This window comes from Centruroides vittatus, unplaced genomic scaffold (genome assembly GCF_030686945.1).
Source record: "Centruroides vittatus isolate TY-2023 unplaced genomic scaffold, ASM3068694v2 contig_979, whole genome shotgun sequence".
NCBI classification, from domain to species: domain Eukaryota; kingdom Metazoa; phylum Arthropoda; class Arachnida; order Scorpiones; family Buthidae; genus Centruroides; species Centruroides vittatus.
This window is the reverse complement of record NW_027122650.1, coordinates 616846-688934: the sequence shown is the minus strand read 5'-3', so window position 1 is coordinate 688934 and position 72089 is coordinate 616846. Positions and strand designations below refer to the sequence as shown.

Genomic DNA, 72089 nt, shown 5'->3' with positions numbered 1-72089 from the left:
TGATCTCGCTCTTTGTTTATATTACAATGACGTGGGGCATCGTTAAGAAACGCGAGTGTGGATGCATTACGGCCAAATGTAAGAGAACAGAGCGGAAGTGGCAATGTGGGAGAATGATCGAATGCGAGCGAATCGTTTATTACCTCCGTCCCGGTTACGCGTCGGATGCTATCAGATACTTGTTCCGGTTTAGGACTCTGTATACCTCGCACGTCTTCACGCTCGGCCGATTTCCAATAGAAAACAATTTCTGTTTTGCCATCCATTCCGTTCCGATTGTTAATGAAACTGGCGAAAGAGATCGATGACGTCTACGTCCATCGCGTTTTCCTTAAAGAGAAATTTCCTCGTTACGTACGGCTCGCTGATTAGTCGGGTGACCAATCATATTTTATAATGACGAATGTTAACAAATTTCTTTCCCGCTGGACGAGAAAACGTCGCTTTTTTCCGCATCCAGTAAGGAAAAAATATCCAATTATATAATGATAACCTATATTTCCTTCTTAAATGCGTTTGCTTTTTACAAAATTAAAATATAACAAATAATTGTAGCCCTACTCTAAAATAAATAACAATTTTGAAAAGACCTTCGTGTCTATGAAAAACAATAATTAAAAGTGCTATGCCCAATTAAAACCAGTTCGGGATCCTTTAATTAAATAATAACTAATGCCTCTTTAATTATAAAGTTACGTTCCGACCTCTAATAATATTTTTACTACATTGAACTTAATTGTCGCTGTCATTAATTATCCTATAAAAAAATATATGCCGCGCCCAAAGATCTTCTTAAATATTGAAAATAGGCCTAATTTCCCCCTGTTTTTTACCTTTGTCTGCAATGGGCGTAAAACGAAAATAAATGACCACTTTTTTGTAGTTAGTTTCAATTAATGAGAGAAAAATATCAATGCTTTATCTTCGAGAGCATTTAGCCATTAAAAGGAGGAACTTCTTTTAAAAAAACTCGTGTTGATAGGATGTAGGCCTACTTTAGATGGCTAATTAGGGCAAATTTCGTTAAGATTTAGCATATTTAACAATTATTCTGTTATCTATAACTCGAATAAATGTTTTCTTATTCTGTTAATAAACTTTCATAATTAAATAAAATTAAAAATTTTTGTAGTAAACTAGAAGAAATAAAACCACACAAAACGATGGATCGGACGGAGTGATAAGATATTTATATTCGGTTTTTTAAATAAATTGTTAGCGAAAATAAAGTATAACAAATGGATCGTTCCAAATATGGGGAGACGTAGAAATCTATCGGTCGAACCGTCGACAGCTGTTCGAATACAATAAGCTCCAAATGGCGAGGTTATAGAGACAGAAACCGAGCTGTGTTCCTTTTCATCTCTACAATTAGAATAGAATTTTCTTTATAAACGTGAATAACTTTCCCTTCGTTATTACAAAATTACTCTTCGAAGTAACGTAAATAATATTGATATTCTCAACTCGTCTTTCCAAAAAAGTTTCATTTATATAAATTAAAAATGCTTATAGTTATATATTTATGCTTTTTCTAATTCGTAATTGTAAAATACATTTGGATTTTTACACAACATAGACTAGACAATATTTGCGCGCTTGACGTAACTATAAAACGTTATTGTTAACTACGCGCGACGATTGTTTACCAGAGATATAAGAATTTACATTTAATTATCGAATTCGAATAGGAGGAAAATAAAAACAAAACAAAAACGCGTTAACTCCAATCCAAATCGGTATAGAAATACATTAAATAGTAGAAATGAGCGCTTAAAAACAGGCCGTTCTACCATAGACTTAAATGTGGATCGATGCAAACGGCGCATCGATTACCAAGGACTATTTTATGGTAAATTTCGGATGTCGTCCGCCGTATTCTGGCTTTAATCTGGCGGATCTTCTATGGTCCAGCGTCATCGAGAATGATCGAAAACCCGCTAGGTCCGTATCAATCGCGTGGGACCGTTAAACCTTTATCTCGATCGAACACGGATGGTCGCTTGGGAAAACACTAAATCGTGCCGAAGATATAGTTAAAAGCGTAAGGGAATATACCCGACAATGTTACGTGTTTTGAACATTAATTACAGCTTTAGTCTTGTGTAAGTTAAATAAATGGAAATGTAAACTTTCGTTTGAAACGTGATTTTAATAACTTAACATATTTTTGATATATTTTTTTTATCACTTCTAGAATTAAGTGATTTTTCTGTAAATCACAATAATTATTTTATGTATTGTTAATGAATAAAAGGTAAATCTTTACTTCTAATTAATCGCAATAACCTGTGGATTAATAGATTAAGGTATTCCAGTCGTTTGAGCACAGAAAGATTTCTTGATGCAATTTTTCTTTTAAATCTCTTAAAAGGAAAGAAAGAAATTCGCATATTGCGAGAGAGCCAGATAACAATATAACTTAAATTTTATTTATCATCGTTTCCGCGACAATACAGTAATAATAATAGTTAAAAACAAAATGACGTATACAGAAGAGGGATTGCCTTATTCACTTCTTCACTCTCCTTCTTCCGGGATTTCGTTCCCCTCCCCACCCGTGCTGACCGATTTCGTCGCAGGTCGAGCCCTCTCGTAATGGGTAAAATCCAGGCCAATTGCGCACGGGTGTCTGCGCGCATTGCGTAATAAATCAGATTCTATTCTTTAGTTTAAGATTTTGATCAAATGCGCAAAAAAAGCTTCTAAAATAATTACCTCCTCCATTTTAAAAATACGAGTAAAAATTGAAATTTTTAATTAAAAATGCCTACACAAGTATATAAAATTTTTTGTAGTTTGGACTTGATGAGCCGAACGAACAGGTGATACGGGGTAGAGAGCGAGTCCAGCTGCGAGAAAAAAAACAGGTTGTCTATCTTCTTTATGATTATAGGTCATACCGATTGCATCATTTAAAACATTCTATTGTTATAACTATTCAGTGTAGAAAAAAACAGAACCTTTCCAACTACCGGATAAAGAAATCACCGGAAATAAAATTCTTTACCCAGAAATTCTCGTAATATTAGTTTTAGTGATCTTTGGTAATTAAGACCAGACTTCGCTTCTTATCCGTGATGTTCGACTTCATTGGGATCTCTTGGGTCCGGCCAGGATCCTAACTGGAAATGAAAGCATCAGGTTAGAAAGAAATATTTAAAAAGTCTTTAAAATGGAATTAGGAATGGCGAGATTCAATGGATTTATACTATAAGAATAAAATTTCGTAGATGTAGACGTTATTTTTTCTGATAAACTTATATTTTATTTAATCTGTCTTTTCGTATTATTTTTAGAATGTAAAGATCTTCCAGATATCTCTCCAACTTAACCTTCAACTTACACCTGAATTTATCGTTAGATATGATTTTGTAAGATTAAATATATCTGAATTCAGATGATTAATCGGCGTAAGAAAGAAATAAAAAGATATTTAAGTTAAAAGAATTAATATTGGTCTATATTAGAAGAGACAAATGATACTGTCCATATCGTCGTTTTGTCCATTTTTAATTAAATGAACAAGAGGATGCAAATTCCTTTAAGATAAATCATCGACAGTTATGAGAGATTGAAAAAGAGATTATTTTAAAAGATTTATCGAGAAAATCTTAGAAAAAAAGCAAATTATAAAAATAAATTTGGATAGACTCCAAATTTATTAACAGGCGTTTCCTTTGTAGGATGTCTAATGTTAAATATTATAACATTAAATGTGCTTCAGTATGAAGAAAGTTAGTTATAAAATACTAGAAAATAAGCTTACTCTTGTAGAATTGAAGTAAAATCTTCTCGTAAACACGGCACGATAGAAACTGTACAGTACTTTAAGGGCAGAAAAAATTCATGTAGAAAATCACAACAGTAAATTAATATTTCTTGTAAATAATACAATACTTTTTCTACTCAAAAGACGTTGATTTTTGATATGGGATTGAGAAAATGGCTTAGTGATTGGCGGTTCCAAAACAACTTCATCCAGCTGCATCCATGGCAGATTGTTTATATCCGGCCATAATTATTCCGTGTCAATATTTTTCTCAATCTCGTTAGCAATTTTCCGAAGAATTTAAATTATATTTAATAACATTTACCGTATAAGCCTAAAGATAAATCTATTGCATTAATAGATGTTAATATCTGCTGTTGTTCGGCGAGAAAAACATTGAAATTAAAAAATCGTACAGTAGAGTTTCAATTATTGAACAAAGTTGAATAGAATAATTTTCAAATACGAACATTTTCCAGGAAACTCTGTCTCAAATGTTATTGTAAATTAGACGTTAGAAATACTTAAAGAGAAGTCGTATCGAAGATGGCGAATTTGGTATCTGTTTGTGTAGTTAGAATAGTGTACTGTACATTTTTAAGTCAATTTGACGTCATCTCTTAAGTTTTACAGTAAGATATTCTAAATTACGCAAAATTTACATAAAAATGCATACTATTTCTTACAATCGAACAAACCTTTAATGTTTGTGGAACGAATAATTCAAACGCAAATTCTCATTCTGCATTCTTCAGTTCGAACAAAATTAACTTCTTGTATATCGAGACAAATTGCGATACAATTCTCTTTCTCTTTTCAATAATAAATAGTCTGTTTTTAAATTTAAAAAATTGAGGATTAGAAGATTAGGAGCAAGTTTGAAAGAATATAAATTATTTCAACTCTACGAGAATATTTCTCATCTCCTGTCAGAGAATAATCAATCGTCAACAATTTTTAAATATATTTAAGATTTAAGACGTTTAGATTTTTGTTTAAGAATATCGGAATCCAAAGAATACCCACTAGGGAAATTGAAAGATCTGATACTGACTTTTTATTTAACTTTTAAAGTTAAAACTTTCGATGATAGAGAGTTTCTTGAATGATTTTGCTTGTTCGCCGTCTTACATTTTATTCGATTCTCTTTGGTCAGTCATACGAACTTACTTTTAATATCAGAGGAAAAATATGACATCGTTAAGTCGAAGATCATCGTCCATAAATATACATTTTTGCCATTCAGATAATGATATTTATTTATTGAATAAAAACCTTTTCCTCCACTTTATCTAATAGTAAATGAACCAATTTATATATAGAGCGCATAATTCAAAGTTCAGTACACTATTCTTCAATTATGCTAATTACCTCGGGGAAATTTAGATCACTGTTGCGATTCGAGTCATTAGCATGTTTCATTAGTAGAGGGAAATAGTTTATTTGTAATTATTTTCCCTTTGCTAATGGTTTAAAATGGTTTAAATATATGCCCATATATATTTAAACCATTGAGTAGTTTAGATAGGCCTACGTATACTATAGTTTATATTTTTCAGCATTGATATTTAACAAATATATTGTTTCTATCGAATTTCGACTTCATTTACAGTAAGCCAATTAGTTTCACTCGGAGACAAAACAAAGTAAGCGCTCTTACTTGGCCGAAGAGAAAACAAATAACTTTTATTACACTTCCTATTGTCTTGTAACAAAGAGTAAATTGAATTTAGTCAAGACCTCTACGGATATTCCGTAAAGTGCAAAATAGTTTTGTCTGTCGAATAATTTTATTACCTACGGTAGACCATTTTCGAATTTAAAGAAGAGACAACAATTAATTAGTAAAATGACAAAATTATGCAAATGATCGCCACGACCAGAGAACGGTTGCGGACAAACCGGAAATGATTGATTCACATTGCTTCACACTCGGCCTATGATATATTAACATATCTGGATAAAACGGGGAACGGCGACCGCCGAGATAAGATAGAAACTCTATTCATCGCTCTTTGTGGGGGGACTGGCGCTCCGGTAGAGAGTCGGCCTTGACAGACAAGCTCACACTTCAATAACGACAATGAGGGAGGAGAAGGGAGAAGGGCTACGCGTCGGAATAACAGCCGCGTCACGCGATAGAAAAACAGAAAAATCCCCGGAGGTTCACTGCCAGAAAAGAAACATCTCGTGAACATCTATTTACTCCGACTTGTCAACCCTCCCCCAAAAAAGATCGAGAGAATTCTTTAGATTTCGTATATTTTGGCACCGATCTGACAGCTTTTGGTTTGAACATTTCGCCGAATTACAGTTGAAATTACTTGATACTTGAAGAATACTGAATTTAAATTCGCGCTCAAAGATCTGTCTTTTTCTATATGAGTTAAGTTATATAAATATAAAAATGCAGACCCATTTATAAATATATTGAGTTAATAATAAGTCTATTAATAATTTAAAACAATATACAGTTATGTAATAGTACTTGTCGATGGCCGGATATCCGAGGTGGCTATGGCGTATGTATCGTTCTGAGGAATCCAGGTTCGAGTTCATAGCCTCTAAAATTTTTCTTGAATGGTCCGATTGGGATATTTCGGGCTCTGTTCAATGCAGACTTCCCGAATCTATAATGGAAACGAATGAAGTACTCTTAATGAGCACGGAGCGGAGAGAGTAGAGAAAAATCTGTCGATTTTAAAATTTTGTCGTAAAATTGCTCTTAAACGGAAATAATTTTAAAGGTTACCGCAAACCTGCTTTTATTACGGAAAGGGAGGACTGCACAAACAAGCGATTCGACCTACACAATTTGAGAAAATACTTGTTTGACGAGAAGATCGAAAATACTCTTTGCAAACATTTATGTAGAATGCTTTTCTAAATGTTACATAAACAGACAGGATTCGATTAAAATTATTAGACATTTAGGCTATACTCTAAATTAATTCGATTTAATTTTAATTTCAAAGCGCTATAAGTTCTAGCAAATCCTTCAAGTGTACAGTACTATACAGTACAGTGCATTGACGTATCTCGAAATTGTTTTAGTTGAATGAAATAGTAACCAAAAAAAAAACCAAATTAAATTATATTGTGTTGCATAAGAAGATGTTTAAGAGTGGGCCTGTATTAAAGTTCGTTCAAAAAGTTCAATTTTAGACATTTCACAAATGTATTTTAAGTATAACTAATGTGTGAAATGTTAAGAATATAAATTTACAGTTTAATATATTTGTAAAATCTGTTCTTTTTTCTCATTCAAGGTTGTCATCGTTACGGAACAATGACCAATATTGTTTACAGTTCTCTAAATTATGTTTAAACTTCTTTTCTGGTGGAATTATGAAAGCACTATTTGTTTTCTACTGGACTTCGAATGCAATAAATTCTGAAGGAAATTTTTATTGTCTTAATAAATTTTAATTAGCAAAATAACGATCAAAGTATTTACGATGGACTAAAAAAAACCGCAAATCTATCTTCATTTCAAAAGAAAAATTTGAAGTTTGACAGAAAGTAGATCGATGTTGAAATGTCGGCGACTTTAATATAAAAGATCAAATATTCAAACGCAATGTTCGGAAAGTCGAAAGAATATTCGACCGTGTCTATCTTCGTAATCCCAAAAAGTTCTCGACTCGTTTCATTTCGTTTATCTCGTCGAGATTTTTTTCCTCCCCATTTCCTGTTTCTTCTCCGATTCCGTCGTGTGTACTACAAAATTAGGCTCTTTCATTGAGGCCTACCATGTCTATCTTCTCACGCAAAAGCTGCCTGCCACAACTCGTTTTAGTTTTCTAGAATTTTATAAAACTGCTTTTAGAAAACAAGAAACACTTTAACGGAAGAATATGTTTAAATTTTTTAGAATATTATATAAATTTCTTACGTTAATAATGACACTCAAAAGACCGAATTTTCGATTCGTTCTAATATCTATAAAACATTAGCCTATATTATATAACTTTTTGATTAAAAAGTATAATTAAAGTATCGTCTACGTTTGTAAAATGTTTGACTGAAAATAATAATTTTAATATTTTGCAAACTTCAGCTGTCAAGTTTATACTTTTGAGGAAATTGTATAATTTTATCATTTTAAATTTAGCTTTCAAATAAGTTATGACATTTTAGAGAAAAGATATAGGAATACAAGTTGGTATTTCTGATGCTAATCTGACAAAATTGGTCTCGAGACCACAACATTTAAATTAGATATACCAAGATAATTATCTGATTAATCCGGGGAAAAAATTGATTTTGTTTTATCGAAACGACCACCCGAATATTGTACAAGAAAGATTTTAATCGGAACGGCCCTGGAACGTTTACACGATGGCGAATCCGGTCTGTCATCAATTTCGGTTTGACAGCCCGCTCTAGAAATCTCGTAAATTGACAATCGAAGGAGAGTTAGAAGACCAGATGCACGCCACTCTCCCCGACGTCAGCGCTAATATTACCAAATGATCCACTTCGAAACCCTTAGAGTGGCCGTGCCGATAACACACATCCGAATCTCTTCCTTCTTCCCCATCTATCCTAATAAAATTTGATGAAAGGAACTCCTAAATTATAAATATAAAGCCATTTTAGTGGTAAAGCGGAGAGCATGTCTCGTTCCACTTACTCTCGTAAGTTTGACCCTAACCATAGGATTTTCTTTTGAAAAAATAACGTAGAAGAGTATTTATCAATACAAGAATATTCTATAATTAGCCGATAATTGTATGCTCAGGGTTCCTCATACTTTTAACAACGATTCGTGTTACGTTGTATATCTTTAACACAGAATTCTGTAAGTTATTTAAATGTTTTTCGAATGGACAAATAAGTTGACATTAACTGTTCATTTATAAGGTAATTAGACTATATTATATATCGTTATAAAAGCATTTCTTTAACAGAAAGATGAACATTTAACAAGCGATTAATTTAATAAAATTGTTTTGAAATACACATTTAATTTACTCGTAACAATTTATTTTATGAATCTAAGAGCACTAGGTTTGAGGCTCTATGGAGGACTTATCACACCAATGACGTTATCGGAGTAATCATAGAAGTGGATAGACACAGGCTTATTACGACGGTATGCATTTCGGACAGGCAACCTGTCCCTCTTCAGCCGTATTTGTTACAATTTGGTGGGTTTACAGGCGTGATTACTCCGACAACGTCAATAGTGTGTGATAAGTCCTCCATAGAGCCAAAAACTTAGTGCTCATAGGTTCATATTATAACATAAGGACAAAAGGCAAATCACCAATTTATTTTATATTTAAAACCCTTTAAGTAAGCCTACACATTTCATATTTTTCAGAATAATCAAAAAGTCTTCTATCTATCGACTATATTATATATAATGTTAATAAGCTGTTTATACGAAGTAACGTAAAGGCATTCATAAAAGAACCGACGTTTCTACTTAAAAAAAAAAAAAAAAAAGTCTCTGGTCGAAGCTGCAACAAAATTAGAAGCTTAGAAAAGAATTTAAATAGAGAAAAACAAACATTCGCTTCGTTAGCGATATTTGAAGAGTCAGCTTTGCATTTTAATCAAAGCTAGAGAATTAAAAACACCACGCAATATAAGGGAAGACTGAATATTTAACACGTGTGTTAAATATTTAGTCTTTCCTCATCAGTCTTTCAAAAATCTTTATATTTAACCTCAGTTTTAAATAATTTATCTTATAATCTGTTATCGTATTGTAATTATCACACATGCGAATCGAAATCGATACATTTACAATCAATTTTTATAATAATCGATAATTTTCATTTAAAAAACATATTACAGTAATAACAAGTTATATTCCATATATTAATAATATTAATATTCCATTAATCTTAACAAATTACTCTCCTTTTATTTCGTATATCTCGACGTAAAAATATCCGGTAGATTAAGATACTAAATTTTTCCACGAGATTAACGTCCAAAATAAGATAAATTTTGTATTCGGAAGGATAAGCGGAAAAACAAACGAAGTCCAAAGTAAACTCGGTAATTGATTATCTCGAAAATAACTTCTTATCTCATGATTTAAAAGCTTTAACTGATAAATTTGGCATCAACACTATTTTAAAGTTGAAGTATGCTAATTTAAAATAGCAATTATGTAATTATTATAAGTGGGTGTAAAGGTGACTACACAAAAAATTCAATATACCAATTACAGCTTACTTTTCCGATAGCTGTCTTCTCCCTGTAGTTTTGTTATGAATATTTCTTTATGTGTTAATCGAAATTCATATATATAGCTTATATTATAAAATATACGAATTGTAGCATATTTTAATTATTTTTTTTCAAATTTAACAAAAAATAGTAATCTTTATCGTCATGTAATACGCTATATGTCGAATGGTATCTTGTTCCTGTCTATTTTAGACATGTAAAAACAAAATAGAAGGGAAAAAAAAAGAAAAGAAAAACTAAAACATGTAATATATCAATTAGATTTATGGGCTATTGTTATAAAAGAAGTAGGCCTAAGTTAATTCTTAATAAGATATCTGTTATTAGAGGTGTTTTTGATGATTTTCCCAAAGAGTGCTGTATGTTTATAAGGAAAATTTCGCATAATACTTGTTAAAAAGCTAATTTCTATCCATTCGACTTTGTTTTATTAATTTAATACCGAAATCTAACAAATCCCTTACACAAATATACGAAACACAAATCTATTATTTAGGCTTACAACACCCTATAAAATACATACACAGTCGGATTAATTTCTGCTACTTTGAATTATTCGAGAATTAGTTGCACGAAGTCATCAGAATAAATTATAATAAATAAATTACATAATTATTATTTATAAATGAAATGAATTTCTTTTAATAAATGTTTAGCAGTTGTTAATTTCTTAAATTAAAATAAGCTATACGATTTGTAACACGTTCTATGACAATAAAAGTGTAATATTTACAGCAAAGATAAATTGATTTGGTAAGACAAAGGTTATTATTATTATTATTATTATTATTATTATCATCATCATCATTTTTTGTCCTATATTATTCTTTAATTCCACAGAAATAAAACGTTTCGAATAATTACAAAATCGAAACTGATAAAGAAGTTTAAAAATCTAGCATAAAAATTAGATAAAACATGTCGAACAATAATAGATAAACAATAAGTTGAAAGTTACGAGACGAATGATAATTAGTTACTCATCGTAGAGATGTTTTTCGGTATCTTATATTAGGTTTTTTTTAAAAAAACAAGTTTATTTATTTTTATAAAAGAAAACAAAATTAATAACGTTTCTAGTTTTAAAGTACACGACATTTCCATTTACAACATTTTAGTTACGAAATTGCCTTAATGTACGGGACATAAATCTTATTTTTCAGTCTTCAAGTGCTTTTTTCGAATGTTTTTTACAAGATTTTTTTACATAGAATAAAAATTTCGAGGGAAGAAATACGTTCTAAACGTCAAACTTACTCCAACGATTCAAACTATTTATGTGAAATTTTAAAGGAATTTTAGTATTTCCATAGAATGAAATGTGATGATTAGTCTATCCACGAATCCAATAATTATTTTTTGGAGTCGTTATCCTTTTCGTATTTATTCTTAGTACACTTCTAAGCTTAAATATCAAAAGATACTGCTTCAAATCACCGCAATGAATAAGTAGAAACATTGATAATGTGTTCAGTTCTTCTATCTTAAGCGTTGATTATTAAAATTGAAGAAAGTAACGAAGAAAATTATCATTCATAAATTTATTTGCCTTCATACGAAATTTATTTCTACAGGCTAAATATGTTTAAATCGAGGATAAAATATGACCTTCATTTAAAATGCCATGTAAATGTTTGATGTTAATCAATTGTCACGAGTCTTACGGATAAAAATTCCGCATTTTAAATGATAGATTTGAAGTTTCCAGTATAACTTTTGGCCTTAAAATGCTTAATTGTAAATGATCAATTATGTATGAGATTCAAATTTTAGGCCTATAATTTTATAAATTTAGATGCATTTATTATTCAGATTATTGATTAAAAAAAAAGGAATATCGAAGTACACATTTATTGTTCTCTTATTTATAGCGTTAATCATCATTTTCATTCTAAAGAAATTCCTGTAGACATAAATTTATATATTTTAAGTATATTTATTATTTTATTTTGAAAAATTTCGCATAAAATGTCATTTAAATTCTACAGGAATCGTCGTTAATACAATGTTATAAATTATTTTAAGTAGAGGACGTAAAATCTTTATTATGTATACGTTTGTATCAGTTAACAATAAATCCAAAATAAATATAAAAATAATAGTAATTTTTTAAAACTATTTTCCTTATTTTTGAAAAAAAATTTTTATTTCTAAATTTTAAACTTCTTGTGATTTATCTGTTTAAATATGGATCTAAAAACTAGTTCAGTAGTTTATTATTGATGACAAATTATTGATGAACAGTTCATTAATATTCAAATTTTCAATTTTTTTTTAAACGTTAACTTATAGTAGTCTCATTTGCCAGTTATCTCGTCTGGATCTATAATTAATTTAGTAGATTTTCCTCCTTTACTTAACGAGGAAAAGATATGGAGTAGAAAAATAAACAACACGAGAAAAAAATTAAACCTCTACTTCAGGCAATTTTTTTTTAACAAAGTCTATACACAACTTTAAAAATAAGGTTTAAAATCATGTGATATTGATTTATTTAAAGGGAAGAATTTTTATGCATTACGTTAAATTACATTATTACTTGAATATGATAAATTCTTAAAACTAACCTTACGTTTTTTTAGGTTTAAAGTCCGGAATAAAAGTATTCTAATCAGACAATAATTTAATACTGGAAAAAACCGATAATTTATTAGGAAAATATTTATAATAAACTATATTTATTAGCGAATATATAGTGACTAGAATGCTAGATTCAAATGAAATTTCGACCATCGACAAGCGACATTAATTCGATAATTTTAAAACATTATGTTATTAATGTGTGTATATATACAGTATGCTATGCTATTTATTACAGTAAAACTCTTGTACAGCAGTTTTTAGATTAAGATTTCAAGTTTTAAAGTTAGTTTAAATTAGAAAGAGTAGATTAGATAATGAGAAAGTGTATTAAATCGAATATATTATTTATATTTATATAGTTAAAATGGATAAAATTTTCGCTAAATTTTAATTAATATTTATCGACTAAGCTAATTGAATTTATTAGCATTAACGTCGGTGATTATCAATGACCTTGAAAGTCATCCAAAGTTGAGCAATACTACTACTTGTTTTAAAACCACTCGACTGTATAAATCTAGAATATTATAACTAGTAAACTACAAATTTTTTCATTCATTTCTATCTTTCTTCTCCTCTCGTTTCGACCAAAAACTAAATAAATAAATAATGAATAATTCTTCTCGATTTAGGATTAAAAATTTCAAATTATAAAGGTTTCCGCCTCGAATGTTAAGCGCTATCTTAAACTTCATACGATAGCAGATATTTTAAGGTAAACAAACAAGTTGATCCCGTGCCAAAAAATCTTCTGTATTAGTTTATTAGTTTAATGCTTTTAAGTTTTTAGTTGATACACAGGTCTTTGGAATATATGCTTCGTCTTCTTTCATAAATGGCAATAGGCTTTAACATAAGGGCCATTATTTTGTAATTATTTTCCATTATCTGTGTCTTTTTGATAACTTTATTTTCGGCCGAACATATTCTCTGTAGTTGGGCGTTAGAAGACGTTCCATCTAAGATAATTCGGTACGAATTACCGACGAGTAATGGAGCGGGGTTGCACCCAACCACCCTCGGGACTACTCCTCCAAAAAGCTGGTGTTTACCGATCAAAGTATAAGTCTTTCATCGTGTTCGTCACGCAACAAATATAGCTTAGGCCCCGGGTTTTATTGATACGTACAGTACAGTACAGTACAAATGAAAAATCTACATTTTACTCTTAATTCCGATCGTTTGAACTGACCGTACTGTACGTCTATCTGCGCTTATAAATTACAAGTTAACGAAACTCTAAACACACATTTAATAGGATTATATAAGTATATTTAAAATTGCGACATTGTTTTAAAAACATTTGATATTAATGATTAAAATCATCTACGATAAGTGACGGATACGTAAGTGAATATTTCAATAAATAAATTTTCATTAAAATATAAATTATTATAGACGATGTTAATTAAGTTTAATAAATAAGTGTGCATGTTTGTACGGCCTCATATTTTTTATTTATAAAATATTATTATCGAAAGTCTCAGTAGAATTTTAAAATATTTGCTGATTATAAATTTTTTTAAAATTCTCCATACGTAAGGAAAAAAAATTACGGCAAACTGACGTCATCCTCTCGGTAATTTTGGCGAACATTTATAACGAACACAAATACTTTTACGTCATCTTCGTGACTGTCTGGCAAACTAGATGCAATTGTTCGGTAAATGTCCTCTATATATATAAAAAATTGAGGTAATTATAAGATAAAAGATTCTTTTCTATTTATTTTCTACATTTTTTTTCCACTGTCCGTTTTTAAATTGCCAAATAAATCTTTGCCAAAATTTCCGGTTTGCTTTTGAAAAATTAATACGGTTGTATACTTAAATACTGGTTACATTTAAGTAATCTACACCATTAGCTAATTAGGGTAAAAATTTGGAAAAGCACGGTTAGAAATTCAAGTAGCCTAATGTATAAATATTTAAGGCATTTTAAAATATTCTCATTCGGTTATGAAAGAGAAAGAATTAAATATAATTTGCCACGAATTATGTTTACATTCCAATTTTACGCCGAAAGCATTTTTTACACGAGCTCTTGTTAGAGACTAAAGTTGGATCGATTATAAAATACGTCTATGATTTTTGTATTTGCACCTGACTTAGGCCCGTGTTTATACTTAATATTTACAATAATTATTCGAAATATTACACGCAATCAGAAATTACATCCTATAAATTATTAGCTTAGATAGATTTTAACAAAAGAAATAGTTTTAAATTTAAAATAGAATACGAATTAAAATGAAATGTGCTCAGAATATATAATAAGCGAAAGATAAAAATGAGAATGTGTCGTAGAGAATTTACGAAGTCATACGAGGAAAACAGCTGTAAACATGTTGTAAATGTTTCTATTGATCGAAAGAAGCGGCAGTCTTTCGGTGAAATCTGTTATCACGGAGATAACACGAAGGCACATAGATCCGGTCTACAACATTGTGGAGACCTAACCCCCGGGTTGCTTCGTGGTAGGCTATACGGTCTTCTCAGGGAAAAGTATAACCTCGAAAATGTGACAAAAGATTTTTCTATAGTCGATAAAGTCGCTAACACCGGTATGACTAAAAAGAAATAAAATAATATAAGTCTGCATAATAAAAATAGAAGTTATTCAAATAGAAAAAAACTTATTTAATAATTCGTAAATTAGTAATAACTTATTAATTACAAGATAGTCCACATAATAGCCTATACAAAAGGATATTGTATAAAATGTTTGTTTTTTATTTATTTATTATGGTTTAATTGTGACATTATATTTAAACGATTCCGATTTAAACGATAATTGTGACATTATATTTAAACAAAAGAACTTGTATGGTGTGTATGGACTATAACGAACAGATGGAAATAACAGATATTATTTGATTTAATTATTAATTAAAACACAACGAATTTAAAAGTAGGCCTAATTATATCAATTTTCTTAGGATACGTTTTAAAGAAAAATCTAATTCATTTCGTTCACTCTATCTACATTATTTAATCTGTAAAAAAAAAATTAAATATGTCGTGTTTTAATGGTATTGTTTTAAAATAAAAATCGCCTAACTAATAAATGACAAAACGAAAGAATATTTAGCGAATATTTTGTAATAAACCTAGTTTAACTATTATTTTTTTACGTTTTACGAAAGTGATTAGCATAAAAATAGGAAATATAATGTTTGATTAAGACGATAAATCGATAAAAGAACTCCCAGTTTGTCAATTTTTAATGTAATTCCAAACATCTCTCCTGTTTGGATCTACCGTCATTCGTTCACGGCCACTATCATTCATATATGCGACCCTGAGGCGAATTAAGGGTGGCATCGTTTCCTTAATCAGGGGTTGTTTTTTTATGCTCACGAACAAAGTTCTCCTACTTGTAGGATATGTGTTCCACTTACAGTCGAGTCTGAAGTCTATTTTTCTCGAATATTCTTACTTAAATTATAAAAAAATGTCTGTTCCAGTAAGTCTTTTACAGATTTTGTTTTCTAGATCATTCAATTTTATAAAGTACTTCGACCGTGAAATTATTTAGATCCGAAATTATTGAATCTTTGATAGGATAAACTGAAAGATACAACGAGAAATAAGTGAAAAATACATTTGACAAGGGTGACGATGATCATAGATATATCTTCTTTTCCCCTATTCATTGAATTCATATTTAGTCTATTACTGGAATGCGAGAGTGGAGAAATTCGGGATTCAAAGTAGAAAAATCATTGCATTTTGATTTATACTTTAATTGAGTTATTCGTGGAAGCTAGAAAAAGTGTTACCTTAATGTAAGCTATATACTTTAATGGCGTACTTTTGTAATGTTAAAAAAGGAAATTTGTTTGTACCTTTATTTTGTACAGTACAGTTTAATATTTGAACAATTGTAAAACAACCGAAGGGGGACGATACGAGTCTAAGATGCATAAAGGTACTTAAAAAGAATAACAAAAGGGTGTTATAATATACAGAAGTTGTGATAAGTTTGGCAAAACAGCCCTATTAGGTTGCTGAAATAATATTTTAAGAAAAATGACTTTCAGTTAATATTAGAAATAACGGAAATAAAAACTTAAGTTTTGTCTCTTAAGTTTTTGTTGTTAATAGATAAAACTATTTCCGAACGAACCGGTTTAAATCTTTGCTTTTTGTTCCTGTAGATTACAGGAGTAAACTTTTTCTCATTCTAAACCGTAAAAGTTAAAGTTAATTCACGGACAGATTCATTATTTACTAAACTAATTTATTGAGCTCTTTTTCTTTTATGCAACTTACTTAAAATCTGAAATACAAATTCAATTTGACGACTTTTTCGGAGCTCGATGAGTTCCTGACAAAGCAATTTAAGTTAAATATTTGAGTTGAAATCAATAATAATCGTCGAAACTAAGATGTTTATCAGGAAAAATCAGTTTGTTCGTCGTTGCATTAATAATTTGCCCAAGAGATGGAAAAGAAACTAAAATTTTATGCCCAGAACCATGCAACTTCTGCTTCGACCGAACTCTTATTATTGTATTTTTGAACTGAAATCATTTTAAGTCGTTCGGTTCGAGAAGAGATTTAAAGGATTCAACAAACAGAAAACTTATTTGAAATTCTAACTCAGTTTCAGATTTTGTTTAGTTTTTCTTAAATTAAAATATTAGTAAAAGTCAACCACACATCACAGTAATGCTCCGTACGAATCTGCTATTATGTATTCAATGTTGTAAGTTAGAAATCCCGGTCACAAAGTCACGGACCTCCATCCTTTTCAGTGGACTCAGTAGGGTCCATCTGATCTCTTGAAATTTTCGTTCAAGGGATCAAATAAATCCTATTTAATCCACGATACTAAAAGGTAATCTACGTTTGTTAAGATCAGAGAAATTAGTTCTTAGGGAACGAAAGTATCTAGTACCATTCGCAATGATCAGAATGCAAGTTATAGATCGGAATTGGATTAAATTCTTTGGGAGATTTTCGCCAACAAATATTATTAATTGTTTTTAACGTAGTCATTGTTATAGCATTTACGAATTTAATAGACAGATCGTATCAGATAACCTAACCTACAAAAAACCGGCTTCGTGCCACACGGGGATTAACTTCGGCACCGTTCACTTAAAAATAGTTTCTCGACTTAAATTGTTGTTTAAGTCTGTCAACATGTTCAACTAAAATAAAAACGCAATTAAATTAAGAAACGAGATGTTAAAATTGCAACTAGAATAACTCTACGGAGAAGATAACTCGTTTAATAATAGTTTCATATCCAAGAATTTGTAGTTAATCACATAACTCATTATTTTAGACCCGTAAATTTATTGTAAAAAATCGAATGTTAAACCTAAAATGAATGAGCGATCTTTTTTAAAGCTTAAGTTATTAAATTATTTAATTTGCACTGTAATTCACGAGACAATAAAAAAGTCATCGACATAAAAAAAATAGGCTAACTACATAAGCAGTTCTCGATATAAAAATATTTTAACGCGTAAATAAACTTTTTATGATTATTAAATAATTAAATATTTAAGGTATTTTCATCTTAAAAATAATTCTAAACCGAATTCTTAATTAATTTTTCGAGATGTCGATTTACAATCGCGAGATTATAACGAAGCGAAGCGGGTCTTTTGACGTATGACGAAATTCTGGGTTAGAGAGGTATGGAATCGAGCAGAGGGCTTTTAGGCCAGCGGGTGACGACTACCACCTAATCGATATTTCAAAATGATTGGACTACATCACCCGAAAAGGCCGGGCCGAACCGCCGTTCCGGCTCTTCTCCCCCTGCACGCGCAGAATGGATCCAGCAAACAAATCCGACCGACCCATTAGTATTTATATTACGTAAGACCGAGCAAATTTACTCAAGGATCTATAAGATTGATATAATTCCAATTTCTATTAAGGGCAGCCTTTAAATATAAACGCGAGAGTTCTCTTCCACTCCTGTATCACAGAAGGTCGGTTAATTATTTAATAAAGCTACGATTTGAACGATATACAAATAAATAAATAAAAAATACAGCTTTTTAAGGTTTAATTGTTTCCAAATTTACAGGTTAATTATTTTAATTGTATTTCCTATACATTCCTTTATATATAAGGGGAAAATTGTTCTCTTTAGAAGTAACGCGATAAACTCGTAATTATCTTTGGATTAAATTTCCTCCATTCCTGTAGGAATCAAGGAGATTTCCCTCATTCTATCACACAATTCTCGCCGAAATTTAAAATATTAAGCTAAATAACTTAAGGAACTATTTGAAAGAGTATTGTTACTTACAGTTTCAATTATCCAAATAGATTTTAAATTAGTCGACTTATCTAAATAGCAAATTATTACGTATTTATTTCTTTCGTGATCTTAAATATTACGCTGATAATTGGCTACTTATAAACCATATTTAAACTCGCCCTCAGTGGCTAAATTTTATTTATTATTTAGAATTATCACTTTATGCGACAAAGAGACAACGTATAAAATTCATCCGGTTTAAAAACGAAAGAAAAAAATGCGGATTTTAATTAAAATTACGATTGTTAGATAGTGTTTACTTAGTTAAAATTTAAGAGCCTTTCGTAAGTTTCCGAGAATTTTTTACGGAAGAATTTAGCTTAAGTTTTTGAAATACGTTCCCTCGAACGTACTCGTCTCCAAGAAAACACGATTATTTTCGAGTGTCGACGACATCGCGGAGGAAAAGGAGATTAAAAATAATTTTTTTATAGAAATTTAAAAAGTTTACTTTTAAAATTGCAAGAAACGAAGGAAATGATTAGGCGCAAAAAAAATCTCAGAAACTTTTCACTCGTAAAATCCACGAGACAACGTAACAGATACCGGGAACTATCCATAGTTCCTGGTCTCTTTCAGATATCTGTTACGAAATTTAACAGAATTTCTCGAAGAAAAGCGAGATTTAAGTGATATTTTTCGAATCAGAGTATTAAGTCCGAGTTAGATGGTGTCATTAATGAAATTCGATCAGTTTATTTCCTTATTAATATAGCTAATCGGTGTTAAAATGGCTGTTGTCGAGGTAAGGATTCTTTTATTCTAGAGAAAGCGTTTAAATCTAGAACACGTCAAATTGAAATCCTATCTTAAGCTGTGTATCAGTAATTTACTTTATTAAAACGTGAAAGGTGTCGGTTTTCGAATGAATATTGTTTCTTAAAGCACGGCAGTAGCTATTTAATAAGAAATTTTCACGTGAATTTTTGTACAGCGCTCGATCGAATCGATAGTTAGGATTATCAAATATCGAGAAAATTGGCAGGTAAATGGAAGTTGAGACAAAATTATCGGCACATTTCTAAATATTTGATGATATTTCACCTTAAATGTTGTGCAGTACATTGGTCAAGCGTGTCGATGTGACAGATGCTCGTTTACGGCATCCAAATTCTCTATTATTTAGGCCTATACTTATCAAAGGAATAATGGCAAAATTCGTGAATTTTCGGGTAGTTTCTAGAAGTGACGTAATTACCAAACTCTATTGAAATACTTATTAATTAATGGAGAGAAGCGGAGAAAACGTGATATCTGTTCGTCCATAGTAAAGATACGGGAGAGAGTTGTAAAGATACCGGAATTTAGAAGGCTTACCGATAGGACCCGTTAAAACTTAATCGACCATTTTTGGCCATCAGTCTAACAGTAACCGTACGATAAGATTTATCAAACAAGAATGAGGAATAAAGGTCAAAGGTTAATATAAACATTTGACCTTTATTTCTCTCCCTCCTTTCTTCTGAAATATATATAGAACATATAATGTCAGACAAAGTTTAATCAAAGATTCCGAAAGGAAAATACGCGTCGGAGTATTTCTTTGAGAAAATGTCTTTGTCTATCAACAGAGTAGTTCGGAAATAACGCTAATCGACACAATATTTGTTATTTATCGTTGACGTATCCCGCCCTCCATTCACCCACCACCACTTGCCATCTTTTTCATCATCATCATAATCTTTCATCATCATTTATTCGGAATTTTGTAGTCATTCGATCGGAAGAACGAGAGACTACGCCCGTTTATTCTTCCCTCTCCTTTTGTGGATAAATTGCTGAGAAGTTTCGGGTCGACTCCGAAGAGGGGACAAGTGGAGGGGAAAACCCAGGCTTTTCCCTCCGTTTCCTTCTTTGGAGAGTTCTTACGAAACGCGGACGTCATCGACGGTAACCACGCTGTGCTAACGCTGCGTGGTTTCTGGTTTCCTCGGAAGCTACTTCCGGCCAGGATGATCACGTACATAAATCGCGGATCTAGGCAAGATTCGCGGTATCCTTCGGGGTTGACTTACTCCGAAAGCCTCTATTTTTATTTTATTTTATTTTATTTTTTAAAGCTACCGGAACGTACCGAATTCCTTCGAAGCTCTTCCGACGTTCATTTCCGATCCTGAAAAGAGTGTGAGTGAGAAGAGACGAGTTGTCGGTCCGTTTAAAAAACGTGGAGACGCGCTTCGTGGCCATTAGCAAAATAGGTCGCGGTCATTGCTTCGGTGGCAATTAGGGTTGTGGTTGAGAGAGAGAAGCCTTCTCCGAGACAATGTTTCTTAGGTTTAAATTAGTGTTAAAAAGCGTCGGTGTAATCTTTTAGGTTGCCGTCTCATGGAAACCATTTAACGCAAACTTCTAATTGTCGATCCGACTCTTTCATCCGTTTTTTTTCCAACATTTCCGACTTGTGTCGGTTCCCGACTTGAACCTAAAGTTCAAAGAACACTCAAAAAATAAGTGCCCTGTTTTCAGAATTATCTATCAGAAAATTTTCTTTTCGAAATTAGAGAAAGTCCGAAAGGGCCGACATTTTCCTCGTTCGATGAGATTATACAAGCTTGAAAAGTCACTCACTTGTACATTCGGAATTCCACACGTCCATGAGGATGTTTGGAATTCCGAATTTCTTATCTCCGTTCAGTTTCGTATGGAACAACTCCGAGTTTCCCATCCGCAATCTCCCGCGGAAGGGAGAAGACAGTAATTTAGACACTTTATAAAGGCCTATCCCCTTTAACTACCAGAATTTCGGAGCGGAGAAACGTAAATATGTCCACGCCAAATGGATTTTTAACTTGGAAGATACTTCTATGGAATTCTGAAGGACGGTGGCTTTTAGTCGAGCTGCTTCATAGATAATCTGATCTCAGCTTGTATGCCTAAAAGCACTGGTAAGTTTCCAGTAGAATGTTTCCCCAAACAAAATCTGTAGTTAAATTATAAATCTGGTTCGACTCTGAAAGTCCGGGATATTTGGAATGGGTTGCACCACTACGAGTACTCGTAGTCCTTTCATTCCAAAATCTGACAAATAAATTTAAGATGGTAAATATACACGAAACTGTATTTCGTTCAATAAATGAATATCGGTCCGAGAGACGAATCTGAGTTCGGTCCCAGAAGCCACGTTATCAATCAGCAGACACGCGAAAAGAGAAGAGACGTAAAGGAGCCTTCTAAAGTGCTTCTCCAGATTTTCGACCGCAAATATTCCCCCTGAAGTAGAGACTATTTCGCCCCCTTTGCGTCAAAAGAATTCTGGATATTCTTTTATCAGAGATCGTCAAAAATACTTCCTTCGTTTCCGATCTACTCTCCCGTCTTCTAGTTTAAGTCGGGGATTGCGCATGATCCGTCTCGTTCCTTATCGGAGAAGGTTTTTTTTTTTTTTCATTTTGGTTCGAAACGAAAAAATCTCGATTTCATCCCTCCGATAACGACTGTCGCCGTAACCCTTAACGGGCGTCAGAAATGGAAAATTTCTCGGTTTCGTCTTTCCAAGTTTCCGCGATAATCATTCTTTTCTCCGCCGATATTTTGGGCCGGACAGATGAGACTTCGTATAAAGGAGCACCACAATTCTTTTGTCTCTCTGCCCATTCTTTTGTGTCCGAATTCGCATCGCTCGCACCCCGAAAGTAAGGTACTCCGATTACTCTTCTTCCCTAATCGGCATTCTAGGTTTCTTCCTCATTATCAACGTCTAAAAACGCAGAATAAGGAAACATAACTGCATTTGATTAAGCATCGGAAATCTAATGTAAGAAATTGTCGTCCGTTAATTAATAATTGCTATGTCAAGTCCGTTCAGAAGACGCATACTTCCCGACTGTTATGTGACGGGTTAAGGTTAAAAATTCGTATAGAGAAGGACCGTTTAAGTTCTGGTCTCTTAATTATCGACTGATTTACCTGGATGATAAAATTTAACCGATTCCACTTTCGTTTAAGTCTAAGTAACACCGGAGGATGAGATTAACGACGTCGGTCGACTGCTTCTGTCAATTCGAAGACATCTTTAATCCAGTTATAAAACAAATTCTAGTTTACGATCATCGCAGGGATGAATGTAAACAATTGGCACCCGTAGTAAGTAGGAGTCCCTAATTCTCTCCCTTAATTAGACCAAATTCTCCCCACGAAACTTCTTGCGGGTCATTCATATCGATCCGGATACGAACCCTCGACGGGGTAGAAGGCGCGGTTAGTGAAAGATCCGAAAGGAAAGGGTCGACTAATGGCAGTGTTTGGAAGATTAACTAGAGGGAATGTAGCACTCCCACCACTGTTTAAAGGAATGGGAATCGTCCGGGGCGTTTTGGAGAGGTAGCCCTTAAGGTAAACCGAAAAAGGGTTAATAGGGACGAGTAGGGGTCTCTTATCGGGAAGAAAGAAGGCGGTTTACCGGGATTTAATTCGGTCGGATCGATGAAATCGATCCGCGCTCCCCCTTCCGCTTCCTTTAATTAACCGGAAGTTGCCTGTGGCCCCCCGGCGCCCTCTTCGACTTATACCGGTCCCGGTCCGGGTATCGGAACGAAGGCAAAAACATAGAAAGAAAAACGTTTAGGGGAGGAGAAAGGAAAAGAAATTTAAATGAAAAAAGAGAGCATTGGGTGCTGGTGGATAATAAACAAAAATTTTGCGCCAAAAAAAAACGCGCCCTGCAACGGGAACTCGAAGGAAAGTGCCGAATTCCTTCGGTGGATTCGTTAAATAGAGCGCGGCGCGCCCTCTATCCGCGCCGGGGGAGAGAACAAAAAATGTCGGGGACGAGATTTATAGCGGGGCGAGCGGATCGACGTCGTCCGGTGGCCCGGCGACCACTCGCCGCGCCACCTCTTCCGCTTCTTCCATTTGCTAGAACGGTCCGGACAAAAGCGATCCGGGCACTCGATCACGTGACTGACACCGACCAATGGCGCCGCTCTTCTCTTCTCGACGCAGCGACGGCGTCCGCTCGGTGTACGGTAGATCCAGCCAGCAATTCCAGAAGCCGGCCGCAGATTTTCTTCGTATTGCGAAAAGGGCGAGTCCAGGAGCTCCCGGACAGGTGAGTGCGTTTACTAGACACTTCAAAGAATCTGACTTCGTCGGGTCCGAAACGGGGGAGGCGCGGGGAAGCGACAATCGAAGAGAATTCTGAACGCGGTCGAGCCGCATTCTCTGCCACTCGATTCAACATGGCGACCTGCCCCGTCGCTCAACGTCGAACGACTCTCGCCTCCGAGACGACGGCTCTCTTTCGTCTTCTCTCTCTCTTTCGGAGGGCGCCGAGGGCTCCGAATGACGCCCCCGTTTCTTTCGGAGCCCGACTCGACCGAATTTCGTGGCTGGGACGGTCGGGGGAGGCGTTGTTGACGGATTTTCTAGACTACGGTCCGCCGGCGTACTACCGCGGCCCCGCCGAACCGGAATGGCAATTCGTCCTTCGCTTTTCTGTTCGTAACTCTCGATCGGAGGCTCGCATCACCCTCGGACTCGGTCCCTAATCGGCCCAAAGGTCGGTGCCCCCGTTCCTAAATCCCGAAAGGTGTCCAAACTTACCGTACTCGCGATTTCGCTGGATGTTTACCGCCGCTAACGACTTTGGACGAGTCGACTCCGACAGTCGTTCGACCGTCCCTCGTCTTTCCTCTTTTTGCCCCCCTTCTTCGCTTTCCATCGTTTTTTACTATTTCGGATCGGGTAGACAACCCGATGGCCCGTCGATAGACACGTCATACACCTCCGTGCCCTTCGTACTTTTCGGCAACCGAACTCGAATCGGAGAAGGTACCCGGCGGCCGTCGAATATTCGGCCGTCTTCTACCGCGCTCGTTGGTATTCGCCCCCCGAACGCTGGCTCGACGTTTAGGTTCCCGTCGGGCTGACGTTCGGAGACGACTTCCTCTCGGCAGCGCCCGATCCTCCCCCGTATCGGCGGGATGCGGGCCTTCCCTGCCGCCCGGGTCGTCGACCAAAGACGACCTTTTTGTTTCAACCTGACAGAAGACGGTCGATGACGTTTACGCCCCGTTAACCTTTCTCGCCCTCTCGGTCGCGGCATTTTACAAGATCCGAACTGTCGTCTGACGTCTCTGATGTAACGAACGTTAAATCTCCGGCCAGGACGCTCTTGGGAAGAGTGCTAACGACCATCCGGCGTTATGTCGATCTGGAAGACGGCGGTTTTGTTCGGGCGTCCAAAGTCGTTCGGTGTCTCTCTTTGTCGTAATTACGTCACGAAGGAATGCCGGAGGATGCGGATCGCGGCTCCTCCTCCTCCCTCTTTCGGTCGGTAATCGAGGCGGCTGGTAACCGCCGCGGTAATTTCTCGATCTAGAAGCCGTCTCGAGTTACTCGAACCGCGACCTCTGACCCGCGGTAGTTGTCCGCCCGATCGGTCTTCGCCGACCGAAGACGACTGAGCAGGGGGTGCTGCAGGCCATTTGTGATAACCATTTAGTGCGTACGTAGGGAACAGAACCGACGATGAATTCCTTGGCATGGAGCATTTTTTCCTCCGTCGGAAATGACCGTCGCGCGCTTCTATTTTCTTTTTCCGCAGAGAGTTTCTATTAGGAGTGATCGGGTCGAAGGTTGAATATCGGGAAGAAGGGCGGTTCCGCGTTCGTGACTCAGAAGTGATTCCGTCATTCCACCGGTCGCAAAGTTCGAACCAAACTTTGCGATCGGCGAAATGATTTGGTTCGAATTCTAAGATGATTGTCGTTCTTATGAGAGAGATTGAGAGAGAAGAAATCGTCGTCTTTTGTCGGAAATCATCTTCGTTTGTCTAGTATCTTTCCTACTCGGTATCCGGGAATGGCAGTAACACGTCGCCATATTCGGTAAACGAAGTGTTGGGGATTAGGGAACGCGGTGGAGAGAGTGGGCGTAGCCTAAAAACCACCTACGTAGACCCTTAACGACCCATAGTTCTGCCCAGACCCAGTATAGATGCTTTGTAAACAGAATCCCCAGTCAACCGACTCGATGGGTATTCTCCTCTCCCCTCGTCTCCCCCTGTCCTGTGGATCTGGGTTCGTCTCTTCCCTCTAATTACGTAAGTTGCAACATTGTTAAAATCCTGAGTAAGAGGGAGACGAAATCCTATTGGACGGGACATACGAATGATGTTTAGCGCCGACGCGGGCCAAATATCGATTAATTAGGACGCGTTTAAAAAGGACCGTCCGAGATGCTGTCCTGGCATTTACCGTAAAAGCCGTACATATTTGAAGACTTTTTCCCCTTCGTTTTTACTTGTTTGTTTTACGCGCGTGGCACATTTCGAGTGGTTTTATTGGATTAAAGCCTTTCTGCGGGATTTAAGCGTGTGACATAGTGGCCCGGAGGGGGACGCGTCGTCTACGTAAGGAGGGAAAGACCACCCTCGGCTGTTTGAAGAGGTATCGGGGTGGACGGAGGAGAGGGGGCCCGGGCCCGGCTAACGAGAAGAAAGCGTCTGATCGGAGGGGAGAATTTGGCTCTCCCGGGCGTAACCTAAAAATAAAACGAGTTTGGAAGACGATCGAAAAAGAGCGTCGGTTAATAACGGGCGGTCGAATAATCGTCGGCCACCCTCTTTTCTATTTTTAAACCACCGAAACCTTATTCTTCCGACCCCACCCGGGACTCGCAGGTCAAAGGTCGGCTCTCTGATGTTTAAGTGAGTAACAAGTTTTTGGAAGTATTCTTTCATCTCGGTTATAGCGTTATTTAAGTACGGTTTGTGACCGAACATCCGAGAGTCTCTTTTTCGGTAAGGCTTAAGGATAAGACGGAGAGGAAGACGAATCTTCCTCCTATTGATGTTCAGGAGTTACGCGCCTGAGGATATAGAAGCGTTTAATACCTGTGGTTACGCTACCGACGGAACTAAAATGTCGTCCTTTCGTTACAATTGTTAGTTCGTTTATAATTAAAGTCTAATGTCTCCCGATTTTTCTTCACCTATAAGTGGTCGGAGGCATTTACCTACGGGAAGGCGGGACATTCCGATCTCACTCCTTAATTATTTGATCACCGATAAAATTAACGCTCGATACCGAAAGTAGTTGCTTTAAAGTTTAAAGGAACAAATAGGAATTTACGTATAGCCAAAAAATGTTTGCGGGTCTAGAATAACTCTGACACTCCCCTACCTCGTGTATAAATTATTCTACCGCGATTACAACGAGAATAAGTACTTCCGGTTCTTCCACAGAAAATACGTATTCTTCACATCGTTATCGAAGAAACTCGCGAATGGCACCTTTACCACTCGCGACTTTCATCGGTCTCACCGTTGCAAGCGTTCCTTTGCGACAGAAAGGTGAGAAAGGAGAGGAAGGGATTAGTAAAAATTAAGTCGAGTCGATCGGTTACGAATCGTAAAATGATCCGACGGCTTCCGACACGAAAGTCACTGTGACGATCCGAGAGTTTCCTTTATATCTCACACTAATAAATTCTTCGGGTAAATTGCCTTAGAAGGAAGGGCTTCGGGGTTCTTTCGTCACCTACAAAAATCCTGCGCGCACCAATCAATCTAAATCATTTACTTTTTTCGCTTGCTCACGAAATTTTGCGTTTTTTTTCCGGCGGAAATGGATGCGGGTGGAGGAGATCGTCGGAATCCGGGGTACGTTTTAAAAGGTGGCAAAAAGAAAAGCCTACGACTTTCGTCGGCGTTAGAAATGTTTTTTTTTTTCCCTTCAGATAAATTGGGAATTAGAAGAGGTGGAAAGCGGTTTTGGTAGATATGATGGGCGGTGAAGTTTAACGGAGGACGAATTTCTTTCTAGGTTTTAATTTCGTCTTCGTCGATATGTAAATAAGAAAGAGCTTCGCGAATGAGGTAGTCTTCCTAGGTCGGCTTCTTTCCGACCTGTGTCGGAAAAGGCAATACGTAACGCTTGCGTATTCCGTGACACTATCGATCGGATATTGGAGGTAGAGACCACAGTTCGACGATGAATTCCCGAATTAATTTAACGCCTTTCCTTAATAATCAGACTGGGATTTTTAACGATGCTGACAACTGAAATTCCGGCTTTCATTCGTGGCGATTCGAGATAGTTTCTGAATAATTAAAGTTACGACAAGGTCAAATCCCTGAAGTAGAAGACTAGAGTCTAGACGGGCCTATTTTCGACTCTTCAGAAACGTTGTATAGTGACTGTGTAGACTAACTTTACATCTACCAACCAATAGCGAGAATATTCGACCTCCGACCGGGACCGTCCCGTTTTACCGGATTAAGTTCACGGTCGTCTCTGAATCTAGGTTTTCCGGGCGACCGGAAATCATTTTCTTCCGGTTTACCGAATGTAATTGGTAGGTCGAAATCTATTCTCACTTTTTATGTTATTTAGCCGAGTGAATGGCGACCAGCGACCGAGTAAGGGTAGGGCGGTTCCGACGACCTCTTTCAGGGTCGATGAGAAGAAAATAAACCTTTGGGGGCCAGGTCTTAAACGACGACAAAAATAAGTGTTGTCACCGTTCAAACGCGTTGGCAAATAGGATTGGAAAAGCGCATTGGTTTCTCAGTTGAGGTCTTAAACAGCGACAGGTTCTTCGGATTTCGTGTTTTAGTAGTTTTTGTCTTAAGTGCAATTAGACGGACGATAGAGTCGGTCTTTCTTAAAAGACTGACTTCTTCTTCCTCCTCCTCCTCCTCCGGCAAAGTAAGAACTTCGCCAGACCAAGAGAACGGGTTAAAGTTTGGATCGTCGTTTAAAATAGGCGCATTTTTCTTATGCGAAGAAGGGAATGAATGCCGAGGATGAGAAACGAACGGAATTTTGACAGTTCTCTGTTTCTTACGTGCGTTTCCGCATGCGATTCTTCCTGAGTCTTCTGTCTTTGTTTTTGACATTCCCCGCTAGAAAAGTGAAGACAGTTTCTCTGTCGTCATCTTTCTATTGTTTCCCGAATATTTGATCGGCCATCGCGTCTTTTCATGGTATTTTTCTATAAATTTCGAAAGTTGGGGTCGTCGCTCCTATATACGTTATCTCTGGAATGTTTTTTTAAAAATTATTATAAAGGAAGGAAGATTGACCGACAATGATCCAATGTGTTGAATCCCGCGATCGAGAAGCAAGAAATGCACCAAGGCTGAGCCTCGTCCCTCTTCGGGAATTTACGTTTCCGGTCCTTAAGGTAGAACGACGCGATCACCGCATTCCTTCAGATGACAGTAACCGATGGGAGATACGGAAACCGAGGGCGGTCTCGAATAGAAGGACCGATAAATTCCGACCGTGCCGACGGAGACTCCGTCGCACAACTAACCTAAATAGATAAATGGGTTACCGCCGCTCGCCAGCCACTTCCGGTTCAGTTTGTCTATCCTGGCTTTCGGTGGTCACCGAAGGATCGTGGACCGTCCGGACCTCCGACCCACCCGATGGTAAACTTAACTCTTTTGGTTACGGGGTCGAGAACCCCCATCTTTTCGTCCTTGGGTTCCTCCGTCGACTTCCATCACGCTTTCGAAAGGAAGTCCGAATTAGCGTTAAAAAAGACGTCAAGTTATTGTTTCGAGGACGGGGTCCGTACTTTTTTCTTTGCAGCTTTCCCGAAATTTGTCATTACGGTCGACGACCACTGAAGCACCTTAGAGGTCGACGTAGTTCGTAACGCATTATTATAGTCGAAGGACTGATCGACAAACGGATCTTGTCGTTCGTACGTAAATATACAACGTACTGTACAACACGTAGTAAATTTATAAATTGGTTTTTGTCGGGCATTTATTCCATCCCACCCGATCGGTAACTTTACGATCAAGACTGATAGATAAGGTTTACTCGAGATTAATGAGGAATCCCCGCCATTTTCCCTCTTGCTTCAGCGTAACTGTGTTGCTCGACTCTACGCGGATCTATATTTAAGCGAGAAGAGAACGAAATAATTTCTTCTACCGACCAAACACCTGTAAAGAGTAGAAGACAAGATGCGATTTTCCATCCATTTCGGTCCCGTCCGCTAACAGAGATTCGCAACTCGGTCGGGATTCTCTTCACCTCCCTTCTTTTAGCTCCGGCACCAACTGTCGTCATAGTTGGCAAGCTCTGTACGTAACAATCGAGCAAATTTTTATCGTCTCGGTGCGTAGCGTCGTTTAGTACTTGGACGGGCGGTACGACGGATCCGGGTTCCGAATTCAAACGAATAGCTAATTGGGGTGTCCGATGACAGAAACTCTTTCTTTGTTTTGCCGCAGCTGGAAAAAGCAAAAGATTTCTGGTAAGATTCCAGGTTTTTTTCTCGGTAGTCCATCTAGGGCATCGGCTCTCCAATTTCTACTACATCCCGGATAAAGCGTTCCTTTTCTCGCCACCGGTGGTACTTTTACCGGAATTTCGTCTCTTCAGTCCGGGTTCATTTTCCACCGTTTCCACCCTTCTTTACTTCGACCTCCGAGCGCGCGTGGCTACAACGTTACAACGCAGCAATTACTTTCCTCTTCTTCCTCGTTCTTCCGCCACTTTCGCTCAACTTCTTAATTTCGATTGGTTCCCGAACTTTTCGTTTTTCTCTATGCGCTTGCTTTGGTAGCGGGTTTCCGAGTAATCGACGTGTAACGGAGGGAAAGGGTCAGAGTGACGACGGAGATAAGTCCGCGCCCGGTCCGAGGGATTAACCCTCGGGCTAGACGGGAGGAAACCACCAGATGCAGTAGAGGGTAGAAGAAACCCGTAGCCACCGCAGAGGTTCTGGCCAAATTTAAGTAGGAAAACAATTTTTTTAAATCGTGGAAGCGCGAGAGAAGGGGGTCGATCTTTCCGCCGCCCGGGGTCCGGCGACGCCTCCGGAGTAAAGAAGAGTCAGTCCGTCTGCGGGTCACAGGGCGCGACGCGTAAGTGGGCGCGAAACGGAGAGTGGACGTCTCGCGCACTTTTCCGGCCGCTACGCGTCGTTCCGTTTCCGTTTTCCCTGCCGCCGGTTCGTTCCCGCATCGACCGAAGTGAAAGGAGAGAGAGAAAAAAAGAATACCCGAACGAAGGTCGGAGCGGCGCGACGGTCGACGGTGGAAACGGGTAATCGAATAGAAATTCGCCCGGTTCGTTTACGTAACGATTAAGGCGAAGGCGATTGGTCCGATCCGCGTTCCGTAAACCCTAACCGGCGGTGGAAGAGCCGGCGTCCGCTGTCGGCCGTCCTCCCCTCGGGAAAGGAATGGAAGCGGTCCGGCGGTGGTGCGGTCACGTGACGCGTCTGGGGTCTTCCCGCCTCGGCGAGCGGAGTCCGAAGATCGACGCGGACGCGGTCGGTCGAGAGGCGCGCGGAACGGTAAAAGAGAGGAAGACGGAGGCCGTCGGATCCCGGATTACAGACGAGGCGTTCCCTGCGTAAGAGGCCATGGGCGGTCGCCCCCTTTGCAGACTGCTACCTTCCATCCCGTAAGTCCTTTTCTTTCTATTTTAGGTTTGCGTTGTCGGCGTCGTCTTCACCCGCGGTTACCGCGGCGCGCGTTGAGGAACGTCGCGGCTAAGGCCTATCGCTTTTAACCCTAACGCTAAGGGGGAAGGTGGGGAGAATTCCCCTGGGGCTGGATTTAGTGGGGGATTAGGTGCGGGAAACGGGCCCGTCGCCCCTAGTCTTCGGAGCACTCTTAAATGGAAGCCCGGGGAGAAGTCCTAGAAGGCCGGCGTCGGCGCCTTCCGTTCCGTGTCCCGGCTTGACTTTTAGAAGTCCGGGCCTTCGGGCTTTTCCGCCAAATTTTTTCTGGGTTTGGGGAGTGTCGACTCCCAGGGGGAGACGACGGCCATGTTTTACCGCTCGAATCGGTATTTGAGATTTCCCCCCTAAACGGCCGTCGGACGAACCGTGATTTCGGGGGGGGTCACCGCCGGAGAAGGGGCGTAGGCGGAAACGATTTTTTTAGGGTGGGTGGCGTCGACCGATAAACCGGTAAAAGACACTAAACTCCTCCCCCTCCAACGGTCGAACTCGTTTTTCATTCGATTCGATAATTAGATACAAAGTGTTCGGGCGTGTAAACAATTTAACAAAACAATAGAAATGTGTTAAAAACGTTTTGACTAGAACGTAATTAGGAGTAAATATCACTTGTTTAAGGAAATTAGTTTTGCGTGTGTGTATATATATATATATTGTACTCTACTGTACAGTACTGTAAATACGCTTAAACGCTCACAAATGAATATGTATATATATATAAAATTTGTACTGTACCGTACAATACATGTGTGTGTGTGTGTGTGTGTATATATATATATATATATATATAAGCATTTATCTCTTACATATGGTTTAACTAAAACCAGAATTTTAACACCGAATTAATTTTCTTAGAATCTCCGTTTCGGTTCTATTTTATTTACATCGACGGTTTCCCGCGAATTCGACGTTTAACTTAAACCACGTGGTAACATTTTGGCGGGAATATTATTAACTCGGATGCCGTTATCCGAAAGGATTTGAAAAAGTCGCGTTGCTAACGGCGTTAATTACCGTCTGCGTCGCAGTTTCGGCCAATCGTAATTTGGCGTGCTCGGAACTAATACTGTACCTGTTGTTCTGACAGTTTCCTCAGTTTCTGGAGAGTTTTTATTGTTTCGTCGGAAAAGTTCAATGAAATTTATTACCACAGGAAGCGTCCAGAAAATTGTTACGTGGGAACTCTTTTACCCGGACAAATTTTCGTCTCTTTGCGATTGCCGTCCAGTTTCGGTCTTCTATTTTTATCTGTCGGGACGTCCCCTTTCTGACCCTCCTTCCGACCCAGAAGGGTTGATCCGAACCCCTATCCCTCGCGCCAGTACACAAGATTAGCGTTTTCACTAGAAAGTTTTGTTCCCGACGTCGGCTTACCTGTCTGTCATCCATTCTTCCTCGATAATGTTTCCGTGGGGACCGGAAGTACGTTGTCGGCTGCGCTTGCCCGACAAATAAAACCTCACCTGGGATAAGTTGCGTACTGTACCAGAAGTAATTGAAGTGGAGGACGATGGTTCCCGGGTTCGAATTTAGAAGTAGAGAGATCATTCTCCGGAGAGGAAGAGGGAAGGGAACAACGAAAGCTTCGGCGGGTTCTAAAGAGCTACACTCTAAATAACCCGCTAAAAGTGGACGAAATCGTCGTTGGTCGTCTACTTCCGGTTTCCGCTCCTGTTACCGGGTGGCGTCCTGATGGTCACGCCGGAAGTCGGACGGATTCCCTCACTGCCCTAAAGACACGAAAGCCGACGGAAATTAGTCCGGAAGGCCGCACTACCCGGGTTTAATGGGACGGCTGACGGAGGAGGATCCGTCGGGACGTGCGGTTATAATTTTCGCGCCGTCGACCCGCCCCCTTCGGAAGGCGATGTTTCGGAGCCGCCTTATTCTGCCGGAGGTGAATCGGACCCTCTTCCTCCCTCGGGTCCGAAAAAGAGGGGAAGGGAAGAATGACCGGACCCTGGTCGAAAACTTTTTACCAACGCGTCGTTAGTCGAAACTGTCGTCACACCTTTAACATTTTATATTACCTGTTCTAACATCAATGCATCTCGGAGTAAAGGCGCACGTGGGATTTATAGTTCTTCCAGACCGTGTCATACGATGTAGGTGGTGGGATACACCTACGAAAAATACAAGTATTATTAATAAGTACAGGTAAATCCGATTAAGTAGAAAGGTTTAAATCGTTTTGTTTAATAATTTCTGTAAAAGCATCGTATTTGTTTTCGGAAATTTCGTAATTTATTGAAAGATTTGAGAATTTTCGGTTGAAAGCCGCGTCGTAATTATAGTCCATTTATTTATTCGAATTTGCCAATCGCGCTTAGGAATTAGTCTTTTGTTTAAATGTAAGCGATTGATCCGTGTCTAAATTTAATTTCAGGTATATTGCATTCAGTCTTCTAAAAGTGAGAGAAGCCTCGTTGATGAAATCGGATCGAGTATCTCAAAGTAAGTACCGAAGTACGAGAAATTCGCGTTAAAACTTCGTAAGTATTTAAATTCGATCGATTAACTTCGCTTTGTGCGAAAATCGCTGGCCCAATTTTCTAAAATTTTTTAATTTTGTATTTACTTTTACACAGACTTGTATGTCTCGTACGAAAACTTCCCGTACATATTTTCCTTTGGATACGTTCTGTGGCAAAAGACAATATCAGATTTCTCGTCACCAACCGACGTAATTTCCTATTTTTGAAATTTAATCCGTTTAATTGGAAAAACGTATTAGAATACCACAGAGTGCCGGTGTTTTCTTTCAGCCAGTGGTAAACGGCGACAGTTTTAAGTGGTTTGTGGTTGGCCAGTCATTAATTAAAAGAAGTTATGTGCATATTTGTGGATGAAGTTTGTTTCCAATTGTTTACCGACTGCCGAACTCTGTCGTTTTTTCTAACGTGTTTACTTTAAGGACAATTTTAAATACACTGACTGACTTCTATTTCTACTGCTATAATTTTTTAAACTCTTTCCGCCCTGCGGGCGCTAAGAGGACCTTTTATTCAAGCCGTCGTGGGTTCGGCCAGGCCTAAGCGGGACAGCGGGTGGTTAGGGTCGGGGCTCAACTTATCAGGAACAGACCACTCCCGAAAAATTCCCAGAATTTTTCGAGAGCGCAGATTTGAATCCGGCACCCTAAACTGGTAGTTGATGCCTTCACCTTCTCGGTCGTTCTGTTGTTGTTAGTAGTAGTAGTGGTGGTAAGTTTAGAATCGAAAAATTAGGCTAATGGTCTCCCGGATGAATTTAAATTAAGTTAAATTTAATGCGAGTTTTTAATGAAAAATTAATTGTTCGAATAACTGAAACGATTTAACCGAAGGATTTTAATGTTTCTTTTTATAAGATTAATTAAATTTAGAGGGCAAAGAAAGGTGTCGGAATTTCGAAAGGTGGTTTGTTGATGGCATGTTCATTTCTATTTGTAAACGGGCGAATGCGGTAGTCTGTCTGCCGAGAAGCTTACCAGTTTCGAAGGTTTGTTGATTTAGCTCGTCAAACACCGGTCTAAAAGCCTTGCCGTTAGTTAAACAAACTTTATTTTCTTTCCGTTTTAGTTTTGATACCGACGGATAGATTTTTCACTTTATTTGGCCAAATTTTCTTCACTTACCTGTAGATCCCAATAGCATAACTAATAATTAATATATTCGAGTCTAAAGTCGTTCTAGTTATAATACAAAACATAATCTACCTTTTTTGTTATAAAAAATTGTTCGAATTTTGGAGTAAACTTTTTAAAATGGGATAATTTTCCGCTGATTTGCGTAAATGGAGTCTTTAAACTATGTTTAGTTTCTCTCGTACTTATCGTAGTTACTTCATTCTGTGGCTCGATGCAATTATTTTTATTCGAAACAATTTATTACCAGTCTAAAATGCAGAGTGGCTACGAAAGTTTTCGCCATAAATTACGCTATATGCTTTTCGTCTTACAATAATTTCTTTCAAGTTATAATCAACGAAAGGAAATTAAGATTAATTTCTCCTGAGGTTTTAAATCGATTGCAGCTATCGATTAATTCGATTTTCATCTGATAATTATAACTTAAATTCGTACATTTTAGATTAGTATTTGTTGATTCCCGTTACATCGGAATCGAGTAATGTAATTAATAAATGATTCTACATTTGGCTTTATTCATGGAAAAGGTCCCATCAACACCAGACGCGAAACGACGAATTAAGGAGAGAAATTGTCAACCTTTCGTTTAATAGACCGTTTAATGTCTTAGAGAATAAATTCGTGTTCGTGTTGTTATTTTACGAGTCGAAGTTTATGGAATTTTTGATTTTAATTTTGTTCATTATAATAGTTTAATTGTTTTAGTGTATTTATTAGCATTTATCCTAGAGACAGAAAGCTAGATTATGCAGATTAAATGTGGAAGCGAATGAAGAACTAACCCTAAATTCATCCTAGATGATTTCATCAACGTACGAATCGCAAAGTTCGCAACAATACAAACATTGACTTAATATTTTGTAATCTTTTAAGCGTAGATTCGAATTTTAGTTTGTGTTTTAAGCGTCAATCTGTTCCTTCGTCGACATTAACAAATCTCAAGAGAATTAACAAGATAATTTTATTTTCTGGACATTTTAATTCTCGAAATTTCTAAAGAACATTGAAGATTCCTCCATCAAAGTCATATCTTATATAATATCATATTAAACGTTAAATATAAGGTTAAAGTTCATCGGATAACAAAACGTAACAATTTAGTCATGGATAATAGTTGTGTTAACGAGTTTAATCGATATTTTAAAGCAGATTACTCGAAGAATTTATTGCAGATTCCATTCATCATTGGTTTAATACAGATGTGTAGTTCGAATATAACTTTGTTAGACGAATTCTTTCTCACCATACCATCGTATAATATTTCTTACAATTTATAACCTTTGCGATCCGGCCGTTAGACGTATCATTATTAGAAGTAGTTACACAAATTTATATGGAAAAGGTAAACCATATGAAAGAATTTACAACGATAACTCAGAAATTATTTCGTATTGTATCATATTACTTTCTTCTACATCACGTATTTAAAAACGAATTAATCTTTCTTCTCTGTATAAGTTTATTTCCCAAATTTTACTCAAGTCTTTGTCGTTAGAAGATTGAGACAAAAATTTCATCTTTGAAAGCTTCAACTTCATAATTTAATTAATGTATTACGAGAGAGACACTTCTTTGGTCTAGCGATGAAAAATTGATGTGGCTCACAATTTGAAATGACTTTACCGGAATAAAAATTGGAAATTTCGAAGCATTTAAAAAATGGAATTATTTTAAATTTAATTGGAAACGTTACTTTTCTGATTAATTTCGTGGAATGCGATATATACGTAGGCCTAAGGACCATTTTCTCAAACTCGTCTGTTCATTTCGATTTTGTGGTTATATTATTCTAACATTTGAAAAAGAATTGTTTTAAATCTGTTTGTTGTAAATAGGCCTAATTATTGTTTGAGGTGATGGAGTCTTCCACACTACAGAAAATCGAACGTCCAGCTTTCAGTTGAAAATATTTCAATAGGAGCATGAAAGGTGACCTAATTTTTCTTAAATGTAGTGACGTAGTTGGTTGGGAGTGGCCTAAGTCGGTTTTTAATATATTACAGATAAATAATTAACCGGGAGTAGGCTATAAATGTTGTGCGCTATTGGAAGTAATAACTTGTTATTTAAGTGACTTTGATTGTCGCCTGTTTCTAATGAATGAATTCAACTTTAAAAGTCGAAATATTCCTTTCGTAAAGAATTTCCTTTAGCTGGATATGTTAACTTTATTATTAAACTTTAAACTTTAAGCGTTGTTGGATTGTACAGTGAAAATCAGACATACAGTATTAATTAAAGAAGATCTGACATAATCTGCACTTCAATGTTAGGTTTAGTAGTTTTGAAATACTGTTGGGGTTTATAATAAAGTACTTAGATTTTTCTGCACTTTCTACATATGCGGACGTTATTTTCTTTCTTCTTTAATAGTTTATTTAGGTGCGAAGTCGGTTGGTAGATGTTTTTCTTTACACGTCACAGAATGTGGATTATTGAAAGGTTAAATTTGTTTCTGTAACAAATTACAGAGCAATCATAACTGTTAAGTTACGATAATCGCATAAGTTCGTTGTGGCGGGTCTACAAGACGTCAGATCGAATGAATTATCTTGCCGATTGCTTTTGCATATTATTTTTCTGGCGGCGGAAGTCGCTTTCGTCGTTTCTTTACACTCGATTAGTTGGAGTGGCCTTCAAACCGGGCTAAAATGGTCTCTTTTTCGCGCTTTTCGGCCATGGTCCGTAGGATATTTATTCGAAATCGTTTTCGTAGTCAGTCTCCGGAATCCCGGATCGAAGCCCGTCTGTCGATCTCGTCCGGGTCTCGTCGTTTCTCGTTTTCCCACTGGATCTTATTTAGAACCGACAAGATGATCACCACCACCACTCCAAGGGTTATCGGTCTCAGAATACTTAACTGAAGTTCATTAATTAAAATTATATTTATTTTATTAAACAAGCTAAGATAACTTACGTAAAAAGACGTTATCTGCTGTGTATTTTGAATTATTAGATGGTTACTAAAGTTATATTCCTCATCGTCTTTAAGTTTTGATGAAACAATAACGAATATGGTATTGAGAATAGTTGAAATAATTAAGTACGGTCCCTCTCTTTTGATTGGAATCGGAAAAAATATCAAAATATTGCAGGAATTAACGGATATATTGTAAATTATTTCAAATTTTATTCTGGATTTAAGACGTCGGGCGATTTACGTTCGACGATCCCTTCCACCGCCACTCTCAATACTTTACGACACGAACGGCATTCCTTCCGGGTAGACGATTTTGAAGTGGGTGACGACAGAACTCCGACGTCACCACCGTTAAAAAATTATTATTTGTAAATATGTTATTAATTTGAAAACGAATCGTCTAATATTTAAGTTCGTCGTACGAGGAAATTATCAATCTTATGTTCCAAGGTTACTGCTGGTCTACCATACGAGGATATCGATCGGTTTTAATAAGTTCTTATTTATTATTATCGATATAGGTTTGATCGGAGACACTCCTTTTGTAATTATTATACGACGTCTTATTTGATGGGTAATGAAAATGACCAATCGTCCGGAATCTATCGTTCTCAATATTTCTTTTTCTTGTTGGAAACCAATATCGTTTTTTTTTTATTTTCATACAAATGACTGCTGATATATCCATAGTTATTTAAGCTGGTTTTAAAATTGGAATCGTACTTTTTTAAAAATAAAATACACATCAGGATTGGCGTGTTTTATGCGGTTTCTCCAGGATTTACTTCCTAAGCCCTTATCTTGCAGATGTCTTTCATTTGGTGCAATCCTTCCTTAATTCCTCATCCTTGCTGAGAGATTCGTATTATTTTCTTTCGACGTCTTCGAATTTCTAGCGACGGAAACTACTTCCTTTGAACAATGTTTATTACGTCGGGATTGCCGGTAACGAAGACGGAAATCGTCAATTGTCGAAGAGTCTGTAGACTCTTCGTCAATAAGAGATGTTTTAAAAAGCGGATGGCGTTAAATCGAGGCAGAAAAAAGCCTGTCTTTTGCTCTTCATCCGTTCTTTGAGAAAGCGTCGAATTATTTTTCGACCGCCCCCGTCCTAATTAGTCGGTCCCGAGAGACAAACGGCGATTGGTCTCGGGCGGTGCTTCGCCTCCCATCGCCCAACGTTTTCGGAGAGGATTCTCGGAAGTCGGCGCGCCCGCCGCCTGGGCTTAGTGCCGGGGACCGGCGCGTAGCGTGGTTTAGTCTTTCCAAGCGTCGCTTCTCGTCTCTTTCCATCCGACTCTTTCTCTTCAGAAGAAAACTCCGTTCCGACCAAGGAAGTCCTTCGCCTTCGTTTGGATAGAAGCGAAGTCGCGTCGTCTAGCTCGCGCGCGAACTCTACTCGAGTTCGGACGGAAGGTGTCCATCCGAGACTCTTCGATCGTTTTATCCGAACGTTTCGGGTAATTAAAATGAAGAAATCTTCGGTTAGAGTGACGAATCCGGTCGGAGATAGGCAAGAGCGGGGAAGAGGTCGAGAGGGAAACGCGACGCGGCCGGTTCTCCTCTTTCGATCGAATTCCGCCGCCAACCTTCCATTCAGCGACGACCGAAAAGAACGAAGCGATTGGCCGCGGCCGCCGTCGACGCGGGGGAAGGACGATTCCCGCCGCTCCTAACGTTTCCGGTTTCCGTGGAAACGACCTCAATATCACGTCCCGGTGCTGGGGTCGCGCCGAGGATAATTAATAGGCGACGAGCCTGCTGCCGCTCGTCTTTCCGTCTTTCTCGGTCAAATTTTTAATTCGGCGGCGATTATGATTATTTCATAATTAATTGCTTTCGACGGCCTCGACCGAGAAAGCGGATCTTTCTGGCGAATGGGAACGTTCCCGGATTATTCTCCGGCCTGGTTTCCCTTTAAATATCTCCGGACGGGGTTAACCGCGTCTTTCGTCGCGCTCCGCCACGTACGACGCGCCGCGCCCAAACCGCGCGATCGATGCGGACCGACGTCCCGCCGTCCCTCTGTATGGAAACCCGATCTGGGTATAATCGATTCCTTGGAAAGAAACGTTGGGCGGTGGGAGAGAGGGACCGTAGGGGGACAAGATCGACGATTGATGGGTGTTTTTCCTCCCCCTACAGGTAAACCGAGTATTCCGTTGGGACCGAAAGGTGTCTGCAAGCGTGGCGGTTGAAGCCATGCATCGCCCAACTCGTTTGAAGATCACGGATTTGAATCCCCACCTGACGTGCATTCTTTGCGGAGGATATCTGGTTGATGCCACCACCATCATCGAATGCCTCCATTCCTGTAAGTAGCTCGGTTTTAATTTATACACCCGCCTCCTTTGCTTTTCCAAGCGTGATTTACCTGTTTCCCCGTTAATTCGCCGTCGTCTTACTTAAACGACGAACGGTTCGATCCTGTCATAATTAGACAGCCGTTAGAAGCTAGGCTTAATTGCTCGAATGTTCAGAGACGACGAACCGAAGGCGAAGCGAATTATCCGGGGATGAGGTTTGTCTCGTTAGAGTTTTTATTCTGTACAGAAGGTATCTAACTGGTTTGTTTGGTATCAGTTTGCAGAACCTGCATCGTCCGTTATCTGGAAACGACAAAGTTCTGTCCTATTTGCGACGTGCAAGTTCACAAAGCCAAACCGTTATTAAACATAAGGTAAGTAACTTATTGTATTTAATTACCTCTTCTAAGGAAACGCCTAAGTTATAAACGTGTAGGTAGGGGAGGGAAAATTGAGAAAATTGAAGTTTAAGACGAATAGGATAGGTTCTTACCTCTTATTCCGGTTCCGTACGATGTAAGTTAACTAGGATGATGGTCTCCGACCACGCAATAACGAGTTTTTCGCGCGACGGACGTTTTTCCTACGGTCGATCAAAAGTTTCTGGGATGACTTTCGACATCATCTTTCATTTTCGAAAAGCGTGCGATCTCTTTGCCATTCGGAAAGTGGCACACCGATAGCGTGACTACGAACGGTAGGAATCTTTTCCTCCTCCTTAATTGTCATCCTCGATGGTTAAATCGCCAATTATCTCTGTCGCTTGCTCCTTAGAAGTAAGTGTAGACGACGGTATCTTCACTTTTAAACATCGTACATTACACGTACAAATTTTGAACATCACAGAGGAAGAAAGATCTTTGTTGCGTAAAGATGTGTTAACGATTATCTTACTGTACGTATTGAATGACAAATTCTTTTAGAAAGTCGAAAAGTTTACTTGACACATTAAAAACTCTTCAGGTTTCGTCGATATCGGAAACGTAAATTTTGTAATATCGGACACTGAAGCTCTATCTCTCGAGTTTTAAAGACAGTTTTTCTTAGGTGAGATCTCGTAGATTAGTATTTGAGAGAAGACAATAATCTGAGATAATTATCTTGTCATCGATTACTTTAACGAAACGATCTTACAATAACAACAATTAAAAACCTATAGCCATCCGTTGTGTCCGAATTAAATTTACTAAAGCCGATTTAAAAAACATTGATTGATTGTTACTTAAATTTTGATGAATCGCTCTTCTCGTAATTTACATATTTTTAAATTCAAAATTAGTCGATGAAACTAATATAGTAGCTTAATTTAACTCCTTTATCATAGTCTGACGATTAGCCTATATTAGTTAACTTTATATAAAATTAAACGTAAAAGAAGTGTATAAGAGTAAAAAAAAAATATAAGAGTAAAATACTTAAAACGGATATTATATCCGTCTTTTATAAAATGACGGATATAATATCCGTTTTAAGTATTAATAATAATCGATTACAGAATAAAAAATTGAAAGATGATGATTTTTTCCAGATGGTAGTATCAGCGCGCTTCCTTAACGTCACTTCGCCATAATTAAAAATGAAATTACCGTATAATAAAATTGTGACGATTGGAAATTACTAACTGGCTGTCCTTTTGATCTTTCTAGAAAAGTTGTTCAAGAAACACAGGAAAATAATTTATAAGGCCCTTCAAAACAGATAGATCGATAGGATTAATGATAGTTATATCGATTTATTAGTGTTAGCATAATTTTGACACAGTGGAATTGCATAATTGTTATACTTGTATAAACTATTAAGCGTAGAATTTTCAAGCATATTGTTCTGATGCAAGTAATTTAAATTTATTTTCTTTTTATGTTAATAAAAAGTTATTTGAAAAGATCCATTGAACATACGAGAAGAGATACTCTAAAGTACGATGTATCTCAATGGATAGCTTTCGAAATTTATAAGAAGCCGTTGATTCTCGGTCGATTTCGTAAAGTACGGTGCTTTGCCAAATGCCATCTTTAGTTGTATTTTTTCATGTTTTCAGAAAACAAAAAAAAATCGCATGTGGATCCTTTTACGCTCCGAAACAGATCGGACGAGTAGTCCTCTCGGGGTCCGCTCGGCGGTTCTCCCGACGGAAGATGATAGTTTGACTTCGACCCTGCACGGAAAGTGCCATGGACCGAGGATAAATCCCGTATTTCCCATGGGCTAGTTTACCCCCGACTCTTTGTGCCGGGGTACGGCCATTCCCTAAAGTGGCACGGTTTGTGGCGACGGCCATCGACCCATAAAGAGACAAGGAAAAAAAGAAATAAACAAACTTGTACCCATTTGCATTCTTTAGCAGCATATTTTATTGGAAAGTCACTTAAAATACTTAAGTTTTTAAATCTTTTATACCGTTAGAATATACAGTATTATCATTACTTTTATTATACAATATAACATATTTTTAACATTTTCGAAATATTTTCGTTGGTGAATGCTCGAAAAATTTTAAAAGTTTGACCTACGACCACACGAAACCTTGTGTACTGTACAGTCAATCAAAAATCATTGAATATAATTAGTCATAATAACGTTGGTGTAATCATAAAATCCACGAGTAGATATTATAATTAACAAAGCAGCTGCATTGTTAGTATTTTTTAGGTAAAAAAGAAGTAACACCAAATTACCAAAAACCAAAATTAGGCTTAAGTAGTTGATAAGTTCCAAGCTCAATTGCTCTCAGCAGTTAGCAACTAACAAATGTTGATGCCCCTTATATTGTGTATAAGCGAATTGCGATATTGAAGATCTTCAGTTTTCATATAAAAATACAAACAATATTTAATAGAAACAAAAGATTTACATTTATAAATGCTTCTTTCGAAATTTTTTAAACAAATCTGTTACAATTTGTGGCACTCCAGTTGAGAACCACTGCTCCTAGTCCACACGTTACTCCTAAATAATTCTGTGTATTTTATCTTCATTATTAAATGTCGTGATTGTAATTAACCAAGAAATAAATATTTACGATTAAAGATTCAGCGAAATAAGGCTACTTAATTATTTTGCAAGATAATTAAGTCGCCCTTGCAACTAGAATAATAACTTTTATGAATAGGCGGCTATCGTTTAAATTCATCGAGGGACGTCGACCTAATGATTCAAATTAGATCTTGCGAATCAAATAGTTTCGTAAACTCCCGAAGGATCTTCGAAAATCTTTGCTTTTCTTAACAAATGAGTTTATTATTATTATTTTTTTTTATTCCTTACGAAAATTTAGCTACGCAATTGCGTGAATTCGCGGTATCTGGTGATGAAAATAATGTGGAGCGATGGTGTGTCGCGTCGAACGTGCTTTCGTCACGAATGCTTAATCATTCGGTTAAGCCTTCCGAAATGAATAGCGATAAAATAATTTGTGCCAGTTTTGTAACCGCGTTGTGTCTAATCGAGGTATGCGAGGGATACTTTGTCGGGATGGGCAGTTTACAGTCATTAATTTGTATTATCCGGATTTAATTGTTGTCGCTGCCGGCTTTCGTCTAGTTTAAGGAATTATAATGTCAACTCGGTGTTTAATTAAATAATTTAGATAATTGTTTAGTAAGTAACGTTATTTTTTTTAAGCTAACGATATTAAATTTTTATACAGGGCCGACAAGACCCTTCAAGACATAGTGTACAAATTAGTACCTGGATTATTTCAAAGTAAGTAATATGGCATTTACGTTCGATAATTCTTAATGTATTCGTGTCTTAGATTTAAAATTCAATTTGTGTAATTCACATAGATTTTCATTAAATTAGTTGCTACTAAAATAAGGCGATTTCTCTTGTGATTTAAAAATATATCACGTCTTACTCTGTTGAAAAATACTAAGAACCAATGAATAATTCTTTAGGAAGAAGCGGGCCTATCTTTTAATCTGAAACACGTAGTCTGCCACCACCCGATGGGTAGGAGAAATTGCGAACGAGAGGTTCTCCACCGATACCGTTTGCGTTTTCTTTACATTCGAACACTAAGCCGCGTTGTGACCCCGCAGGTCAGACCACACTGGTTCGAAGGATTGGCGTGATCCGACGCTCCGTGCCGGGTCACATTCTGCTGTACGTTAAACGAGTTCGGATGCTCAGAACCTCAGATTAATATCGGGTAGTCCACCAAACGTCCGCCGGATACACGATTAGTGTTCGGAACACCTGATTCTGCGCCACCTGGTGTTCAAACACAAAAGCTATCTATGCACGAATCTCGAGATTCGCTCGAGTCTTCACGTGAAGTGTCTGTCAGCGCGCGATGTTATCTCGTTCTCGTCCTTGACGAAATTCTTAAAAATCTGGGCTTCACAGTTACTAAAACATTAACAGGATTATTCAAACTGTGTTTAAATTCGATAATAATGATATTTATTATGTTATATTGTGTACTCGATTATTGCTAAAAAAAATTGCAGTTGAAAAGGCGGGAAGAAACTCGTAAATAAGACAAAGGCGGTGTTTGAAGCCCAGATTAAGAAACAACTCTATTCTTTGGCAACTTCATTTTATGGAATAAGATTATTTTTAAACGTTTTATTTCAAAATTAATATAATTTAATTAGTTTAAATAAGATTTCTAAATGTTCTATATTTAGGTTTTGCTTTGAAATCACAATTAATATTTCAGTTTACTTCTTCCCACAGTTACAACTGGAATAAAAATAGCGAAAGTTATCCTCGTTACACAATACGGGTATAAATTGTTTTTCTTTTGGCAACGTATGACGTAGAGATCACTCATTGGCATAGCTCGCAAGCCTTATCGACTAAATTCTTTTCATTTAATTACACTATAGATTTGTGCTGTTACGTATAATTTAAATATTAAAAAGTGTAGTGAGAAAGTTTGCTGTTATTTCATATATTTTTATGAATGTTTATATCCTCGTATAGATCTATCAATTAACTTTTTATTACGATGTGATTAGTTTTAAGATATTCTTTTCTATGACTTAGTGTTTTATGAATATAGTATATTGGTAAAGTAATTATACTTTATCCAGATTCACTTAAAATATAGTTTAACTTGGCTTTTTAGTTTTTAAGTTATACGTTGGGTGCGATCAAATTTAATTTTGTGGTTTGGTGATATTCTACGCTCCGTTTTTTTCCTTGATTCCGTAATTAATTCCCAATTTGAATAGAAAATTAGGCGAATGATCTAATTATAGATTTTTCTGATCCTTGTCTCCCTCACCATTTAATGTCGGTCCTTGTTTACAAACGATTCCTTTGTTTTCTCCAAATGTCGAGAAAACTGTTCCGTCATTCCTTTTCTTTTTTTTTTTGTTTTACGTGTATCGAGATAAATCATTAATGGGTTGAATAAATCTGTTCTAGTTACTTAACTTAAATGTCTTATGATCTCCGACATTTCTTAGTAAAAAATAAAAAATAAAACCTTTTATTTTCCGCTAATGATTCTTTACCACCGGAAAATAAAAGGTTTTATATAAATGAAAAAATTTCTCATCGGATGCCGATTTCAGAAATGTTGCTTTCTTCGCCGACGTTTCTAAATCGTCATTTGATGTGATTATATCATCCGTATACAGACTTAGTAGTATTTTTTTTTAAATTATTATTATTATTTTTATTTAAAATGGATGAATCATTTTCAACTGTTCGAATCTGTTACCAGTTGGATGAGGTAGTCGATGACCTTGAAACCAGTCTTCCGGTTTGCTTCAATTCTCTTTCGCGCGTTCAATTTGTAAACTAAATCCTCGGTCCTTTTTTCGAGTGTATTCTGATTGGTTCATTATATTTTTACATTGTTATATAAATAAGCAGTTTTATGCTTTTTCCCCCCTCTATCTGTGCGATTTTGGTGATTGTTGCATAAACACTAATAATTGGTAATTAGCTATAATAAAAATATTTTTTAAACAAAAAAGTCTTGCATATTAGTTTATATTTTCATGATTCCTCTTAGTGATTCTTAAGTGTAAGTGTATTAGCAATTATTATTTTTGTTCCTTGGCTTTCACTCGAATCTTTTCATTCTTGAGAATTTCATTATGGTTTGGTTCTTGTTTTTTTTTTATTATTGATTTCTTATGAGTTTCGATCAAGTTATTCGTTCGCTGGTTTTGATGTGAGCCACCTTTTCTCTTCAAGAACATAAATTTTATTTTCTGATTCAGATTTATATCGTTTGTACTTCCTTCACAATTTTCCTTTATTTATCCTTTTATAAAATTATTACTGTATCGTGTTTTTAGTGAATCAATATTTTTGTGTTGTGGAAACCAACTCTCGTTCCGCGCTTCAATAGGCAACGCAAGACTTCCTATACAAATGTATAACAAATGTGTTATATTTTTAATTTACGCCCAAACGTAAGTGTCTTTTGAATTCTTCGTAGCATTTAAGTTACGACTGACGAGAAGAAAGCTCCCAAATTTCGAAAAGAATGAAGTACAGTAGGCTACTACAAATTGTACTATTGCTAATTAGGTAAAGTTTACTAGTCTCGTATTATCTATTCAAGTGCAGAACGAGTGTTCGGTTTCCACAACATAAAAACAGCAAGAAATAGAACTCGGAGAAGAAAGAAGAATCAATATTTATAAATTCATCTGTTTGCTTTTTCCGTTTTTGAATCCAGTAATACACTTTCTAATCGATCTGAAACTGTGACCTTATGAAACTTTTCTTTCGTCTTATTTAATTTAGAATTGTAAATCTTGTGCATTTTAATTTCGGAATACCTAAAACAAAATTACATATTTCTGCTTTTAACGTAATTTTCTTAGTATTTATATCTGATTGTAGAAAAAAAAATTTTGATATTTAAATTATGTCATGTAGTCTATATAGTATCTAAGCAGTTAAATTTTTTTTAACATTTCGTCGAAATCATTTTCTAGATATTTCTTTTCCTTTTTTTTCAGTTTGGTGAATGTAAGCCTAACTGGAAATCATTTGGAAGTTTATTTTTTATATAAATAATAATCTCTGCTTCCAACACGGTTCCGTTTCTGTTTCAAAACTTCCCATTACTTTTTGGATATCATCTTACAGTTATCGTCATCTCGATCTCCTCGATTACACGCCAGAGCTAATTTTCCATTTAAAAATTTCGCAAATTTATCTTTTCAAACTTTTAATGTTCGATGGTTAAATTTATTTTCCGTTCTGCTTGTAATTTTATATGCTATTTCGTATCTGTCTTTGAAGAGAGAAGCGAAAAGTTTTAATATTACATTAGGAATACGTATTGTTGTCGTATATTTATCATTACTCCTTCGCTCGACCCATAACTATTTTATAACACATACATGAATCGATTCTAAAAAATATCTTGTATTAGAGAAATCGAATATAAGCGTTTTCATACGTTTATTCATGGCTGAGCCTTACTACTTTGTGTATCTCACGAATGACAAGTTTTTATTTAATTTCCGGTCTAGTTTTGTTTTTACGTGATGTCTTAACATTCTTGACTAATTAATTATTCGCTTCAATTATTAGTTATTTAATTATATTGTTAGAATTAGTACGTAGATAAGACGAAAGTTCTCTCTATTCTCATAATTACTGCTTTTTGTTTATGGCATAAGTAAGAAAAGAGAAAAATCTTAGTTTTATCGTTTAGTCTTCGTCCACTAATCTGTTTGGAACACTCGCGGTTTTTTAGAATTTAGATTGGTTCCTTCCGTCGATATTATTATTATTGACCTCTTTTCACTACCAACCGCGCAATTTTTGTTAATTGTCAGAATGTTTCGATTGTCAAAAAGGAATATATTGTCTTTGATGGATGATGCGGTAATAAGCACTCTTTCCTCGTTTTTTACTTCGTCTGAATTATTTCTAGACCTCTGTTGTTCGGTACACTAATCTCGCTTTATCCAAACGATTATTGCTTTCGACTAACTTCGTTTTTGTTACATTTTATTTGTTCTTATCCGAATATCTTGACATTTATGAGTTAGGCCAAATAATCTACCTTTTTACGTGTCAAGCCACTTTCTTCGTGGAAAACTTTCCCGTGAAAGGTCTCGAATGAAAGGCCGATTTTTCTTCTTAAAATATAGAAAAAAGACCACAAATTCTGCAAAATGAAGAGACAACGAATTATCCATCAAAAATACCTTCGCTTTCTATCTTTCTTGCAACGTCACGAACTTTCACGATAATCCATCGGTCATTAGATCATTTAAATATTTTTGAATTTATATCTAAATTAACTCTTCTCGCTTCTTCGTAAATCTAATTTGAATGGTTTTATAATGGTTGCAACCTTCATCTTTTTAAAATTTTAACAATTTATTTAGTGGTATTCTCTCGAAGATGTTCGTAACTTTTCTTATCTTTCGGTGATCTCCCGTTTAAATATATTTCAATGTCGATAGCTGTTTTTAAATTTTTTAAATTCAAATTTATCCTTATCTCTCTCTCTCATCAGGGCTATATATTGTTTAATATTTTTGGATTTGTGTATATAAATTGAGTGATTTGACGACTGATGAATTATCATCGTAGTTCGTGACGTTGCACGAATTATAGAAAGCGAAAAGATTTTCGATAGATAATTCGTTTTAAGTTCCTTTATTGCCTACAAATTTTTTCTCTATTTTTCATTTATATTAAACTATACTAGTCTATATGAATAATTTCCCCACAAATTTAATTTTCAGATGAAATTTCTTCACTAAACCTATCATCAGCATTTATTTCGTTTCATTATCACAATTGCTTACGTAAAGACTTTGCGTTCGGTTTATAATTTCACTTACATTTTTTTAGTGTTCAATCCCAGATATATAATTCCTTTTTTTACATGAAGTTCGGCACTTTTCTAGTTACCCTATCGCGCTTTAATCTCGAAACACTTCCCCCTATTGTTATTTCAAAGCAATCTTAAAAGGGAAAAGGAATTCGAGGGGGGAAGAATTCTCTTAGTGGTGTCGATGCTTACTGTTTATTATTCTTTTGATAAATATAATGTAGAAATTATCCGACGGCGTCGCTAGCATCGCCTACCATAAACTAAAAAAGAAAAATATAACATTAACGGAATCAATTTACTTTTGTTGCAGATGAAATGAAGCGAAGACGGGAGTTTTATGCAGAGCATCCCGATGCAGGTAATTTGTTTTCTTGAATCTTAACGTAGATAGATATAAGTTATATTTTAGCAATCTCATAAGGATAATAAGCAACTCAACAAAACAATTTGTTTATTAATTTATTAAATACTTTATAATTAAAGAACGTGAGCCGCTTTACAGAATTATTTCAAATGTTTAATCAAAAGCTATTAGACAACTAGCGAATAACACCCAAACTATAGTTCTGGCTTATAAAATATACTTCTCCTGACTAAAGTAACCAAGATTCAAACAATAAGTGTACTTTGGCTCCGGGTGGAATCCTCAACAGCGTCCTTCGTAACACACCGAATGCACTAACTAATAAAGCTATCGAGGCACGCTTTCTTATCATGTAACGGAACTAACTATTCTATATCTTGTAACAGTTAAACAGGTTTTCTGTTTGTCTGTGAACTGAATGACCGAAATTGTTAATGAAAATATCATCCGAAACTTAAGACTAGCGATAACCGCGTGTCCATTAACGTTGCTATAACAAGGAAAATGGTGTGTTATCCCGACAGCAAAATTACTCTATTTAAAATCAAATTACGGTCATGTTATAACAAAATAGATTTCAATTAAAGAATAGAACAGGTAGAAAAGCATTTATAATATAACAATAAATGAAAAAACCCGTATTTATCACACCTGTTTATATAATTATTTGTAATACCTGTTTATATAATATACAGTATATACACCTGTGTGTCTGTATATAGGCTATATATAATTAATATTTTATGTTACAGAATGTTTTCATCGTCTTTAGTACTATTTAAACTATTTCATAAAGTAATTACTGTATATAAAAGACACAATCGAGTGTTATTTGAAGGTAAAATGAAAATTTGACATTTACTAAACAGTATAATAAAATTCTTAATAGCATTCGATTACAAATGAATGATTGATTGTCATCTCTTGTCACTAGAAAACATAATGTTTTAGACGTAATATTTTTGATAACTGATACAAATTCATTGATATAGGCTATATTATGTTAGGTTATCTTATTTGAAGGAAAGTCAGTTTTTCTCGGTCTAACGATGGTCGATATTGTTGGGAAGTTTGTCGTGGAGTTGGATAAATTGAGCCAGCAAGGATAAAAAGGGGAGACGGATAAACTTTTATACGTGTTTATTCATCGAAGAGATAGTCATAAGAATGCTACAAAAGGTTAAGATAATAAGTATCCAAAGGGTCATAGGTAACGAGAGTAAACAGTGTCATCGTACACCATATCCTGCCGTTCAGGCGCCGAAGTTTCGCTTTCGCTCGTGACAGCCACATTCCTAACAGATATAGGTCCTACATAAAATTATGGTTCGAATTGTTTATAAACCTATTTCTTTTAATTCCGTTTCCGAGATTGATTAGACTGCAATAGAGGCTTTAATTTAATAAAATAACTAGAGATTCTTCTTACAAGCACTGTTTTACGGGAGTAGCGTCGAGTGGGAGGGTTACTTTTTTATATTTATTAAGAAAAAGTTAGTTTCTTAAATTCAATAATGTGTTACAGTTTCAAAGATTTTGTATCCACGATCTTGAACTGTATGTTGTATGAAAGATGAGCGAAAACAAACTGTCGATAGTTTTGTTCTTGAGACTCGACATCATACTTTCCTCCTCACTCCATTTTTTTTCGCAACATCGACCTCCCCCTACCCAGTAATTATCGACGTTCCGTCTTTGTTTCTTTATTGCTTGTTCACTATTGTAGACGTTATTGATCTGTTTTGTTTTTGAATCAAGCGCATCTTTCGTAATATTTTATTAGATTCGGTCCTTCCAACACTGAACACTTTAAAATTAGATTAATTCGAATGTCGACGACACAATCCTCTCGTCTCCTTAACCTTAATCCGTCGTTGGTAAGATTCAACTTTGACTCCAGACGTGACGACGAATAGCAGCTATGTAGCAAACTAATTCAACATTGTACTAGACTCAAATAATAATCGCTTCTATAGTAGAAATGATCATTATAGGAAAATGGAATAACGCACGATTTCGTGTCTAATGTCTGTTTATTATTACCACCGTCTTTACTGCCAGATCGAAACCAATATATTGGAACGAACAAATAGTCTGCTGCACATTACAAGGTCGAAAGGTTTTTCTGTACTATAATATTACGTAATAAAATTACCGATTATTTGCATAGCTAATAACAGACATCCATCCAGTGTCTTAAAGAAAACTAAATGCGCATATTGCATAGAATCAATGCATATCAATTTGCATATAAGAGACCAACATCCATCCAATTTCTTAGGAGAACTCAATGGGAATAAAGGACTTACTTATTTTCGTGAAAAAAATCAAGCGTTGGAATGGGTTGGAATACCGCGGACTAGGAACCCGGATTAACAAATCTCGCCATCCAACCGGTAAAAACTTAGTTCGAGCTGGATAACAACGTGTAGGTCTGTTTCCGGTGGCCATATTGCCACGTGCACACTTCTTTACGGACGGTTTATCCGGCACGGGTCCCCCGGGCCAAAGAAACATCTTTTGTGTTTTTAACGAGGCGTGGATCCTGGTCGTCACTTCGCGCCACAAGTGCCATTATTTCTCGACTTTTCTCCTCTAACAATTTCTAATGATGTAAAATAAAAATGGATTTGAAAACCTGTTTTGTTACAGGCTGGTATAAACGCGAATACATCTGTTTGGGTAATTCTTTATTCAAATTAATTCAAGCTTAACTAACAACTGGACTCGTGTTTCTATTTGGAAAAATTGGCCAACAATATAATTAGCTGATTTCGAATTTGCGTAATGGTCTACGTGGCCAGTATATGTCTTGGCATTCTAATTAACGAAAGAATCGGACATCCCGGCAGATGGACATGTCGGGATGTCCGATCCTTTCGTTAATTAGAATACGTTAATGATACGCCTTGACATTTTATTTCACTTTAATCACTTTTAGTTATGCCTAGAAGTATCGACACGTTTGTCGATACGAATAAGGAAGAATATATGGCTCCATCCAATTATTAAAAGACTGTTTTTAACAGAAATTTTTTTGTCGTCGAAATTAGAGGAATTCTCCAAGGATTAGAAAAAAACGGGAGAAAGGGGGAAAAATCTATCTTTTCATTTATTTATTCGTCGTTAATTAATCGAATACGTTTGAAGAAGAAATTTTAAACAAGGCGACGTATAAAATTTCCACAATGCAGAAAGCTTTCATCTTTCTTTATCTGTATTTAAGTAAAGATTTACAGCAGATTTGGGTCTTTTCCTGTTTCGAATTCTCTACAAATGATTTAGTTTTCTCGAAAATAATTATAATAAGTTTTTTTTTAATAATAATCGAGAGCGAGCGAGTTTTTTAAGCTTGGTGGTGCCACGGTTGAAATCGGTTTGCTGTTATTACGTCATTGTGAAAACTGTTTAATTAGCCAATAAGACGAATTTAGTTGGGCCAATCGATCGGGAGGGAGTAATTAATCGGAGGAAACGATAAATCTCCACGGAGTAGATCGGACCGAGAATTCGGACAGTCAGGTAATTGCGGGTAGTGACCGGTAATTCCTGCTTAATCTAGTAAGCCTTTTATTGCGGATGGTCGGCGGTTCGATTCTGTCCAACGTTTTGTCCTTTCCTAAACAGAGACGAAATTTTGGTTTGAAAAGACACACTTGACGTTCGAAATTTCGCGCTTCCATTGATTGTAGGACTTATTCTATGTGCCTTTTAAATAGTTTGATGACATTATAATTAATCGTCCAATTAAAAATATTTGCTTACTTAATTTTTATCGATTTAAAAAAGTCGATTTTGGCGAAGATGCGAAGAACGTTCGTTTTTCCATCTTTCTTTTCCTCGTTACGCGCTCCAAATAAAAAAAAAAAAAAACATCGTCGATTCTATGGTAATCGATCAAAAAATTCTCCTCCTCTTCGTTCGTTCCTTTGCTGCCTGCTAAAGAATCGTTTATTGTGCAACTTAGAACTATTTATATTAATTGTAATTCGAATCTCAGTTGCTTTTGTTGGTACTTTTATCGGTGGAGTTGGATAAATTGAGCCAGCAAGGATAATAAGATGAGACGGATAAAACTTTTATACGTGTTTATTCGTGGAAGAGGTACAGTCATAAGAACGTTACAAAAAGGTAAGGTAATAAGTATCCAAAAGATCGTAGGTAATGAGAGTAAAGTGTCATCGTCCACCACATCATGCCTTTCAGGCCCAAACTTTCGGCACGTGACAGACACATTTCTAACAGTTTTGAGGATGATCGAAGTTAGGCCTAAATACTGTATTGATTGAGGTGCTGTTCTATTAGGTCCTATGTCCTCGTCAGCGTTAAAATTTTTTCTTTAGTTTTAGGAGAATTTTCCATTTTCTCCAAGAATAGAATCATTTACTCGAATTAAGAAAATTTGAGAAAATCTTAACGAAACGTTGTAACTTCGAATAAGCTTGTAACGCGCCTTTCCTTTCATAATTCTCTATAACTAATGACTTTTTATATTTTCGCTTCGAAAAAATAATTTGGTTCCTAAATCTAAGTTTTTTATTCCGACCGAATTCGAATATTTTAGAGATTTCCATTTATGGTCAAATTCTATTGCGTTGCGCGGACGATCCGTCGTTCTAAACGATAATTAAACATATTTTTTGAAGAAGACGAATGTTGCTTTTGATGGATCTAATTATAGGTTGAGACTTCATATAAGGATCCACCGGACAGCTGTATTCAGATCTCTTGTGCGAGTTGGCAGCTGCCCAAGTAATTATAAAGAACCGCGATTATGACGTACAGTACGTCCGGATTGCCAATATTTATTCGCCGAATATTAAGGTGAAGTCTAGAAGTTCTCGCGTGTAAATCGAACTAGATGCTTAATCATTCGCCTCCGATTAATAACTAGCGATAAAACGAGATAGAAAAAGAGGATATTTATACAGTATATTCGTATAAAATATCTCTATTATTCACTGCAATGAAAGCGACTGTGTTCAATATTCTTTATGTACTGTACACTTTGATTACGCGTGAGATTTTCTTCTTATCTCAATTTATTAAAATTATATTTAGAAAAAACCGGTAGAGCAATGGCACGTGTACAGATCCAGTATGAAGACTTTCCTTATCATATTTATATGTATAACAGAAACAGTTAGGCCTATATCGTTTTGAAGTTTAGTTTGGACATTTGAAATTCATTCCATAACGTTTATCTATGTTTTTCATTTTTTTGTCATTTTTCCATACCCTCTTTTGGGTATGGAAAAATGGTCGTATTCTTTAACTTAAAGGCCGGGCTAATAAACCTAAAGGAGGAAAATGGGGTAAGGAGACGACGATCTCTTAACTTGAAAACTTAATTCGAAGGTTTGAAAGTGGTGGATTCTGACCATACGTTCCATTTGTTGTATATTAATGTCGTATCCTTAAGATGACGTGACCTGTTCGTACAGCGGAGGAAAAAAAATGAGAGGGTTCGTCTCGTCGGTCAATTTTCTCCTATGTATTCTTAAGTAGTGTTTCCTACTTTCATTTTGTTGGGAAGTTTGTCTGTAGACTTGGATAAATTGAGCCAGCAAGGATAAAAAGAGGAGACGGATAAAACTTTTATACGTGTTTATTCATCGAAGAGATAGTCATAAGAATGTTACAAAAGGGTAAGATAATAAGTATCCAAAGGGTCATAGGTAACGAGAGTAAACGGTGTCATCGTACATCACATCTTGCCTTTCAGGCGCCAAACTTTCGCATGTGTTATCCAGATCTTTCTTTACAAAATGTGGAATGTGGCTAACTGTTTAATAATAATAATCCGTTTAGAATTATTATTGTTTTTATTTTATTTATTGAGTTTTCGCTATCTTTCCATGTCATTGAAGCATTAATGGATCTTAAAGTTACGAGTTCAAATATTTACCAAATTCATCTTTCCCGATATATCCATGAACGAATTATCGAATTTTAAATCGAATTTAATTCCGGTCATACTGATTCGTGTGTCGAATCGAGCGGGGTTTTGTTTAATTATCGTTTTTTTTTTTCTTATTTTTCAGGTTATTAAAATAAATGTTAGAAACATGTGTATGTAACGAAACCATTTCCTACGAAAGAACGTCAGCCTATCTTTATTTGAACGAGAGATCAAAATCTGTGTTTAAAAGATAGGAATTTATTCATTGAATGTGATATAAATATTTGATTTTTTCGTACTGTTTATAGAACTTCCTGGAAGTTGATTATCCAGGTTACGAGATAGTCACCAGATGAGATAGATTTACTGAAAGATATAATAAGTCATTGGAGTATTTCTCTAACAACTTTGTTTAAAACTTTCACAATCCAAATGAAGTATACTCCAAATTCCTTTAAGCGCACTTCCAACCGATATTACTGTTTGCTTCCTATCTAACACACAATGTACATTTTTTCAGATTGTTGTTATTCCTTATGCGAAATGAATTTCTTCCGTTTGATTTCCTGTAAAATGACTTGGCCTTCGTATTGTAACAGAACTTTCATCGCACTTTTGTATAAACCTCTAAAAAAAATGGCAAATCGAACGAATCACACAACTTTCGTGATACAAGAGTCGTGTATCGGATTAAAACTTCCGAACAACAAACAATTTTGTAATATACTCGTAGATTAGCGCGTAATTAATCCCGTTTGGATTTCCAGCTTGTTGGGTATATTTTCTGTTTGCAGTAGGCCTATTATCGGCACTAACGTACAGATATTTCGACAGTCCATCCGTCAATAGTCTGTAAACTATGATGAAGTGGTTGGTTCCATTTATTTGTCATGTGTTATCGTAGCTAACGACTCGAATTGAGTGTATTTAGGGATTTTCCCGTAATGGCCGACCATTTAGGACCCTAAAGTAAATGGAATATGATAGTCCTTTTATTGTCTGAAAGAATATTGATGTATCCTAATTACGTTCTCAATAAGCGGCGGAAAGTTAACATTTGGATCTGAAATAGTTTCTTGTGGTATGTATCGACTAAACCGGACACGAAAAGAAAAACTATATAATTAAATGCATTCGTTTTTACTTTCCAATGCGTTTAATCGATAGAAGTTTGGTGTTAATATTCAATTGGGACAATTGATAGAACTGGTAACGTTTTGCCTTCTGTAACGAATACCTCCCGGAATTTAATCTTTGCAGTTTTACACACGTTAAACTTCAAGGACGTTCGTTTTAAACGACTAGAATTCAAGAGACGAAGATCATTTTGTTTTCTAAAATACGCGATTATTCGCATAGGATCTGCCTATTATTTTTGTTGGGAAGTTTGTCGGTGGAGTTGGGTAAATTGAGCCAGCAAGGATAAAAATGGGGAGACGAATAAAACTTTTATACGTGTTTATTAGCGAGGTTGAGGCCGAAGTTTTAAACGTGAAAACGTGTAAGCCTAGAAGTTTGACAATGGCGTTTGGAATGTCGAGCATGATTCCCTTGACTATACAAACGCCATTGTCAACGCGCTTTAAACTAAGTTGTTAGAGAAATACTTCAATGACTTATTATATCTTTCAGTAAATATCTCTCATCTGGTGAATATCTCGTAACCTGGATAATCAAACTTCTAGGCTTACAGGAAAGCGGCGCTGAACGTCCGACGTACACGTTTTCGCGTTTAAAACTTCGGCCTCAACCTCGCTATTGATTGAAGAGGTAGAGACGTAAGAACGTTAAAAAAGGGTAAGGTAATAAGTATCCAAAGAGTCATAGGTAACGAGAGTAAACAGAGTCATCGTACATCACATCCTGCCTTTCGCCAAACTTTCGCACGTGGCAGCCACATTCCTAACAATTTTAACGAGTCTAAGATTAAATTAACGTTCGTTGCAGTAATCTAAATCTTAATCAATGATATTCAGACTGCGGTTGCTTCGTACGCGAATTAGAAATATTATATTTGTATGTTAAACTAAATACATTCGAATTCGGTAATCGTTGTCCTCTTTGCTTAAACTTACATTACACACTTCTTATTTAAATATTTTCGATGTTTACAACTTGTCGCCTTTTATTCTTAACAGTTAAATTTTTTTTAATAAATGAATACCAGGAAAACAGTCGGGTTTAGTAATTCCTTGCATGTAAATAAATTACTAATATTTGATTTATTTTCTCTTAGCCAAAACATTCGAATCCCTAAAGGATTATTTGTTTGAAGACTCTTAGATGTATCTTATTTAAGGGGATCTTAGTAAATTCTCTTCTAATGAAGAGAATTAATCTTCCGTCTTTCGTCCAAATATCACATTTGTCCACGATATCCGAATTTCTAGTTCTGATTTACAGAATTTTTTACTTATTCTAATTCCCTTAATGGGTATTTAATCATTTATTTTCGTAAGTAAAAAGTTAATATATATTTTCTTTGTAGAAAAATATTAAAATGTAAATAAACAGAATAAATTACTAACATAAATAATATGATTTAAATTTTGTAATGGATATTTTAACAGCTTTTAAAACTCAGATTATAGCTAGTATTGGCTAAATTTACGTCTTTCGCTCGGGTGAAGACGTAAAACAGGTTGTGAATACGAGGTACACATGGAACAGGTGCAGTCGGTCAGAAGGAATTACCTTCGTGAACTTGGAAACAAACACCTGTGTAAAAGACAGCTGTAGGCTTACTTTAAAACTCTTTATTCCTTCTCTGTCGTAACTTTCCGAATGTTTGCTTTTTTTGCAGATATCAACGGAAGAATCTCTCCGGAAGACAGGGGTGAAGTAGCCGAGCAAAGATTCATTTATACTCCCGACGAAACAATTAGTTTATCTTTGGAATACGGTTTAGGGTAAGCAGGACATTTGAATAAATAATTTTAATTCCTTAATTTTTTTCCATGATTTTTAGGACGTAAAATTCTCCGAATAGATCGACATTTACCACAGTTTAAGCGATTAATTAGATTAAAATTACAGTAAAGGCAGGATATAGATATATATGTATAATTATGCGTAATATGAAAAGGAAAATGTCGATAATGGCTCGACGTCCTGTATATATAATAATCGCAACATCCAAGGCGTTTTTTTACCCTATACTACTAGCGAAGAATATTCGGATGGAATTGCGCTTGACTAGAATTTATTTGATTTAAGCTTGCATAATCTTTTGAGAAAATATAATTAATTTTACTCTTAATCGTAACGAGAGATAGAATAAAAAATTATTTTAAGGCCGAATTCTTTCGTTTTATCTCGCTATTTGAATACGAATGCGAAATTACGTAATCTCTATTGTATGTTAAATTGGAGAGGTCGACGTTTACATAAGACAAACTTTAAAGAGAGCTCGTACTGTACACGTACTCGACTTGTAATTTTTTAGGCCTATATTTTATTTAAATAGGCATTGTTGATTTCGATCACGCTAATTTCCAAAAATAAGACAAATCTATAACCGGGACGGCTGCTCTTCTCTCGTTTAATGGAAGTAGAGTTTACTTTGGACACACCTCTAGTAATTACCGTAGGTGGTGTCTGCTATATGGCGACTTTCCAAAATATCCGGTACTAACGTCTCCTTTGTACAAACAGGAAAAAGGACGTTCCACGTTGTTGTTGGAAGGACGTTCTAGACGAATGCGGAAAAGCCGGTCGAACAACGACTGACGGTCTCCCCCCCCGGGTCCATTCCGTTAAAGGACCCCGGTCCTACTCGGCGCGTGCGAATTACGCGCGTTATCTTTGTAGCGTGCGGAAAAAGCTCGTCTTCTGCGGCCACCCTTATCGTACCGACCTAACCCCTCTGGCGCAGAGTGGCTCGCTCCCCCGCTGCCATTCGATAGCATTATCCAGTTCACTGACTGAAATCGCATTTAGCTGCCTTCGTTCCCGCTTCGTCCTCCCGCGTTTGAGAAATAGCCTTCCGTCACTAAAAACAAAACCACGTTTCGCTTACGTGGACCCGACGCGATCCTAAGTGAAACGTTAACCGATAATACATATCGGAGCTTCGTTATCGTTTCATTCATAAAATGCGATCTTTTCAGTTTTATTTCGCTTTTCTAAATTATTTTTTCTTCTATTTTAAAATAGAACAAATCAAGTATCCTCCGCGGATCCTAACCCTCCAAAGGAGATCGAAGTTCAGACATTGGTAAGTAGATCTGTTAAAGTAGTTTGTGTAATTGAACTTATTCGAATTATTTTACCGACGCGTATAATAAAATTAATAGGTAAATACATCAAATACCTTTTTTAAACTTAAAAAATATTAAAATAAACACTCGAGTAACATCGCAAGTCACTTTCTGCTAAATCTTATCTTGTATGTTACTTTACTTTCTATTATTTTATCATAATAGTTTAAAATTTTTACTTGTATTCGTGTAGGAAACAAAGCGACGTTTCTTGCAATGTCCCGCAGCCATTACCGTTTCTCATCTGAAGAAATTCGTCAGTATGAAATACGGATTACCTTCCACGTATAGGGTAAGAATTTTTCACAATTCTGTAGATACAAAAATGCGAATTTAAGTTTATCCATTGAGGTAAAATAGAAATATACCAATATATTCTATACAAAAGTTTACTACATAAATCACTATTTCTAAAATTGGTATTACTAAATTCTACGTTTGCAACTATGAAATTCACACGATTAACCGCAATTTCGATGATGTCTCAATCTTAACGTGTGGGTCCTACAATAATTGTTATAGTGGCCATAGCGGTGTAGGCCTACATAGTTTTCTTTAATGCTCGTGTAATGTATTTTGTAATCGGAGTGTTACGAATCACCCCGGATTAAAAAATAACTTACGAAAAGAGCTGCTTTAAACTAGTGGCTGGTGGGTCTTCATTTAACGAGTGCGTTTTTCTCTCTTCCAATGGTTGATTCTTACAATACAAAATAATACAGGCATGCGATTAAATATTTAAATGACAGAAGCATTTTTTCCTATCGATCGCGGATAGAGTTCGGTAAGAAAATGTACGCTGACGTAAATCTAAAGGAGATCGATATTAAATATCCTAGATAGGATTTAAAGACTGCGCGAACCATTCGTCGCTATTATAGCGATTTCCAACTTAACACTTCCGGATCTCTCGGGATCGACCCTTCTCTTCCCCAATTAAATCGCTCGATTCGTTTCGACCCTTTACTGCCGTAACGAATCGAAACTCGGAGATGGAAGTTCGTTTGGATATCGTTGTAATTTATATGGAGTTGTTGTGGTCTTCTGCTGAGAAATTTACGAATTATCTTTTGTAAATTTATCTTTATGTGACGAGTCATTTGGCAGAATTCGGTAAGGAATTCGTATCTTGAGCGGAAATAACCCTAAAGTATTCGTATTGGATATTAAAAACGAACTCGTAGTAAGACGGGGCGAAACGACCGGAAGGGATTAATGTAGTAAATAGACCGAATCCGGTCCGGGACCACTCGATTAAGAACAACGAGTGTTCCCGGAGGGTGGTGATACTGGTCTTAGTTCACGCATTCTTTCGAAAACTTTTATATAAATCTTCTCGAACTTTAAATGGTATGACATTCGTTCGTTTAAGAAGCGAATGTTTTTGTTTCGCATAAAAGAAGCTTCTAAAGTCTTGATGAAAATCGGAAAACGTATGGATTCCTAAATTAATAAGAATGTGCGATCAATTTAAAGAAAGCGTTACTCTATTCGTTAAGGAATTAAAGGATAAGACAAGCCGTTGATGAATAACTGGAAATCTAGTAGGAAATCATTCATTAAAAACGCCAGAATTTCCCTGTAATAAATATTCGATTATTCTGAATCGGAAATATTCTACACTCGATTCGTTCGCTATTCACGCCCTTTAGTTATTCACTAACCCCACAAAAATTGTCTAGTGACAAACGAAACGACAGGAGCCAGTTTTCCCTCACCGGAAAGGAACCGGCAGCGAACCGAATTAAGTTAGATAGGTGGAGTGTCATTTCTATATACAATTTCGAAGGTCGCCGAAAGTTTCGAGATGCGTTTGTGTAAAAGTTGATGGATTAAAGTTAGAGATTGCGTTCAATAACGCCCTTATCCGTTGTTTTACCTCTCGCAATTATTTTCTAACAGCTTACTGATACTAATAATAATATTACCGTACAATACTTCGATACTAAAATGTACTCTCCTTTTAACAAATTAGAACTTATACGATGATTCACGAAAGAAATTCCTTCTGTAGTGTAAAAATTTCTGGTCGTAGACCGTAAAATTATATACAGATAATAAATGCGACACCAAAGATTGATGCGCCAGCAGTTCGTTCACTCTGCACGAGTGTTTGCAGTTAAGGAGTTTGTCTACTCTATATCCCGTACCAACTGTCGGATGAAGAGTAAAATGGTTTCGTGACATTAAAATAATATGGTGATCAAAGCTGATAAGCTACATCGTCATAGCGAAAGAGACCCGATTATTATTATAATGCTCCATTGAAATCACGCAATACATTATGGGTTATAGAAAATGAAGAAACATCGACGATAGTGAAGCAGTTACGGTCGGTGGGAAAAAGTTGATCATGTTTCTCTTCGAAATAATAGGGAATTATACAATGATTGCTTAAAGAACAGAATAACGCCGTCGCAAAACGATGCACTGAAATTTGCTTGTCAAATCTTAGTCATAAAAGGACCTTAGCTCTGATTCACGATTGGATACACGGCGTGTTTACCATGATAATGATCCTGCAAACCGAGCTGAGCTATCAAAAATTTAAGCAAAATTCGGGTCTTTCTATTGAATAAATCTGTCTTACAGATCCGATCTCCAACTCCGTGACATTGGTTCCTTTCCGCTTGTAAAATCATAACTGAAGAGGTAACGTTTCTTGGTATATGACGAACTCATCGCAGCATGGGATAAGCATGTTCAGTTCAAGCATTTACAGTACAGCACCTTTACAGAAATTCTGTGTTAATACAAACAATGTAGCGCAAAATGTTTTGAAAAGTTATAGTAAAGCTGTATCTCAGTGCTTTGTATAGTACGTAAGTCACTATGAAAGATCCGATCGTAATTCGAATGAAAAGTTTGAGACGTAAAAAGAGAGAAAATTGTCGTTCGATAAGTTCCCATTTCGTTCTTATCGGTCTACGGCAGGAACCTTGACGAATGCACGCGAAAGCGATAAATGAATCCCTCAAATATCGAATTGCAGTAAGAAGTTGTAAGCAACATCGAAAATCAATTTTTTTAGTTTTAAATATTAACAGACTTTCGAAGGCTGACTCGAAAACTAATTTGATCCATTTTCAACGCTATATTTTCCCTTCCGATTTGATTTTGTAAAGAACGTCCTTCTGGTCGGTTAGAATGTTGAGGAATCTTTTGACTTTAATTCGATATTGTCTTTCCGAATTAAAAACGAAGGCTCAAATACCGAAAATATGGAAGTCATATCAAAAAATATATTGGATACTAGTCTCTTTGATGCTTTTACTTGGCGTTAAATGCGGGTTGATATTTAAGGTTCAACGTATGCCTATCGTTGCCATTGAATAACAAAACTTCGGTATTTCTAAAAATAAGTTTTCAGGTCGAATTGACTCGGCAATCTTCGATGTTTGATCGAGAAAAAGATCGGAAAGAATGTATTGTCAACTAAGAGTAAGGGATCATCACGTTCGATTTATTATAATCCGCCTTAGCCACTTCAGCTATTAATGAAGAATGTGGCAAGGGATTTTTAGAGGATTGATATTAAGAACGGAAATGATTGCGGATGTAAGAAAGGGAACGACATTCCCGTGCTGCAAAGAATCTATTTCCGTCCAAGACAAACTTGGAACGTTCAACAATGTAGTTTATTGTACGCGGTGGCCAAAGGTAGAAAGAGTCGGAAAAGTGGAGAGAATGATTTCAGAGTCTGCTTTTAGTTATTGTTAAGAAAAGGAAAAATAAGAGAAGGGAGAAGATAAACGGAGTGCCAGTTTCAACTAAGATTCAAATGAAAGGAAGATATAATGCTACGATGAGTTGGGGAATAACGGGAAATTATCAGACTGCGGATTGTCGGATCGTACTTACGACAGACGAGAATAATAAAAGCGTCGGCAATCGACTGCGATAATTCAGATTTCGGTTTTTTCTTCTTGCAAAGTACGGAACGATCTCTTATATTCTCGTCACTACGACACTAATCGACGATAAAGCGCCTTCGACGGAAATACTGACGAGATTTTTCCCGTCTTAGGATTTGTAACCGGAAGAAGCAGACCTTTTTTGTTCTCTTTCAACGTTTGATGTAGGCCTACGACCATAAATAATAACACCTTAACGACCAGTGAACAGCACCTAAGGTGTCCAGTCTTTAAACTAAAATATCTCGTCGAAAGTTTGAAGTCGCATTTATTTTACGGAGGGAAGACGAATAGTGTATTCGTCTCTCGGATCTGTCCTAACCTAGAGAAGTCTCGATGTTTTTTCTTCTATTTTCACTAGATGAAATCAAAAGTCGGACAAGTCCAAAAGGTGAACCGACATCAACCAAATTTGGTTATAATGTTTAATTATTTTCTGTCTGTCATACTTTTAGTTTCCATAACGTCATGCGGCAGTTTATCCGTACGACCTACAATAAAAAATTCGATATGTTTTTAAGAATTATCACCACCATTTTTATCAAGTTTTAACCACATTTTTTCCCTGTTCTAGAATAATGCTATAACTTGGGGCATTTATTCAATGAGTTTATATCGGATTTCGAGAGGTGGAGTAGTCGGAGGAGGTCTCGTTCCGAGAAATTACTAGCTAAGTTAGAAGTTTCGATTGTGTCGTTATTAGTCCCAATGGATGACAAAAAAAGTTTTATTACAGTATTGAATTTTGATCTTTGCGACTAACGGAAGATAAGCAAAATTTTCTGTTCGACAGACGGAAGTTTTATAAAGAGCGAAAACTACTAAAACGATAAGAAATTCCCGGTCTGGCATCGTTTCCCTACGGACTGCATCGTGTGCCACTTGTCGCAGACCGTCGTCGCCAATGTTTTGGTTAGTGTGCCTTGACCAGAAAACTAAATATATTTGTCAATGTTTAGTGACGAAAGCCAATTCTAATGTTGAGGCTAATATTAGGTGAATTAAGGATAAAAGATGTGTTTGGGGAATAGAAAAGCGAAGATTGGATACGAAGAGATAAATCTCAAATCCTCAATATTACGGTTTGGAGAGCCATAGAACGCTATTCAAAATCTTTCCTGTTTGCTGGAGGTTCGATTATTGCTCGGTATTACGACGAGATAATGTCTAAGTTCGTAGGCTCTTCAGGGCTGAATGTTCTCTCGCGACTCGTCCGATTGTAGAACTCGCTTTACTGCAAGCGCATAAGGGACGTATTGAAAGATGGCCATCATCATCTCATAACCTCGTATTTAGTGCTCCAATCACGAGTTTGGGTCAAGCAACTCTAAATAATGTAGGGCATATTTACGACACAACGCATGAGAGAATCGGAGCTTCATTCTAGCTCTTACGAGAGTATAATAAACCAACATAGCGCGGCGCCAATCTTATACTGTATTTAAAGTTAGTATACAAGTGTTCTTTAAAGTTTCATCGTTGCCAATTTCCTCTCAACGTATTATTTTTCAAAGTATTTCACTTTGTTTCCAGTGTTGTATTCACAAACACGTATCTTTCGTCTGTATTTAAATTTCCCGATCTTTCCTGCTATGACACTTCTTTTCTATTTTATCCATCAGATTTCAGTCTTATATCTTCGACTTTTAATTTAATAATCCCTTGAAAGATATAGACCTATATAGTAGGTATATGATATAGAGTTAGACAGTATATCAAACTACGTCCGCGACAGAAAAATTTTTGCACAACTTGTAATGCACTTAGATTACATTAGTAAATAATTTCTACTCTTTGACGTTCACGACGAATTTATATTTTTCAGGTGGAGATCATGTACCTGGACGACCCATTGAGGGACGATTACAGTCTTATAGACATTGCGTATATTTACGCTTGGAGACGCGTAAGTATTCTCAATTACTAACACTTTCTTTTGTTAAAATAACAAACTAAAAGTAGGTGTTAGTGAATCAACGACATTAAATCTGAAATCCGCACGAATGAATATTTTCAAAAACTATTTAACGTAACTCCTATTCTTTGTGGTAACAGAACCTATAAGATGTACATCACGATGCATTTGTAATTGCCCCAAATATGGAACTAGAAAGAACATTATTAGAAGTAAACATTCCTATTTATTTCAATTTAGAATGAAGTATGTACTGAAAAAGAAAATGCCTTACCAATAATTAATTTTATTTGTTTCGAAATAGAAACTTTATTAGCAACTTCTCTCATAAATCCGAAATTGCCAATATACAGTACGCTGTACAGTTAATAAGGGGGTCTGCATTCTAAACGGTATTTTATTAGGTTCCTCGTTTGTTGAAAATTATTCCGTGCAAATTATAAACCTAACAGATTTAATTGTATTTTAATGAGGGATAAAGTTAATTTATCTCGGGTCAAGTCGTTGGTAGATGCCTCTTCGGTAGAGACGATTTTATATGCACCCGCAACTTAGACCTATATACACATCTACATACATGATTTAGCAATTAATTTGTTTACAGAAATCGATTATGAAGATACCGATGTCGATCGATCAATACTTATAATTAAAAATCTGCAAGAAAACTTAAATTTAGTGGACAGATGGTGAACTCAAAATTACTGAAACGTAAGGAGGTCTGTCCTGAAACAAATGCGCAATATCTGACGGGATAGACAATTATAAAAATCGAGCGTTCTGGATAATATTAGGAGACAACGGAAGGTTGTCTCCTAATATTATCCAGAATGACGGAGCGAATTGAAAAAGAAAATGATCTTTCTGAATCTATATATTTCGTAGTCTGAAACTAATCTCACTTTTATATAACATTTCTGTAATGAAATAATGAAATATGAAAGCACTTTTATAACATATTGGCATTCTCTCGACTTGCTCTACTATTCCTTGTGCGTTTAACCTAATTATAAGCTTCTGCACATTGATGAAATTTATAGGAATCGTGTAGAAAGCACGACGTTTAAATATTCATTCGAGTGGGATTTTATAATGTATTCTGTTTTATATTGTATTTGTTACGACAGGTCTTAAGTGTGACGTGTAATCTGATGTATTTTTAAAAGAAAAGCATAAAAGAGTTGTTAGAATTAATACCGGAAGATCCTGTTGCAGTGCTAATATGTATTTGTTTTGCAGAACGGTCCCATGAAATTGTTCTACAGAATAGTGGAACGTCCCGCCAAGCGGATGAAGATGTGTTTCGCGGAAGAAGAGGAAGAGTCGAGCGACGTCAAAGCCGACTCGACCAACGACTTGGCCATGGAAGTGACCGAGGAGACGGAGGAGCGGGACAAGGCCGAAGATAAAGGCCGGACCGACAAAGAGGAGGAAGCGACGGAAGAAGCGGAAATGAAGGAGGAAGAAGAGGAACGAAAGGACCGAGTCTCGGCCGAAACGGGCGCGGAACGAGAAGAAGCGCGAGAAGCGTCCGAGGCCGAGAGCGCCGTGGACCAATCAGGAAAGTGTTCGTCGGCGGAGGGGGCCGAAGAGAAGGGGGAGAGGGTCGCAACTTCTTCTCCGGCCGTCGTCACCACGACGGACGGCCGGAGAAGGCCGAACTGTCCGACCGACCCTCTCCCAAGAAGGAGGCGGAAAAAGGAAGACGAAGCCGAGGCCACGGACGACACCGAGGCCGACAGCGGAAGAGGAAGCGACGTCGGCAGTCAGGCACGTTCCAGCTGCGACGACGACATCGGCTCTCCCGCGTCCACGGTGCCCACGCCGGAAATCGATAAATCGGCGGCGACGGTGGCTTCGCCTCCCCCCACGGCCAGTCCCGCACCCGAAGAACCGCCGCCGCCTCCGCCTCCTCCGCCACCTCCTCCCCGGGTCAAACCCGAGCCCCAGTCGCACCGAAAGTCGACGGACTCGCAGAAGGACCAGAACGGGCCCCTGGACCTGTCCACCTCTCACAGGCACGGAAGAGGCGAGCGACCCCAGCACCACCGACCTCGCCACGTGGCCAACCCGCCCGTTCTGGACAAGCACCGGCTGCCCACCTGTCTGCCGGCGCCCAAGCACCCCTGCTTCAAACTGTTGCCCACTCCCATCACCCACGGAGGCGTGTACAAGAAGCACGAGTTCGGGCGCAACCACCGGTGCAAGAGCAATCTGACCGTCATCAACCCCGACCCCAACAGTTTCCGACCGAAGATCGTCATCAAGGCTCTCGATCCTCGGCCAGAACACGCGCATAGCCATCATCACCATCATCATCACCACAGAATGTAAGCGTGGCGCAGGAGGACGCCGGGTCCCCGCGCCGAGTCCGACAGTGCAATCTCTCTGGTGTGTGTTGGTGATCGGGCGTTGACTCGATCGAGTACAAAGCGTTCGGACGCTTCGACGAAACTAGTCCCGCAGGACGAGGACTCGTCTCCTCCCGTGTTTCCGGCGTCGGCGCGTCCACGCGTAGTCGGGGGCGCTGAGTCTCGCAACTTTTATACGTTCGGGCACCTCCGGGTTTCGAATACGCGTGGCGGCGGTCGACGGGCGCCGACGTCTTTAGTTGTTATCCTTTAGATGCGTTAGGTGGGTAGGGGAGTGGCCCGCGCGGTAGACGAAGCTTTTATTCTTTTGTACTCCGTTCCGTCGCACGTTATCTCGTTGTGGTCGATCTCGAACCCGTCACGTACGTAATTCGTGGTATAAATAGTTCATCTCGTGTACAGTATACGATTGTGAGAAGTAAACTTTGTTATGGAAAATAGCTAACCCGATGCCCGTCGTTCGGGTTGTTTTTAGCCGATTATTTTTCCCCGATTTATCTTTGTACAGCAGGTTATTAAGGAACCAATAAAAATCTCTGCTTGTGTCCATCTTTGCCTCCGTTTCGTTTCTTTCTCCGCCGAAAAAAGAACCCCGTCCGTGTTTAAAACAGACGACACCACTCGCTTCCTGTAAATCTCGTAACCTACTTTCTGAACGTCGCGATAATTTAGCCTCCGAGTATTTTTAAATGAAAGTACCGTAGTATCGATAGAATTTAAAAATCTCGATAACTTATCGACAGGCGTTTTACATGTACAAACTTTACCTTGGGTCAATGGCAATTCGCAATATTAACGGGATGTTGATACGAAAAGGCGTATAAAAATGTTTAGTTTAAGAGCATTCGGTGGTTAGAAACGAAGACGGATTTGTAAATAATGATCAGGTGTTTCGATAAAAATTTAAAAACTATCCGACTCTTAAGACGGACTTTTTTCGGATGGCTCTACCTACAGTACGTAGAAGCGATCTTATCGGAATTCCGAAAACGTTAAACCAATGATTTTTCTATTTTAGCTCGCGAAACTAAAACTCCTATAGAATCTAATGAAAACCTCTATCCGTCCATATCTCATCTCCACCAAAATTCAGTTGCAAGTTTGGTAGCTGATATTTAACTTAAAAACACCACTATTTCATTAGTAAGAAACTAAATTCAAAGTACTGTACAATAGATTTCACTGATTATTTGTCTTAAAAAGCTTTAGAGTGAAGCAGTGAGCAATTATTTGCGTGCAATCAGGTAGCCAAATCCTCAAGTTTCCACACAACCTCCGGGTCCCACGAAAGTTTAGAAAGATTGAAACGAATGGTTTTTCCCGGAAAAACGGACCGACGAAAGACCCGATTTGTTTGGTTGGAAAGTCGTAAAAATAATTTACGTGCGATGACGTCAGGGTCTAATTGTTTAGGCATAAAATTTCCCCTCAATTGCCTCTGACTCGAAACGACTTTCGAAATTAAAATCGGAAACGAAAAATAAGACGACGGATTCCAAAAATCGGATCCGTTGACGCGTAGAAGTTCGGTAATTGACCCGATTTATCTGGTTCGAAAAGAGTCGGTTGAAATTTCCTTCGATATTACACTACCTCTTTGTTTCTTTATGGAAGTTGGAGTGGATAGGAGGAGCTCCCCGACAGAGAAAGAGGGTGCTTACTCACCCGGAAGTAAATTCCGAATCGAAAAGATAAGCATCGAGATCGGAAGTACAGATTCGACAACGGTGGTGGATAGGGAGTCGTTTCTAATTCCAACATGGAAAGAAACGTGGAGCAGAGGAGAATCCCTTGACCGGTGGGATGACTTCAGGCAGATGACGACGGGTCATCCAATCACCTATTTTAATTATCAAGGTCAAAAGAGACGATTGGTGGCAGCAGCGGTTGACGTTGACCGTCGCCTTCGTTTTTCCTCCAGTGTGCATCCTCTTTTAGGGGAGCCGACGTCAACTAGATTGTAGTTCGGTATCATTATCGGGATTTTTCGCCCACCAAATCCTAAAGTCAATTCTACTCTCCGGGTAAAATATTCCAAAACAAAAATAACGGGTTTTTTCCGGTTCTAGGTTTTTTCTGTTCGCTTCGTGTTTCGAAAATACTCAAATTTCGAACCGAACAGAAGGAAACATCGTTATTAGGATAGAGCCGTCGCGTGCTCTATGAATTATTTGGCGATGGAGGGAAGGCGACTCTACGTAACTTCGAAGGGGAGATTTCTAGAAACGAGGCGCTATCGGCCCGGAACTGACGTAAATTAAAGTAGAACTGGCTCGATCGAAGGGCGAATGGACGTTATAAGCCCCAAAAAGGAAAGGTGCCGCGTCTCGAATTCGTTTGGAAGGAACCGAGACGAAGAGCTCTCCGTCGGTCGAACGTCGATAGCCCGCGGATTCTGCTACAAAATTCTTATCCAGCCTTTTCTCTTCGTCCAAATATTGTCGTTTCCTTTATACGTTTCTTCCGAATTGTAACGATCGTCGGAATTGCCTGTTCCCTAATTGGTACGGAAACTCGCACAGTCTTCCCCTTTCTTTAATCAAGAATCCTTTCCGTATGGGAATAACAATCAATTCCTACCACTGTCCTTATTTCTCAATAAAAATACATCTAAAGTTATATCTGATTATTAATTAACATTATCCCAGATAAAAATATCTTGCGGATCTTTTGCTAGTGTACGGAACATGCAAAGTTTTCCTGATGTTTAATATATTTTCCGAAAAATGATTCAGTTTCTGAACGTGAGTGATTATTTTTTATTCCCCTTGATTAATTACTCATTAAATTTTGTAGTAATTTTCCGTCGGTGTCGTTATTTGTGCGATTCTTTTTGCTATCGGTAAGTAAAGACCTTTTTCACAAATCGTATTTACTTTTAAGTTGTAAATTCGAATTTTAGAGCGACTATTCACGATCTATATCTTTAGGTCTTACGAAATATCCGTCGATCGGTCCTGTAGACTTCCCCCAGGATCATTTTTATTTGTCCAGGATTAAAAAATTATTCGTTAGGCCTAACGTCGGGTTAGCTACTTATTAATTCCCGAGTTTGGCGAATAAGGAGGGGGAAGAATAAAAATTTGCCTATTGGACGGGACGACGGTTAGACAGCGGATAATTTTGCGCCAATGAGGAAGGAATTCGGCGACACTTCGACCTTATCACCCGTCTGCGTCGCCCAAAATCGAAATGGAAAAGTAATTTAGATCCGGTTCCAGTGCCCGAACCCATTAAACAATTATCACGTTATTGTTGAATCCGGTTCGAAAGTATCGTTACGTAATTACTGAAAGTGATGGAAATGCGAATTCAACGTACTTTTCCTCTTTTTAATCACCAAACAAAAGATCTTTCTACCTGTTTCAGTTCGCATAATTTGTCTTCCCCAAATTCCAAATAAGGATTTCAGATATCCGAAAAATTCCTTTTCCAGTTTGTCCATTTCAAAATGATCCGAAACGGTTCGATCGAAGACACTTTTATCTCGGACTAAATTAAAGCGCGACCAGTGTAAATTCGGAGACTAAATTAAGGACGAAGTGGCTTTGTCCCCTCGAAGAGACGAGGGGAGAAGATCACCGGGTCGGGAAGTAACGGTGGTCGGTCTTCCCCGCATTCGATTTCTTTGGTGTTCCTCTTCCCGTTTCCTTTCTTCCGTTCGCACCGCACTAATTCTTTGAATTCTTAGCTCTTTAAATCCATTTCCAGATCTTTTACTTTGGACATCTTTTAATAAAGTTATTCATTCTTTACTTAACATCTTACGATTACTCGGAACCAGTCTGGCTTTATCCGGTTGGAATTTCCACTTCCGATTCGTCAATAAAAAGTCGAACGATTACTTCAAAATTAGATAAAATAAGTCGCTTCCGTCTTAACGATTCACGTTCCGACAAAGTTCTCCAGGCGATCCAAAATGTGCTTTTCCGGATTCCGGACGCCTTTCTTCATTTTGTTCAGGTAGTGACTTCGTTTCAATTTTCTCTCCAGAATCCTGTTAAGAGATTCAAAAATGTTCTGCAAATTCCCCGAGCCTTCAAGGATGGAGAAACGGAGAACGAAGATCGGTTCCAGCGAGGATTGATCAAATCTGTCGCGGTTATGGTTCCGATTTTAGTGGTGGAGTGTATAGAAACGAGGGTTAAATGTTTGAGGTTAGAAGCGGATTAAAAGGAGATTACCGGATGCCCAACGAGAGAAGTCTTTTTTCCTAAATCAAGTCGGTTTGCTACGTGCAAAGAGATATCTCTGTTCGTTCCTTTGCTTTTGTAATGAAATGTTAAAATCGCCGTCTGTTAATTTTGTGGTCATTGGAACGACGGGAAAAATGGACAGAAGTGACCTGGATTCAACTTACGAATTAACTTATCTATTATTAATTGTTCTCTGTGAAAGATAATTAAAAGAGGTCGCCTGGCAACAGATCGAAGGAGCGAGGCCGAATT

At 37.0% G+C, this 72089-nt stretch overlaps 1 protein-coding gene across 4 annotated transcripts; it reads left to right on the top strand.

Moving 5' to 3' along the window:
* Nucleotides 1–23730: 23730 nt before the first annotated feature.
* On the top strand, nucleotides 23731–68190 carry LOC136985772 (polycomb group protein Psc-like). 4 transcript variants are annotated; one of them, XM_067283119.1, is made up of 11 exons: nucleotides 23795–23900; nucleotides 33675–33742; nucleotides 39982–40150; nucleotides 40420–40516; nucleotides 43789–43844; nucleotides 49226–49273; nucleotides 57985–58090; nucleotides 59337–59397; nucleotides 59634–59732; nucleotides 65180–65260; nucleotides 66509–68190. In XM_067283119.1, exons 3-11 carry the CDS (start codon nucleotides 40039–40041, stop codon nucleotides 67601–67603), a joined length of 1755 nt encoding a protein of 584 aa, XP_067139220.1. In that variant the 5' UTR covers nucleotides 23795–23900; nucleotides 33675–33742; nucleotides 39982–40038; the 3' UTR covers nucleotides 67604–68190. The 4 variants fall into 4 exon arrangements, with proteins under 4 accessions (XP_067139219.1, XP_067139220.1, XP_067139221.1 ...); XM_067283120.1 differs by lacking the exon at nucleotides 23795–23900 and adding an exon at nucleotides 30914–31227; XM_067283118.1 differs by lacking the exon at nucleotides 33675–33742 and having other exon boundaries at nucleotides 23731–23900.
* Nucleotides 68191–72089: the final 3899 nt, after the last annotated feature.

What these genes read in the sequence shown, in the direction of transcription:
- LOC136985772 (XM_067283118.1), top strand. Translation starts at nt 23,766, where the DNA reads ATGGCGCCGCTCTTCTCTTCTCGACGCAGCGACGGCGTCCGCTCGGTG. An exon ending in GTCCAGGAGCTCCCGGACAG is followed by an intron (nt 23,901 to 39,981) that starts GTGAGTGCGTTT and finishes CTCCCCCTACAG; the next exon opens with GTAAACCGAGTATTCCGTTG. An exon ending in CATCGAATGCCTCCATTCCT is followed by an intron (nt 40,151 to 40,419) that starts GTAAGTAGCTCG and finishes GTTTGGTATCAG; the next exon opens with TTTGCAGAACCTGCATCGTC.